Source organism: Hordeum vulgare, chromosome 4H, assembly GCF_904849725.1.
Source record: "Hordeum vulgare subsp. vulgare chromosome 4H, MorexV3_pseudomolecules_assembly, whole genome shotgun sequence".
NCBI lineage: Eukaryota > Viridiplantae > Streptophyta > Magnoliopsida > Poales > Poaceae > Hordeum > Hordeum vulgare.
In genome coordinates this window covers 358,006,457-358,078,545 of record NC_058521.1, presented here as the reverse complement: position 1 = coordinate 358,078,545, position 72,089 = coordinate 358,006,457, and the positions used below count along the sequence as shown (strand labels likewise).

General features: G+C 45.2%; 1 protein-coding gene and 1 pseudogene across 2 annotated transcripts; one reads left to right on the top strand and one right to left on the bottom strand.

Annotated features, from left to right (window-relative positions):
* The first annotated feature begins 21,685 nt into the window (after positions 1 to 21,685).
* On the top strand, positions 21,686 to 41,753 carry LOC123448619 (phosphatidylinositol 4-phosphate 5-kinase 6-like). Of its 2 annotated transcripts, none has more exons than XM_045125574.1 (8): positions 21,686 to 22,845; positions 24,901 to 25,065; positions 25,171 to 25,336; positions 25,434 to 25,550; positions 39,542 to 39,735; positions 39,854 to 39,933; positions 40,170 to 40,254; positions 40,934 to 41,753. In XM_045125574.1, the coding sequence occupies exons 1-8, from the start codon at positions 21,710 to 21,712 to the stop codon at positions 41,223 to 41,225; spliced, it is 2,235 nt and encodes a 744-aa protein (XP_044981509.1). In that variant the 5' UTR covers positions 21,686 to 21,709; the 3' UTR covers positions 41,226 to 41,753. The 2 variants fall into 2 exon arrangements, with proteins under 2 accessions (XP_044981509.1, XP_044981508.1); XM_045125573.1 differs by having other exon boundaries at positions 39,851 to 39,933.
* On the bottom strand, positions 31,342 to 31,939 carry LOC123448620 (annotated as a pseudogene).
* Positions 41,754 to 72,089: the final 30,336 nt, after the last annotated feature.

Sequence of the window (72,089 nt, the reverse complement as noted above, 5' to 3'; positions counted from 1 at the left end):
TGGCTGTGTTGAGGGAGGCTAATGGTGGGTTTTGTGCACCAGCGAAAGTTGCACGGCGCTAAAGAAGATAGTGATGGTGGAAGTTGACAGTGCATATAAACCATGGACTCGACATTAGTCATGAAGAACTCATATACTTGTTGCAAAAGTTTTAGTAGTAATCGAAACAAAGCATTCAACGCATACTCCTAGGGGAAGGTTTGGTACGTATAAATCATCGCACGATCCCAACCGCCACAAAAAGGATGACAATCAATAGACTAATCATGCTCATACTTCAACACATAGCAGTTCACCATACGTGCATGCTACGGGAATCACTAACTTCAACACAAGTACTTCTAGATCCACAACACCTTACTAGTATAACATCAATATTACCACAACCACAACTCAAAACTAATTGAGATGAATCAAACTTCTCTAACTATTCAATGCACATGAAGGTGGAAGTTTTCATATCCCTTTGGATAACTACCCCTTTTGAGACTACTTTCATAGCATAGATCAACTAACATGCCACGTGCTTCCGTGCTCTAAAAGATATAAGTGAAGCACATAGAGCAAAATCAACTAGCTCAAAAGATATAAGTGAAGCACATGTGAGCTGAATTGTCTAACCAAAGGATATAAGTGAAGCTCGACAAAATCACGGTGAGTGCATTTCACTCTCTCTAGGTGGAAGCAAGGAAGATTGTGACACAACAAAAATAAAAGACTCCTACGATACAAGACGCTCCAAGCAAAACACATAACATGTGGTGAATACAAATATAGCCCCAAGTAACGTTACCGATGGATTGAAGACGAAAGAGGGGATGCCTTCCCGGGGCATCCCCAAGCTTAGGCTTTTACGGCATCCTTGAATCAACTTGGGGTGCCTTGGGAACCCCCCATATTGAGCTCTTGCCACTCTTTATCTCTTTGTCCATAAGAACTTCACCCAAAACTTGAAAACTTCACAACACGAAACTTAAACAGAAACTCGTGATAACATTAGTATAAGAAAGCAAACCACCACTTCCTTAGGTATTGTAGCAAACTTAAATTCTACTTATGTTGATGTTGGTTTACTGTATTTTCAATCTTCCATGGCTAATACCCCCCGATATTGTCCATAGTTTCATCAAAATAAGCAACCAACTCAACAAAAAGAGAATATGTTAACAGCAGACCAGTTTGTAGCAATCTGTATACTTTGTATACTTCTGGTACTTCAAAAATTCTGAAACATTACGACAGTCTTAAGAATTTGCGTAGCAATCAGCAGCAAAAAGAATCAACTCAAAAGCTCTTACATAAAAATAATGAAAATTCTTTTTGTGAGCAGAAAGTTTCTATCTTTTCTAGCATGACCAAACGATCATCCCCAAGACTAATCATAACGGTTTTGCTTGGCACAAACGCAAAAAGAAACACAAAAAACACAATCATAACAGAATTATGAAAGTGTGGAAAACACAAAACAGAAATAAAAAGGATAGATTCGTTGTGTTGCCTCCCAACAAGCGCTATTGTTTAACGCCCTTAGCTAGGCATAAGGTGATGGAATCACGTATAGTCATCTTTGGTGCTCAAACCATAAGTAGCCCTCATCATAGATTCATAAGGCAATCTTATTTTCTTTCTAGGAAAATGCTCCATGCCCTTATTTAGAGGAAATTGAAATCTAATATTCCATTCCTTCATATCGATGATAGCACCAATAGTCCTTAGGAAAGGTCTACCAAGAATAATGGGACATGAAGGATTGCAATCTATGTCAAGTACAATGAAATCCATGGGTACATAGTTCTTATTTACAACAATAAGAACATCATCGATCCTTCCCATGGGTTTCTTGATAGTAGAATCCGCAAGATGCAAATTAAGAGAACACTCTTCAATCTCATGAAAACCAAGAATATCACATAAAGACTTTGGAATCGCGGAAACACTAGCCCCCAAATCACACAAAGCATTGCATTCATAGTTTTTGATTTTTATTTTGATAGTAGATTCCCACTCATCATGAAGTTTTCTAGGTATAGAGACTTCTAATTCGAGTTTCTCTTCAAGAGATTTCATCATAGCATCTACGATATGTGCGGTAAAGGCTTTGCTTTGGCTATAAGCATGTGGAGAGTTTGCAATGGATTGCATCAAGGAAATGCATTCAAACAAGGAGCAACTATCATAATTGAATTCCTTGAAATCCAAAGTGGGAGTTTCATTACTAACCAAAATTTTGATTTCTTCTACTCCACTCTCCACACCTTTATCACCAAGATAGGTGGACTCCAAATCATTGGGGCGTTTTTCAACCAAAGTGGATTTATATCCAGACCCTTCATTAATAGGTTTGACACGCGAAAACAAAGATTCAAGAGGAGTCACGCCAAGCACTTTAAGATCTTCGTGATTTGCATCACTAGAACGCACCCTTTTAAACCATTCATGCCTAGCCCGAAGTTGGGCGGTTCTTTCTTTGCTCTCATTCATGGAGACACGCATAGCTTTTAAAGTTTCATCCAAGTTGACCTTGGGAGGAGCACGTCTAACTTTCAAAGCATCAATATCACAAGACATCCTATCAACGCTCTTAGCCAAATCGTCTATTTTGAGTAGTTTTTCCTCTATGGATGCATTGAAAATCTTTTGAGAGTTGATGAACTCTTTGATATTACTCTCTAAATCAGAGGGTAATTTGTTGTGATTTCCATAAGTGTTGTTGTAGGAATTGCCATAATTGTTAGAGGAGTTACTAGGAAAAGGCCTAGGAACATAGTTTCCTCTAAAAGCATTGTTGTTGCCAAAATTGTTCCTACCAACAAAATTAACATCCAAACTAGCGTTGCTACTCTCAATCAAGGAAGATAGTGGCATGTCTTTAGGATCTAAAGGAGCATTTCTACTAGCAACCAAATTCATCAACTCGTCCATCTTAGCACTAAGCGAGTTAATTTCTTCTATATCATGTACCTTTTTGCTAGCAGGTGACCTTTCAGTGTGCCACTGAGAGTAGTTGGTCATGATATTGTCTAGGAGTTTTGTAGCGTCTCCTAACATGATTTCCATTAACGTTCCACCTGAGGCGGAGTCCAAGATATTGCGAGAAGCAAAATCCAAACCAGCGTAAAAGGTTTGTATAATCATCCACAAACTCAAGCCATGAGCGGGATAATTTATAATCATTAACTTCATCCTCTCCCAAGATTGTGCAACGTATTCATGATCAAGTTGCTTGAAATTCATGATATCGTTACGGAGAGAGATAATCTTAGCCGACGGGAAATATTTGGATATGTAAGCATCTTTGCACTTATCCCAAGAATCGATACTATTTTTAGGCAAAGAAGAAAACCAAGTTTTTGCGCGATCTCGCAACGAGAAAGGAAAAAGCTTCAACTTAACAACATCATTATCCACATCTCTTTTCTTTTGCATATCGCAAAGTTAAATGAAGGTATTGAGATGGGATGCGGCATCTTCACTAGGAAGGCCAGAGAATTGCTCTTTCATAACAAGATTCCGCAAGGCAGCGTTGATTTATAAGATTCCGCACTAGTGGCGGGAGCAATCGGAGTACTAATAAAATCATTATTATTAGTACTCGAGAAGTCGCAAAGTTTGGTGTTTTCAGCCATGATGACTTCAATAAACCAACAAAAACACAAGCAAGCAAGAAAACTGGCAAAGGAAAACGGCAACAGGCAAAAGAAAACGGCAAAGGAGAAAGGCAAAAAGGCAAATGAAAACGGCAAGGGAGAAAGGCAAATGAAAACGGCAAATGTGAAGTGGGGGAGAGGAAAACGAGAGGTAACTGGCAAAAAAGGTAAATGCAAGAGATGAGTTTGTGACACCTACTTGGATATATCTTGACTTGATCTCTCCTCCCTGGCAACGGCGCCAGAAATCCTTCTGCTACTGCGTCAACAGACCTTCCCTCGCAACGGCGCCAGGAATCCTTCTGCTACGGGCTACGCCTATCGGGACTTCCTTGGCAAATATACAAAGGATTTCCCCGCAGCCTTGGAGCCTTGCGTTGGTGTTCCCTTGAAGAGGAAAGGGTGATGTAGCACAGCGGCGGTAAGTATTTCCCTAAGTTTGAGAACCAAGGTATCGATCGAGTGGGAGGATCGCGTCAAGTCACAAGTACCTGCACAAACACAAAGAGCTTGCACCCAACGCTATGAAGGGGTTGTCAATCCCTTATAGATTGTTTGCAAAGTGAGAACTGAAAGCAAAGAGTAAACAAAGCAAAGTAAAAGTGAAAGTGGAGACGATAGTTGTGAATAGACCCGGGGGCCGTAGTGTTCACTAGTGGCTTCTCTCATGAAAGCAAGTAGACGGTGGGTGAACGAATTACTGTCGAGCAATTGATAGAACCGCGCAAAGTCATGACGTTATCTAAGGCAATGATTATATCTATAGGCATCACGTCCAAAACAAGTAGACCGATACTTTCTGCATCTACTACTATTACTCCACACTAGGACCGCTATCCAGCATGCATCTAGTGTATTAAGTTCAACAGAACAGAGTAACGCCTTAAGCAAGATGACATGATGTAGATGGACAATCTCAAATTTATGATGAAAGCCCATCCTGTTACCCTTGATGGCAACAACATGATGCGTGCCTTGCTACCCCTTCTGTCACTGGGAAAGGTCACCACACGGTATGAACCCAAAACCAAGCACTTCTCCCATTGCAAGAATCATAGATCTAGTTGGCCAAACAAAACCCAAGACTCGGAGAGACTTACAAGGATATCAAATCATGCATATAAGAAATCAGCAAAGACTCAAATATAATTCATAGATAATCTGATCACAAATCCACAATTCATCGGATCTCGACAAACACACCGCCAAAGAGGATTACATCGGATAGATCTCCATGAAGATCATGGAGAACTTTGTATTGAAGATCAAAGAGAGAGAAGAGGCCATCTAGCTACTAACTACGAACCCGTAGGTCTGAAGTGGACTACTCACGAGTCATTGGAGAGGCGATGATGTTGATCTAGAAGCCCTCCAACTCAAATGTCCCCTCCGGCAAGGCACCGGGAAGGGTCTCCAGATGAGATCTCGTGGAAACGGAAGCTTGCGGCGGTGGAAAAGTGTTTTCGTGGATGCCCTGATTTTTTCTGGTATTTTAGGGAATATATAGGCGAAAGAGCTAGGGTAGGGGAGCTCCAGGGGGCCACAAGCCTGGTAGCCGCCGCCCCCTGGTGGCGGCTACAGGGCTTGTGGGCCCCCTGTGGCTCTCCTACCTTGGCCCTCAAGTCCCTCGATCTTCTTCTGTTCTGGAAAATTTTATTTCGGGGATTTTATTCCGTTTGGACTCCTTTCCAAAATCAGATTTGAAAAGAGTAAAAAACACAGAAAAAACAAGAACTGGCACTTGGCATTGAATTAATAAGTTAGTCCCAAAAAAGATATAAAAGGTACATAAAACATCCAAAGTTGACAAGATAACATCGTGAAACCATCAAAAATTATAGATACGTTTGAGACGTATCAAGTATCCACTATGTTCTGAGATTGATGTTGCTACTACTTGGTTATGCTTAATGCTTGTCACTAGGGCCCGAGTGCCATGATTTCAGATCTGAACCTATTATGTTGTCGCCAATATATGTGTGTTCTTGATCCTATCTTGCAAGTTGTAGTCACCTACTATGTGTTATGACCCGGCAACCCCGGAGTGACAATAGCCGGAACCACTCCCGGAGATGACCATAGTATGAGGAGTTCATGTATTCACCAAGTGTTAATGCGTTGGTCCGGTTCTTTATTAAAAGGAGAACCTTAATATCCCGTAGTTTCCATTAGGACCCCGTTGCCACGGGAGGGATGGACAATACATGTCATGCAAGTTCTTTTCCCTAAGCACGTATGACTACATACCGAATACATGCCTACATTAGATTGACGAACGGGAGCTAGTTACATATCTCTCCGTGTTATAACTGTTACATGATGAATCACATCCGGCATAATCATCCATCACCGATCCAATGCCTACGAGTCTTTTACTACTGGTCCTTGCTACGTTACTCTGCTGCTACTGTTACTCTGTTGCTACTGTTGTCACTTTACTGCTACTGGTTACTGTTGCTACTGCTACTATCACCCTACTTTGCTACTGATACTTTGCTGCAGACACTAAATCTTTCAGGTGTGGTTGAATTGACAACTCAACTGCTAATACTTGAGAATATTCTTTCGCTTCCCCTTGAGTCGAATCAATAAATTTGGGTTGAATATTCTACCCTCGAAAACTGTTGCGATCCCCTATACTTGAGGGTTATCACGCACCCACTCCTATATTCCCTAACCTAGCTCGATCCCCTCTAATCTTTCGATTCCCGGCTCCCTCTCTTCCCCACCACCTCGCGCCGCCAGGGGAGACAGCCCCAGTCGACCCCCAATCTCCCCGACTCCCCCTTCTGATGGCGCACACACTCCCCCTCGTCTCCCTGCCTCTCCTTGCCCGTGCATCGTGCACCGCGACGTGAACGCATCTCGCGCCTGCAACTCCGGGGGAGCCATTGTTCCTCCTATGCTCCTCCACCGCTGCCCACCTTTGCTCCTCCCATAGCGTGCTGCTGCGAGGTCGGCCTACGGGGCCATGGTGGAGGTGGGTTGCTGGCGGCTGGGAGCGACGAGGCCTACCTCTCCTCTTTTTTGCTCCAATTTTTGTTGTATCAGCCATCTTTCTCCACTTCTTTGGCTCTGGCTACACAGGAACCATATATCATCCATTTCTTGTTGGCTTGTTGATTTTGTAACTCGTGAATATATATAAGTTGGTAGGATTTGATGTATACAAGCAGGGTGAGACTATTAACTTAAACGTATGATAAAATACCAAACCGACAAATCCCACGTAGGAGCGTGTAGCGCCTACGAACAAAGCACATGCAGCAGCGCGTACCGCGTGTGAAGCCCAGCCGGGCGACCAGAAGACAAGCGAATTGTTGAATCGTTTTTTCTCACTTATTTTTGTACTGTAGGTTTATTTCCATAAAACATAAAGACTTATTTGTAAAAGCGTCGCGGCGGGTAAGCGCTCCCTGCTTTAGTATTGCTAGCAAAAGAGACTGTGCGTTGCAACGGAAGAGAAAATAACACACTGTAATGCCCCAAATGTGTAACCTTCCCTATTTGGAACCTTCCTATGTGGGTCCACCTTGTCTATGACATGAGAGTTATTTGTGCTATGATTTCATGTGTGACACCTTGTTATTTTCTTTCCTGCATGCATGCATAACATATCATGTCATGCTCATGTCTTTGTGTTGTTGCCTTGTGGTCTTATGATTTCATGTGATGCTTGTGATCTTGTGTGGTGATGTGAGATATGAAGCTTGTGTGGATTATGCTTTGTGCTAGTAGGTTCATCCATGGGAATGATTTGATAGAAGAAGCCGAGGAGATGTGTCGGGTCATTTGCGACAACCTCAGAGCAGCTCAGTCCCGTCAGAAGAGCTATTATGATAGCAAGCACCGTGACATGTCTTATGAGCTTGATGACTTCGTCTATCTCAAGGTGTCGCCTATGAAGGGTATGCATCGCTTTGGCATCAAAGGCAAGCTTGCGCCTCGTTCCGTTGGTCCGTTTAGAGTGGTTGGCAAGAGAGGCGACCTTGCGTACCAGCTTGAGCTCCCGTCAAATTTTGCAAATGTGCATGACGTGTTCCATGTTTCTTAGCTTCAGAGGTGCTTCAATACCCCCGAGGCACTGTTCATCTTCAAGACATCGACCTTCAGCATGACCTTTCTTATCGTGAGCATCCAATTGCGGTTCTTGAGGCAACTGAGCGCAAGACCCACAACAAGATCGTCAAATTTCTCAAAGTGCAGTGATCACACCATTCGGATAAAGAGGCTACTTGGGAACACGAGGATCACCTCCGTTCTGAATTTCCGGAGTTCTTTCATGCGTAGATCTCGGGGCAAGATCTTTTTGTAGTGTGGGAGAGTTTGTAATGCCCCAAATGTGTAACCTTCCCTATTTGGAACCTTCCTATGTGGGTCCACCTTGTCTATGACATGAGAGTAATCTGTGCTATGATTTCATGTGTGACACCTTGTTATTTTCTTTCTTGCATGCATGCATAACATATCATGTCATGCCCATGTCTTTGTGTTGTTGCCTTGTGGTCTTATGATTTCATGTGATGCTTGTGATCTTGTGTGGTGATGTGAGATATGAAGCTTGTGTGGATTATGCTTTGTGCTAGTAGGTTCATCCATGTTGGGTTGCTTAGGTTTCAAAACCCTTTCCTCTCTCTTTTATCCCAAGCTCAAGATACTCTTCTTCCTTTCCGGTTTAAAAAAAATACCTATGAGTTAGCAGGTTTTGTGTTGGATATGGAGGGTATGTTTTCTATTTTGAAAACAAGTTGTAAAGGTGCAACTAACTACAGAACAGCCAATGATAATGCTCTTTTGTAAATATTTAGTTGCCCCAAATACATCTGTGTTATTTTATTTAAATTGGTTATATTTTCCCATGGTCATGGGTATTTTTGTTGTATTTTTATCCCTAGTGGATTTTTCTGTGTATTCATTTCTTCTGTGGCTTTTCCTGTTAATAGGAAAGGCCCAGAGTGTTTTTTTTCTTTAAGTGGCGCCACCCTATGGGCTCCCTCCCACAAGGCCAGCCCACTCCCTTACCCCTTCGCGCACAGGAGCCCAGCTCGCGGACCGCCTACTTCCACCTGACGCCGTCCACCTCTGTGCCCCCTTTCCGTCAGGCCAACAGAGAGTGAGAGTTGCCGCCGTGAGGGCACAACCATCGAGGTCCCCCTATATTTTGGCGTCCGTGCCTTCTCCCCTCTCCTAGGTTTTCCCCTCTTCCCCCATCTCGGACCGCCACCATCTCCTTCCCCATCTCCTTCTATTCTTCCCCTCGGTAAGTCCCTGTAGATAGGGTAGCAGAGAGACGAGGGCAGCCCGCCGGCGTCTACCCCCACGTCCATCCGACGAGCGGCGCAGACGCCATGTCCAGGGGCACGGGGGAGGTGCCCGCGCCCCATTCCCAACCTAGCTGAGGCCGGGGAACATCTTCATCGTCGGACATATCCTCGTCAACACCAAGCTCCGGGTGCACTTCGGCTTCTTCCTCGATTCCGCATCAGGGTGCAGCAACTCTTCTTCCCCTTCGATCCGGCTCCCTCTCCTTCGGATCGACACCTTCCCGTCCTTCCCAAGGTGAGCAAGCCTATCCTTCCCCCTTTCCCATCGGGTAGAGCGCAGTAGGAGCGGAGGCGGCGATCTGGCCGTCTTTGTTCCAAGTAGGAAGCGCCAGGTCCTGGTGTTGCAGAGATCTTGTGTAGGTGTGTGGTGCAGAGATCTGGTGTAGGCGCGGTGTGTTTGTTAGTTTCAGCAGCAGAGAGGGTTACCTCCTCGAAGCCTGAGAGTTTTCTCCTTCATAGCACAGTAGCAGTAGCCTTGCAGCTCCGGCGATCTCTTTGTCGCCGGCGTGCAAGTGTAGAGCAGAGACAAGAGTAGTGGTGGTATTCCTAGAAATACCCCCTCCTTCTGTCAGTAGTTGATTTGTAGCGCAGTGGTTGTTGTCTCTGTTTGTTCTCTTGAGGTGCGGGGATCGAATCCCCCGGTGGTGCATCTCCCCCCTTTTTATTTCATTTTTCGGTCGATAGTAGTAGCAGCAGCAGAGAGGTTAACCGCGTCATCGACAAGTTGAGTAAAGTGGCTCATTTTCTTCCAGTCAAGGAATCCATTTCAGCAGCTCAGCTTGCAGAGTTGTACACCTCCAGGAGTGTGTCCTTGCACGGCGTGCCTATGATGATCTCTTCGGATCGCGGAAGTATCTTCACTTCCAAGTTCTGGGACTCCTTTCAGTCTGCTATGGGCACGAAGATCCGCTTCAGCACATCGTTCCATCCTCAGACTAGTGGTCAAGTGGAGAGAGTCAATCAAGTTCTTGAGGACATGCTGAGAGCTTGTGTTATCTCTTTTGGCATGAAGTGGGAGGATTGTCTGCCTTTCGCGGAGTTCTCGTATAACAACAGTTATCAAGCTAGTTCTGGCAAGGCTCCGTTTGAAATTCTCTATGGCAGGAAGTGGCGTACCCCGTTCAACTGGTCCGAGACCAGCGAGTGTCAGATCCTTGGGAATGATTTGATAGAAGAAGCTGAGGAGATATGTCGGGTCATTCGCGACAACCTCAGAGCAGCTCAGTCCCATCACAAGAGCTATTATGATAGCAAGCACCGTGACATGTCTTATGAGCTTGATGACTTCGTCTATCTCAAGGTGTCGCCTATGAAGGGTATGAAGCGCTTTGGCATCAAAGGCAAGCTTGCGCCTCGTTTCCTTGGTCCGTTCAGAGTGGTTGGCAAGAGATGCGACCTTGCGTACTAGCTTGAGCTCCCGTTAAATTTTGCAAAAGTGCATGACGTGTTCCATGTTTCTCAGCTTCGGAGGTGCTTCAAGACCCCCGAGGCACTGTTCATATTCAAGACATCGACCTTCAGCATGACCTTTCTTATCGTGAGCATCCAATTGCGGTTCTTGAGGCAACTGAGCGCAAGACCCGCAACAAGACCGTCAAATTTCTCAAAGTGCAGTGGTCACACCATTCGGATAAAGAGGCTACTTGGGAACGCGAGGATCACCTCCGTTCTGAATTTCTGGAGTTCTTTCAGGCGTAGATCTCGGGGCAAGATCTTTTTGTAGTGTGGGAGAGTTTGTAATGCCCCAAATGTGTAACCTTCCCTATTTGGAACCTTCCTATGTGGGTCCACCTTGTCTATGACATGAGAGTAATCTGTGCTATGATTTCATGTGTGACACCTTGTTATTTTCTTTCTTGCATGCATGCATAACATATCATGTCATGCCCATGTCTTTGTGTTGTTGCCTTGTGGTCTTATGATTTCATGTGATGCTTGTGATCTTGTCTGGTGATGTGAGATATGAAGCTTGTGTGGATTATGCTTTGTGCTAGTAGGTTCGTCCATGTTGGGTTGCTTAGGTTTTAAAACCCTTTCCTTTCTCTGTTATCCCAAGCTCAAGATACTCTTCTTCCTTTCATGTTTTTTAAAAAATGCCTATGAGTTAGCAGGATTTGTGTTGGATATGGAGGGGTATGTTTTCTATTTTGAAAACAAGTTTTAAAGGTGCAACTAACTACAAAACAGCCAATGATAATGTTGTTTTGTAAATATTTAGTTGCCCCAAATACATCTCTGTTATTTTATTTAAACTGGTTATATTTTTCCATGGTCAGGGGTATTTTTGTTGTATTTTTATCCTAAGTGGATTTTTCCGTGTATTAATTTCTTCTGTGGCTTTTCCTGTTAATAGAAAAGGCCCAGGGTGTTTTTTTTCTTTAACTAGCGCCACCCTGTGGGCTCCCTCCCACAAGGCCGGCCCACTGCCTTACCCCTTCGTGCACAGGAGCCCAGCTCGTCGACCTCCTTCTTCCACCTGACGCCGTCCACCTCTCTGCCCCCTTTCCGTCAGGCCAACAGAGATCGAGAGTTGCCGCCGTGAGGGGACAACCGTCGAGGTCCCCCCTATATTTTGGAATCCGTGCCTTCTCCGCTCTCCTAGGTTTTCCCCTCTTCCCCCATCTCGCGCCGCCACCATCTCCTTCCCCATCTCCTTCTCTTCTTCCCCTCGGTAAGTCCCTGTAGATAGGGTAGCAGAGAGAGGAGAGCAGCCCGCCAGCGTCTACCCCCGCGTCCATCCGACGAGCGGCGCAGACGCCATGTCCAGGGGCACGGGGGAGGTGCCCGCGCCCCATTCCCGACCTAGCTGAGGTCGAGGAACATCTTCATCGTCGGCCATCTCCTCGTCAACAGCAAACTCCGGGTGCACTTCGGCTTCTTCCTCGGTTCCGCGTCAGGGTGCAGCAACTCTTCTTCCCCTCCGACCCGGCTCCCTCTCCTTTGGATCGACACGTTCCCTTCCTTCCCAAGGTGAGCAAGCCTCTCCTTCCCCCTTTCCCGTCGGGTAGAGCGCAGTAGGAGCGCAGGCAGCGATCTAGCCGTCTTTGTTCGATGTAGGAAGTGCTAGGTCCTGGTGTTGCAGAGATCTTGTGTAGGTGTGTGGTGCAGAGATCTAGTGTAGGCGCGGTGTGTTCGTTAGTTTCAGCAGCAGAGAGGGTTACCTCCTCGAAGCCTGAGAGTTTTCTCCTTCGTAGCGCAGTAGCAGTAGCCTTGCAGCTCCGGCGATCTCTCTGTCGTCGGCGCGCAGGTGCACAACAGAGACATGAGTAGTGGTGGTATTCCTAGAAATACCCCCTCCTTATGTGAGTAGTCGATTTGTAGCGTAGTGGTTGTTGTATCTGTTTGTTCTCTTGAGGTGCAGAGATCGAATCCCCGGTGGTGCATCTCCCCCCTTTTTATTTCATTTTTCGGTTGATAGTAGTAGCAGCAGCAGATAGGTTAACTGCTCTGTTCCCCTCCTGTGTCGAGTGCATGGTGCCTAGTAGAGTGGTAGTGGTGCTCTGGTTTACCAGAGGGGGTATAGGGTTCGAATCCTCTCCCCCCATTTTTATTTTGCTGTGCATTTTACTTCCTTTTGCTGTTCTCCTTGGATGTATAGCTGCAGGTTGCACTAGTGTGAATTGTGCCATTTATTTTGTTTCTATCTACAACTTGTGGTGCTATTACTTTTGCTCTAAGTCACATATGGTGTAGGTGCATGTGTTGGTAGATTCATGAGCTTGTGTGTGTAGACAGTGTGTGTATGTGAGATGGTGATGAGATGTGGGCTGTTTTGTTAGTGCCCTTTGTGGTGTAACTAGGATGTGTGCATGGTAGTTGTTGTTGTCATGTGGTAGTTTGTGCCTTTGGTGCAAGTATGTGTATGTGTGTGAAGGGTTCCCCCTCACCACATATCTTGTGTGTTAGTGTGTCCTAACAAGTGTGCATGTGTAGATGGTGTGTGTGTGTGATGGCACTCATTCAAGTGGTGCTTGTGGTGCATGTGTGAGTGTGCACCATCACATGCCCATATGTGAGGGTGTGCATACTCTCTTTGTTAGTGTAGGTGTTACATCTATGTTGTGCTTGTCTCATGTGGTGATGTGGTGGTGTGCCAAGGCATAAAGTCATGAGGTCTACCCCTCATGTGCACCATTGATGTTGTGGTCATGTGTATATGCTTATGTAGGTTTGATATAGTGAATAGCACATGTGATGATGCACTATTCACTACTTAAGATTCTATGTAGTTTTTCTTCTCTAGTTTGTGCTCTTTTGTTCCAAGCAAGTGCATATGTATTTTATATGCTTTTGTGGTAGAATCATCCCAGGAATCCATTGGTGAAATCATTTTTGCCATTAGAACATTTTCTGGAGTTGACATATTTTAGATTTGTTCCATGTTTAGAGTTTGGTTCCATGTGATTTGTTGAGCACAAAGGTTTGCTTCTTGGTTGGCTAGTAGAGGGTGACCCCCTCTACCACTTGTTGGTTTCATTTCATGTTTAGGAATCCATATGTGCAAGTTGTACTCAATCAAAGTAGGCATGTGGCTGAAATTCCAGATTAGTGAAAATCTGAGATTTTCACTAAGTCTGAGAATCTGTTTATATTTGCTTCTCCTGTAGATGAGCTTGTGTAGGTCAATGTGTTGTGATCTAGCCTTAGCTTTCAGCTGGAAAGTTAAAGCTGATATGTTTTTCTAGCTCCCTGTAAATTTTCATTCCATTTGGGGTCTTGTAGATATTGTTTTGACTGTTGTCAAAATGCTTCAGAGCATAGACAGATAGTGAGAATCTGGAATTTTCACTAAGTCCCTGAAATCTGATATTTTTGGGCAAGTTTGCAGCTGTGTAACTTTCTGTGCTTAGCTCCTTTGTGTGATATTTTTGCTTGTGCTTGTAGTACTCTTAGATAGCTACAGCCACATATCTTATTTGGCATCTTTAGGTGGTTGTAGGTGCTTTGCATGTAGCTCACAAAAGTGCTATGGTGCAGTTTATGGCAGATTGTGTAGTTTTGTCATTTTGAGGTTTGTGAGTGCTTAGTTGATGATGTGGTGTTCTTCTTTGCTCCACCCCATCCATGATGGTTTGTTTCATGTCTTGGCTACCTGGAAATACCAGAGTTGTGCCATTTGAGAGTGTTGTGATGAATTTGACACGTAGCTCTTTATATCTTGTTTTGTTGATTCCCGTTGATCCGTAGCTCCGATTGTAATGTTCTTTATATGGTTTTGCATCTTTTCACGAGACGCATCTAATCATGTCATTATCATTCATGTCAAAATATCTTAGGATGCAGTTCTGTCCAGGAACATGTATTTACTTCTCATGCTTGTGCTAGTGAGTAAAATAGTGATGCATGCTCATATTCATCTCATGCATCATGTGCTTGTTGCATCTTGAGGTGTTGTTGTTCATTGGATGTTATTCTTATGTTGGGTAGCACCGGGATCGGAGAACGAGTACGTGGATTCGGGAGAGTACGTGCATGACGATCAAGAACCGTTCCAAGCTGAGGATATCACATGCAAGATGATATGACCTTGATTCCATCTCTAGACTTGTTATGCTAGTTTACGTTTCTTCCATCATATGCTCGCTGCCTACCACTGAAATATTTGCCTCATGATATGCCATGAAACCCAAACACTTATCCCTTCCTAGCAAATCTTGAATGACTAAGTAGGCTTTGCTAAGCTACTAATGTTAGCGTTGCTAGATGCAGGTGCTTTGCCTCATGTGATAACATGAGCTTGATATCATTGTTTTAATTCTGTTATTTAATTAATGCACCTATATACTTGGTAAATAACGGAAGGCCTAGCCTTTTATCGGGTGCTTTGTTCCGTTATTGCCGCCATAGTTACCGGCTACCGGTGTTTGATTCCATATTGATCGCTCCTAACACGTTCGGGGTTGTTATGGGGACCCCCTCGATAAATCGCGTAGTGTTAAGACTTGTCCGGCAGGACCCAACATTGGTGTTAATTTGCTAATCACTTAATAATAATCTGCATAGGGAATGATCACCCCGAGGATCTTTAATCAACAACCCGGGCCAGTGCTCCTCATGAGTGTTGGTCCAAAATGGACAGACTGCGGGGGCCACCACAGGGAAACTTGAGGTTTGGCTCCTGTAGGATTTTCCATCCGGCGTGTCCTAAGACTGAGATACGTGGCTCTTATCGGGGTCGTCGACACGACGGGAGGTCCTGCTAGAGTTGTCTCACCTTAGCGATATATCTTGCGTATAGGAATTCCGGTGAAGCTTCGGTTCTCCCCAGAGTTGAGGTTTTCCTCTAAGGGATCCGACGAGATCACAAGATTCGTGATAGAGGATTACTTTGTGGCCCGTGTACGTTTGTGATGGACTAGTTGGAGCACCCCTGCAGGGTTTAATCTTTCGGAAACCCATGCCCGTGGTTATGTGGCAACTTGGAATACTTTGTTAACATCCGGTAATAGATAACTTAAACATAAGCTAATAAAATTGCCAACTGTGTGTGTAACCGTGACTGTCCCTTCGAAGATCTCTCTTCGATCGGGAACACGGTGGGGTTATGATTGACGTAGGTAGATGTTCAGGATCACTTAGTGATCATCTATCATCGACCGCTAGCATAGACCACCTTCATATATGTTCTACGTAAGTTTGCCACCATATCAAGCTTAGGATGCTGCAACCTAAATACTCCCCCTATCCAACCTAATAACTTGACTAGTTCTGGCACCGAGGTTATAGATTGCTGAGTCCCCGTGGCTCACATATTCCTTCACAACACCAACAGGTTCAGGTACCCCCGAGACAGGTGATCCCGACGGCAGGCAGCTGGCGTGGCAGTACGATGAGGAGAACGACCGCCTGTATGTGAACTATCCAGAAGATTGAGGCGTGGTCGTGATCGTGGGCGAGCACGCAGGGTAGCATAGTCATTTCCCATGTTTTTTTGTAGTCCGTAGCGGAATTACCTTGATTGTATGCGTGATGTACTCTGATATATTTATGAGATGGCAATTGAATCCCTTATTGTCATTCTGTTGATATTATGTATGTGCTATGTTACCATGTTTGTGAAACGCTTAGATGTGCTCCTTTCCAATTCGGGGCCTCGATCCCTGGATCGGAAAGGACCGCATCTTGGTCGTTACACACACGCTCTGAACCAATATATTTTCACATGGCATCACATTTGTGTTGCCGACGATGGCCTGAGTGCTCACACAACGAAAACGCGTTTGAATATATAGTCACTCGGAATAAGATGAGAAATATGTTGTTTCTCCCCACGAGATTTTCCAAAGGTGTGCATGTGTGGTTAACGATGTTTTCTTTCCTCTCAATTTGGTTTTAACTCAATGGATGTTTATTGAAATTCGTATGGTCGCCGGAAAGAGAGAAAAAAAGGACCGTGCACTACAGGATAAGTTTGTACCAAAAATAATATTTAAGAAGTATTCAACAGCTAAAAATAACATCCTATTTAGATTCTACACATTTTTTTAATAAAATTTCATATATAACATGTTAAAATCGGAGTTACAGTTTAAAAGATATGGATAATTTTATTTTAGATAAAATATGGATTGATTAACTGAAAAGTCAGGTTTTTTTCTTCTTAAAACGAAAAAAACGTTTCGGTTGACTTAAATACGGAGGACGGGTTGATTACTTGAAACATCAGGGAGTTTTTTGAAAAATGTAAAAAAAGGTTGGGCTGTGACTAAAAGATGGACCGTGGATTAATTATTGAAAAAGACAAAGACTTTTTTACAAAATAGCCGCGACGGACGACAGAAGCACTACGTGCATTATTATTACTAGCAAAAGGGCACGTGCGTTGCAACGGAAGAAAAAAAAATGCTACAGACACTTAATTTATAAAAAATGATCTATATTCTGAGAATTTTTAGTTACAACACAAACAAAGATAAACTTATCTTACAAAAATGCAATTCAAGATTTCCACTGGCCAAATGCCGCATGGGAGCATAAAATAGATTCAAAATCCAGCAACCACTCTTTATGCATATCTGGCTGATGTTGTGTACGCCGGGAGCCGATGTGCTCGCGTGCATACTGTCGTAGATGAGTGAAAGAAATAAAGATGAACTAATCCACAGGCCATTGGGGCAATTTTTTTGTTCGCGGTCTAGTTAGTGGTATACAATCTGACAACCTATCATAGATAGTTGGCCTCTTCCACAAATAGTCCATTTCATCTTCTCCTGCAATTCCTATCGCTTGGTTTGAATCAGACTGATAGAAAAAAAAAGATAAACAAAAATGGGAAAACAATTAAACAAAAATCGCTTTTGATTTGATTTGAATTAGCCTGATAGAAGAGAAGGTAAACAAAAAGGGGAAAAAATAAACGAAAATTGCTTGATTTGAATCAGCCTGGTAGAAGAAAAGAAGAAAAGGTAAACCAAAAAAAGAAAATATATATGCTAGGACAATATTCGAACTCGGGTGACGCAGGAAGAAGGAGCGCACTCAAGCCAGTATGGTAGGAGAACTTAGGTTCCAAAGTGCGGTTTAGCCCGTTATAAAACAATGCATGGCGGAGCGATTTGTGATAAACAACAAAACGTTTTCTTTTGACTTATGAATGGCATAATGGGTAATTTTAAACAACTTTAAGGGTAATGTTTATGACGTACGACAGAAACATTATTTGCTTTATTAATACTAGCAAAATGGTTCGTGCGTTGCCACGGAAAAAAAAAACATAATCTCCAATGATGATAAACACATTATGTTCACATATCATCGCTTGATTTAGAAATTTTGTACACAAATGCAACAAAATGTTTCTTCTTTTAAATTTATTCACAAGTTGAAGCAATCTTTACATTTTCAAAAATCTTGGTAACTCAAAGATTTATTCTGAATTTAAAGATTTTTTTTAGAAAACATACAATAATAATCCGATGCATCCAACAGTTAATTCTTCAAAATTCACACAAGTATATTGTCACATAGACTTAGAAGCATTAATGTTTAACTACATACATTAGATCTTTCGTGAACAATTTTACAAATATGGGAACAGCTTTAAAATCGAGAACATTTTTTACAATTTACAAACATTTATTAAAAATCGTGAATATTTTTTATATTTCGAACGGGTTTAAATATTTTCTTTTGAATTGGCGACCAATTCAAGAAAAGACGAACATAATTTTTGATGTTGGAGGATTTTATTTTAAATTCACAAACATTTTTTGAAACGCATGAAGTTTTCTGAATAAACAAACATTTTTTATAAATCAGTAATATATTTATTAAATTCATGGGCATTTTTTTGAATTTGCAAAAAAAAAATCCGGCACGTTTTTGAATCCTATTTTTATTTCAAAATAAAAATTCGTCAGCATTTTAATTCGATATTCCTATTTTTTAGTATGCAAAAGTTTTTGTTATTCTAAATTATTTAAATTATAAATAAACAAAAATGGAATTGAAAATTTTAACTAAAAAAAAGAAACTATCAAAACAGGCATTAGCTATTTTAAAAATATTAGGACATTTTTTAAATGCATTAACATATTTTTAATTAGAAAGCATTTTGTTAAATGCCTTTAATAATTTTTAATACATGGAATTGTATTTGAGATCATGGACTTTTCTTATTGTCCAAATATTTTTCTAAAATTGCAAACATTTTATTGTATATGCGAGCATTTTTTTACAAAACTCCGAGCAGTTTTTAAAGTCACAAACATTTTAATTTTTGAAATGTATTGATTTATAATTTTGAGTTTATTAAAATTTTAAGTTCTAAATTATTTAAAATAAAAAATAAAACGGATCTGAAAATAAATAAATAAATGGAACTAAAATCAGGCGCCTGTGCATGGGCCGGCCCATGCGGTGTGTTGGATATTCTCCCAGCGTGCAGAGCGTAATATAGGACGTTTTTACATGGGCCGGCCCAGTCCAAGATTTTATACTTTATGAAACGTTTTCTATTACTTACCGGTGGCATGGTGGGTAATTTATGCAAACTTTAGGGATAATTTTTAAGACGGACGACCAAAAACCGTATTTGCTTTATTATTACTAGTACAAATGTCCGTGCGTTGCACCGGGCAAGAAAAAATATATAATATCCTTGTTGTGCCATTATGCGGCATTAATTGAAATAAATGTGTATAATAATATATCAATCACATTATAGCCGATAGCTTTTATTTAGACAATGAAATAATTTCATGTTTCATACACACTTTAATATAAAATTATATATGCTACAACATAATGCCTACAAGCCGATATAACATAGCAACAAATATTATCATGTGAAGATTGGATCTATTATTGATGATATTCGTGTGATAATTTTCTGAGACCACCAAGATTCATTTAGAAAGTGAGAAACATGATATATCGCAAGCAAAAAACTTGATTATATCATTGAACATTCTATATGCATGAGAAGTTCACATAGAGCAATGCATGATAAACATGAACCACACTGTGCGGCCTCAAAATACCAACAGTAGCATAAGATAGCAGATATGCGTGTCCACATGTTTTCAGCATCGTTCAAAACTTAATAGGTTCAATTACTAATTTAGCACGCATCAATGACAAGCAAGATTAGCACCTAAGCCATGCTCAATTGTACTCTTTGCAAAAGCAATCTAGAATCAACATTGTAGATATTACAGGGACAAAAACATCCCTAGACTACCGCTGTAAGGATTTTGCTAATCATGAAAAATAAAATAAAATAATAGAGAGAACATGTCATCACACAGTCACACTTCCATTAGTAAACCATGTCCATGTGGTTTAGGATGCAAGTATAGTATATATCTATACATAAATATAACTGATGGAACCTTTGGAGTGATCAACAAAGATTCTACAAATTCAGCAATCATCATTTGTTCCTTGGACCCAAGAATTTCAGAAAGATTCTTCAGGTACACAGATAATGCAGCTTCTACAGCACCACCATCAGTAGCAACTACCTGCATGACCAATACTTGCAAACCTTCTATTGCCAATTGTTAATTCACTATAATGAGTGTATCTCTCAAAAATTTGGTCAGATATGCAACCAAAAAAAGCAGTCTTGTGTATAGTAATTGAAAATTTACTTGTAGTAACTAAATCACATAATAGTTTTGCTACAACAACCAAAAATTTACTTCTATATTGGTGCGAGAGGCAACCAAAAGTTTGGTCGGACACGCAACCAAATTATCTTTTCATTAATTTAGCATTTACTTGCATAGTAACTGAATCCTATAACAATTTTGCTTTAGGAACTGTAGTCTACAGATGTTTTGTTTCTTTTGCACTTTAGTTGTTATGTCTAAAATGAAATACACGTGGGAGGACCATGAATCCACGACCAACAACTAAAATCTAATATGTATATGCATATTGGACTATTTTAATCGATACCACCAAAGGTTTCAGCACTGGATAAAATAAATGTAGTGACGCACAATGAATGGTCTAGGCAACAACTAAACAATATGCTCGTTGTCTTCCATGGTGGAGCTGGAGTGGCGGCCAGCCAGCCATAGCTGAAAACCCCCGCCCGACATTGTTGGAGCAGGAGCCACGATACATCGGTAGAGCCTCGTAATCTTAGCATGGAGCGGGCGGTTGACATGTAAGTTGCGACGGCATCTCTGACCATTGCACGCTGACAGCCTGTTCGTACTTGACCTTGCTTCTCGATCACCTAAGCACACATGGAATGAACAACCATTGCAAATTTCAGCATGATGTGGTGAAGTAATTTGAAAAAGGAAGTAGTGTGCGTACGCATCTGAAGATGGTGGTGTAGTCGGAGCTGATCTCAAGCTCGTGCCACGGGTGGGCGGTGACGGAGCAGCAGAAAATGCGGATCGGGAAGGGCGTTGGCTTGATGCCAGGCCGGCTGGGGCGGCGGCCCAAGGAGTGCTGCGAGCGAGCGGGACGAGCATCGTCCTCGTGCAGAGGCGGGCAAGGACAGGCGGCGGCGCTGCTTCAGGTCGAGCGGGATGGCCCGTCGATGGCGACGACGGCGGGGCTCGGTCGGATCCGGGAGGATCTGGCCGGGGGGCTGGCGGGGGAGGAAGATGGGCGGGTTGCCGTCGCCGGGCCCCACGCTCCCCTCGTCCTCGCCTCCACCTCTGACCACCGCCGCGACGCTTGCCGGCGCCGGGGCCGCCGTCGACGGACCGGCCTCCTCCTCAGCCAGATCGGGACCGGACCGTCCCCATCCACCCCACCCTGGACCGGTGGAGGACAGGGGCTTTTATGAAAAAACGAAAAGTTTTTTCCACTTAATGAAGGACCACGGGTTGATTACGAAAAAACAGAGGGGTGTTTTTACAAAACTGCCATGATGGACGACCAGAAACCCTATTTGCTTTATTATTAGGGAGAGATTAGGGAGAGAGGTAAAGGTAAAGATTAGGAGAAGAGATTAAGAAAAGATTAGGCAAAAATCCAAAACGTTCTTCGATATGCCCTACGGAGTACGGAATCAACCCGACTGAAAGAAAAAAAACGCGTCCACCTCTTTGCACGTCCCACCTGACGTCTCTCTGCTCCTCCACTCCCTCTCACGACCCCCTCCGCTTTAGACGGTCTAAAATTTTCTCTTCGGCCACCTTCTCTCTCCTCCCACCGACTCCTTCGGCAATGCCGCCGCGGCGCGCGCGCGCGCGGCCGCCGGCGCTGCTAGGTCCTTGCACGATCCACGCCGGAGCCGGGAGCCCTTGAACCAGCGCAGCGAGACGACCAATGCACGAGCGCGCCCGGCCAGGGCGCGGGAGACGACCGTGCGCGTGCCGCGTGTCACCGATGCGGCCCCCCGGCGAAGACCCCGACGCGGAGCCCTCGTGCAGCAGTTCGGACACCAGCGAGCCGCAGGACCAGCAGCGCTCGGAGAGGGCGCTCTCCAACGGAGATCTCTACCTGGGCCAGTGGCGCGGGGGCGTGCCACACGGCGACGGGAAGTACCTGTGGGCGGATGGCTGCATGTACGAGGGCGAGTGGCGCCGAGGCAAGGCCACCGGACGCGGTAGGTTCTCTTGGCCGTCGGGCGCCACCTACGAGGGCGAGTTCTTGGACGGGTTCATGCACGGCGCTGGAACCTACGTGGGCGCCGCGGGGGACACCTACCGCGGCGCGTGGGCCAAGAACCTCGAGCACGGCGCCGGCGAGAAGCGATACGCCAATGGCGACTGCTACGACGGCGAGTGGCGGGCAGGGCTTCCGGACGGATGTGGCCGCTACACCTGGCGCGATGGCACGGAGTACGCCGGCGGCTGGCGCGCCGGGCTCATCCACGGCCGCGGCGCCCTGGTCTGGGCCAACGGCAACCGCTACGATGGCGGCTGGGAGGGCGGCCGCCCGCGAGGACAGGGCACGTTCCGGTGGTCGGACGGCAGCCTGTTCGTCGGGTTCTGGGGCCGGGAGGCGCCTGGTGGTGCCCTCCACCAGAAGGGCGTGTACTACCCATCCCCCGGGGCGGCAGGGGAGACGAGGACACGCGACCCGAGGGAGGTGTTCGCGAGGGAGCTGCCGGAATGTGTGCGCTCTGGCACGGAAAGCCAGTCGGCGCTACCGTCGCTGAGGTCTCTAAAGTGGCTGGCGCGGTCGGTCAGTGGGCGCGGGAGCTCGTCGTCGGGCCGGAGCAATCTTTCGGGTGGGAGTAATTGGGGTTCAGATGGAGACGTCAAGTGCGAGCTTGCTGACGACTGGAAGCGTCGTAACAGTATGAGGGAGGGTAGGGGGCTGATGCCGCTCCCTTCGCTGGCGCCGGCGCCACAAGTAGCCAAGGGTGCACCGCAGCGGGTGTCGAAGCGGCAGGGGGAGACCATTGCCAAGGGGCACAAGAACTACGAGCTCATGCTCAACCTGCAGCTCGGCATCAGGTGCATTTCTTTCACTTGATTAGTACACCTTGAATTCTTGATCTTCCTGTGAATTTCAGAAACTAGTGGAGGTGTGGAGATTCAAAATTTCTAGTACTCCCTCCCTAAAGAAATATAAGAGCATTTAGATCACTTAAGTAGTGATTGTGAGAAGATTTACATTGAGATTTGTTGTTTAACTGTTTATCATGCTGTTGCTAAACATGAACACCAAGAATGTTTCATTCTATTGGAGAGAACTGAAGCACATACATGCACATTGTAATGTTCTTAGCAAATAATATACACCTATTTTTTTTCCTTTGCCATACATTGGGAGCACAAAATATCGAACAGATATCAATAACAAAAAATCAGAAACAAAATTACATTTCATAAACCCAAGAAGGCTTGCACTTTTTGAAGATATAAAACTCAACTTTTCTTAGTTCTTCAGCGAAAAATGATGCTTATAAGGATTATCAATGAACAATTACAAACTTGGTGTCCACAAAAAAAATGGACCATGTACATTTGAAAATGACTCCTTTTAATTGGCGAGTATCAAATAGATCAGAAAATGGTACTTGTTACACCAGGAGCTGTTAAGCCAGACACAGTAGCATGCATATTTTTTTACGTTACCCAATTTACTTGACCAAAAGTCAGTTTGGTTTCATGCCTGGAGGTCGACCATGGAAGCCATTTTCTTGGTACCACAACTTATGAAGAGATACAGGGAGCTAAAGAAGGATCTGTATATGGTGTTCATTGACTTGGAGAAGGCCTATGATAAGATACTGCGGAATGTCATGCGGTGGGTCTTGGAGAAACACAAAGTCCCGGCAAAGTAGATTACCCTCAGCAAGTACATATACGATAATGTTGTGACAAGTGTTCAAACAAGTGATAGCGACTGATGACTTCCTGATTAAAATAGGACTGCACCAGGGGTCGACTTTGAGCTCATATCTTTTTGCCTTGGTGATGGATGAGGTCACAAGGGATATACAAGGAGATATCCCATGATGTATGATCTTTGCGGACGACGTGGTGCTAGTCGATGATAGTCGGACGGGGTCAATAGAAAGGTGGAGCTATGGAGACAAACCTTAGAATCGAAAGGTTTTAGACTTAATAAAACTAAAACCGAGTACATGAAGTGCGGTTCCAGTACTACTAGACACGAGGAGCAAGAGGAGGTTAGACTAGATGGGTAGATGGTGCCTCAGAATGACACCTTTCGTTATTTGGGGTCAATGCTGCAGAAGGATGGGGATATCGATGAATATGAGAACCATCGAATTAAAGTCGATGGATGAAGTGGCGCCAAGCTTCTGGCATTCTCTATGACAAGAGGGTGCCACAAAAGCTAAAAGAAAAATTCTATAGGACGACTGTTTGACCCGTAATGTTGTATGGTGCTGAGTGTTGGCCGACTAAAAGGCGACATGTGCAGCAGTTAGGTGTGACGGAGATGCGCATGTTGAGATGGATGTGTAGCCACACAAGGAAGGACCGAGTCCGAAATGATGATATACAAGATAGAGTTGGGGTAGCGCCGTTTCATGAGAAGCTTGTCCAACATCTTCTGGGATGGTTTGGGCATATTCAGCGTAGGCCTCTAGAAGCTCTAGTGCATAGCGGACGGCTAAAGCGTGCTGATAATGTCAGAAGAGGTCGCGGTAGACCGAATCTGACATGGGAGGGGTCCGTAAAGAGAAATTTGAAGGACTGAAGAATCACCAGATAACTAGCGTGGACACGGATGTATGGAAGCTTGCTATCCATGTGCGAGAACCATGAGTTGGTAGCGATATCTTATGGGTTTCACCTCTAGCCTATCCCAACTTGTTTGAACTAAAGGCTTTGTTGTTGTTGTTGTACCCAATTTACTTACAGACATCAGGGTTTATTTTTTATTTTCAAGTTTTTTAATGTAATTTTTGTAGTATAAACTTGATAAATTCCAACTTCTTATTTAGGAGATCAAATTTATTTCATAAGATTTGTTATGTCTTTCTGAACTTATACATTACAATTTCTTAATATCTGAATATGCTATCTTGGGCATAGGCATGCAGTAGGAAGGCAAGGTCAGGTTATATTAGATCTGAAATCATCAGCATTTGACCCAAAGGAAAAAGTATGGACAAAATTTCCCCCAGAAGGCTCGAAATATACCCCTCCACACAATTCTAGCGATTTCAAATGGAAAGATTACTGCCCAAAGGTGTTCCGGTTGGTCATCACTCCCAAGATAAAGATCTATCCTATCTTATAACCATATTATGGTATTGTACTCATCAACACATGCACACATATTTGTTCTGCACTAATTCACAGGACATTGCGCAAGCTGTTCAAGGTCGATCCAGCTGACTATATGCTTTCTCTCTGTGGAGATGATGCTCTACGTGAGCTCTCATCCCCTGGTAAGAGTGGAAGCTTCTTTTACTTGACAAATGACGACCGATATATGATAAAGACAATGAAGAAATCTGAAGTAAAGGTTTGTCCTCCTTTTCTATCTTCGTCTAAATGTTTCGAAGCTTCATAGATGTATATAAATTTTGTTCTGAATCTATGGATTATTTGTTACCATACAGATGCTTCTGAAGATGCTTCATGCTTATTACAATCATGTCCGTGCATTTGAGAATACCCTAGTGGCAAAGTTCTTTGGTCTACACTGTGTAAAGTTGGCTGGAGCAAACCAAAAGAAGGTTAGAAAGTATATACTTTTTGTTTTGCACGAACACAAACAATTTTTTTCGAAAAAGGAAATATGTTAATATCGCGAAGATATCAATTACACCTGGCCTCTATACCAACAAGATGTCTAAAGACATCAATGATACACACAGTAAAATAAAAGAACAGAAGAGAAACATAAAAGAATAGAAGAGAAACGCCTCGCCATGGTGATCAGTCACTAGCAACAACACTCTAACCAGCACCAAAGATAACACCCAGTATACAAAAAAGATTCTACAAAAGCAACACCTCCAAAAAGGAAACAATGCACAAGCATTGTCGTTGCCCTATCGAAGATCTTGAGTGTTTACCCTCGAGAGGGTCCTAGTTCATCCAAAAATTAATGCCTTCAACAAGACCATTCTCAGATACAACCAATAAGGGCCAGTCCTTGGGCTTTCAACTTGGGAATCAAGACTCGCTACTCGAGGACAACAACAAACAACAACCAAGCCTTTCAGTCCCAAACAAGTTGGGGTAGGCTAGAGTTGAAACACATAAGATCTCGAAGCCAAGTCATGGCTCTGGAACGTGGATAGCTAACTTCCACGCACCCCTGTTCATGGCTAAGTTTTTATCGATATTCCAAACCTTCAGGTCTCTCTTAACGGACTCCTCCCATGTCAAGTTTGGTCTACCACGAGCCCTCTTAACATTCTCAGCACGCTTTATCCGTCCGCTATGCACCGGCGCTTTCGGTGGCCTCCGTTGAATATGTCCAAACCATCTGAGACGATGCTGGACCAGCTTCTCTTCAATCGGTGCTACCCCAAGTCTCTCTCGTATACCGTCATTCCGTACCCGATCCTTACTTGTGTGGCCACATATCCATCTCAACATGCGCATCTCTGCTACACCTAACCGTTGGATATGTCGTCGCTTGGTTGGCCAACACTCCGCACCATACAACATCGCAGGTCGGATAGCTGTCCTATAAAACCTGTCTTTTAGCTTTTGTGGCACTGTCTTGTCACAGAGTACGCCAGAAGCTTGGCGCCACTTCATTCACTCAGCCTTGATTCGGTGGCCCACGTCTTCATCGATATCGCCATCCTTCTGCAACATGGACCCCAAATATCGAAACATGTCTCTCTCCGGTACCACCTGCCCACCAAGGCTAACCTCTCCATCCTCGTGCCTAGTAGCACTAAAACTGCACCTCATGTATTCAGTTTTAGTTTTACTAAGCCTAAAACCTTTCGATTCTAGAGTCCGCCTCCATAACTCTAACTTTCTATTAACCCCCGTTCGGCTATCATCGACTAGCACCACATCATCCGCAAAGAGCATACACCATGGGATATCTCCTTGTATATCCCTTGTGACCTCATCCATCACCAAATCAAAAAGATAAGGGCTCAAAGCTGACCCTTAGTGTAGACCTATTCTAATCGGAAAGTCATCGGTGTCGCCATCACTTGTTCGAACACTTGTCACAACATTATCATACATATCCTTGATGAGGGTAATGTACTTTATTGGGACTTCGTGTTTCTCAAGGCCCACCACAAGACTCGCTACTCGAGGAGCACCACCAAAATTTCCGACCTCCAGTAATGCCGCCCCCGGCCACCGTTGCAAGTCACCAAAACACCTAGCACACAGTTTTCATTGCATCCACTACACCTTTCTGCCAACGCTTCAAGACCTCCAATCACAACCACCATGACTTTCTTGACCTCTATCACTGCCATGGAAATCTTGACTTAGACATGTCCCATGGCTCCGATAAGAAAGCGAGGCTTCGCGCCGCCCCATTTTGAAGCCGTGTTGGCTGATAATATGAGCGCGCGCGACCGGAGCCTTTCCGATCTAGATATTCAGGGGCGACATATGCCAATCCGTATAGATCTATGAGTGTGAAGACCGGAACTCGTCAGCGGCCAAATCGAAGAGGTTGACGTCCGACATTAGACGACATGGCGGACAAAGATCGCTAGGGTCAAACCGCCACATCATCAACGCCGGCCATGGCAGCAAGACAGCCAAAGAATCAGCCCGCCCCGGCCGCCGCAAACTCGCAGCGTCGTTGTGTACTCGAGCCACACGCATGCATCACAAGATCTAAAGGAGCAGGCCCCACCGCCACCGCGCTCGCCAGAGGCACCGGCGAGGAGGAGTTGCGGAGGAGCGGAGACCGGCGGTTGCTTCTGGGACGTCCCGGTGTCGCCCACGAACAACACGGGAGTGAGACCCAATTATTTCGAAGCCAACAGACGTATCTTTCCTACTTATAAAGATTTGAGTTTGTAGTGAGTTCACTCACGCTTCTGCTACTATCTATGGAATTTATGAATTAAAATAATAACAATCTCCACCAGACATTTCCCTATTATTTTTATCGGCACCGTCGCTCTTCCCCAATCGCCATCCTTCACCAAGGCGAGGCGAGTACACGGAGCCACGGTGCCCACAAAGCCAACGCGGTCCTGCGTGTTGCGGTGAGAACCTGGTGATTATGCTCCTACTCCTTGCTTTGCGTTTCGTCCATGATGAATTTTGGTGCTGGTGCTTTCCTTTTACTTAATTAGTGACCTTCGGTGCTGGTAATTTCCTTCGCTGGACAGCAAGGGACGGCTGCTTCCCTACAACAACTCCACAAGTCAGGTTGGGCACGAGTTGGAATTGGATCGACAAGCCAAAAGCTCGCCGATGACGAGTGAGACCGGTGCTGAGCTCGATGCTACGATGAGTCCCAATACGAGGCTCGGACCGACCAACTCTCTGGTCCAGGCTATCTTGCGGGCCCCGATGGCGCTGGTCAATACTAGGTAGGCCCAGGATGAGGCAGTGGCCGTGACCGGAGGAACGTGGCCATCGAGGTGGAGCACGGGAGCGTCCGACAGGCGTGCTTGTGGACATGGTCGTGGAGAAGGAGAAGAACCACGGTGGAGTTGATGGCGCGGATGTTGGTGTCTAGCCCTAGCTCAGCAAGATTTTTGCCCCGCGCACGCAATCCGCCGGCTGCACGAACGGCCGCTTGCATTTTTCTGAGCACGAACTCCATAACACACGGGATACATGATTAGAGCATCTTCAACACCCGCGCTTCGTGCCGCACGCGCTTCGGCTGGTTTAGCGCGGCCGCCGGCGCTGGCTCCAACAGCCGCGCTATAATGCAGCACGCGCCGCTCCAGTAACACCCAAAAATACAGCACGCGCAACACGCACAAACCATATATACATTTCAAAAAATAGGAGCAAAAATGATCAAACAAACAAAATAAATCAACAATAAATAGTCATTACAACTCAAACAAATAGTTTATCGTTCAGTACAACAAATAATGCAATAAACACAACCAATAGTTCATGAACAATACAATGTCGAATGCAAAAATCATGCTCTTTCTCGTTCATGTCATGCCCACCACTCTTCAATTAGTCCTTCTGAAGTTTATTGTGCGTTGCGGGACGCCGAATGGCATGATAGGAGGTAACAAAACGGGCTACCCTTTCAGCCCTCCGTCGCACTCGCACGGGATGTCCCAAGAGCTCATACTGTGAGTAGTCTAAATTTTGGCCACGCTCATTCTTGATGATCATGTTGTGCATGATCACACAAGCGTGCATGATGTACCAAAGCATTTTTTGATCCCAAAATCTAGCTGGTCCTCTCACAATAGCAAATTGGGCTTGCAAAATCCCAAATGCTCTCTCCACATCTTTTCTAGCCGCCGCCTGAGCATTGTGGAAATCAAGATTTTTCTTACCTTTCGACTTTTTCAACGGCTTCACGAAGGTTTGCCACTTTGGATAGATGCCATCCGCTAGATAATAGCCATAGTTGTACGTACGGCCATTTGCTACAAACTGCACCGGGGGCAACTCACCATCTGCAATCTTATTCATCAGTGGTGACCGGTTGACAACATTGATGTCATTCAAAGATCCAGTCATTCCAAAGAATGCATGCCAAATCCAAGTCTCCTGATCGGCCACCGCTTCAAGGATTATAGTGGAACCCTTTTTTGGCCGTGGAATTGCCCATGCCATGCCTTTGGACAATTCTTCCAACTCCAATGCATGCAATCTATTGAGCCAAGCATGCCAGGAAAGCCGCGAGCTTTGTTCATCGCCAATAGCCTTGCGACGTCTTCAACAGTGGGAGATCTCAAATACTCCTCGCCAAACACTTGCACAATTCCCACTACAAAGCGCTTGACACACATGATGGCTTGGCTCTCACCCATAGCCAAGTGATCATCAACTAGATCAGCCGGGATACTGTATGCCAACATACGCAAAGCGGCTGTCACCTTCAGAAAGGTGCTATGCCCGAGCTCTCCGACGACATTCCTCCTTTGCTGGAAAAACCGGTCATGGCTCGCTAGTTTCTCTGCAATGCGCCTGAACAAGTCGGTGCTCATCCTAAACCGGCGACGAAAATACGACTCCGGGTATGTGGGATTCTCCACGAAATAGTTCTTCATCAATCTGTTATGGGCATCAATCCTATCTCTCCAAATTTTCTCCCGACCCATAACCGAACCACCGTGCTTCGGTTTTTTATTGATATGCATAGCTAGGATCATTGCAAGATCCTCCTCCTCTTCCATATCAAATTCTTCTTCGGAAGAATCATACGACGAACTCATCTACAATGTTCAATACTATACTATAAAAACTACAATTCAAAACATGCACCAAATTCATGAAGTTTGAGCAATACATACCTTGTAGGCGTTTTGTCGAACACCTTGCGGGCGCGGCGCGACAGCGAGCGCTCGGACGCTGTTCCTCGGGCGACGGACGCGCGCGACGGCCGGCGGGACTATGAGGGGGCGGGGCGGAAGCGTGGCGGCGCGGGGATAGGCCGGGGAAGCGCCTGAACGGTCGCCGGGGGGCACGGGCGGCTGCGGCGGCGGGGATAGGCCAGGGAAGCGCCTGAACGGTCGCCGGGGGGCTCGGGCGGCGGCGGCGGCGCGGGGATAGGCCGGGGAAGCGCCTGAACGGTCGTCGGGGGGCGCGGGCGGCGGCGGCGCGGGGATAGGACGGGGAAGCGCGGCCGGATGGGGGGTGGGAGAGGGAGAGCGAGCGCGCGAGAGTCCAGCGCACGGGAGCTGGCGCAACAAATAAGCGGCGCGCGATTGCGTTTCGGCCAGCGCGCTGAACTGCATATGCCGCGCGCGTCGTTTTTGCGCGCCCGCTGGAGCCACCCGCCGCGTTGCGCGCGCGTTAAAATGGCCTAATTTGCGGCGCGACGCTAGTTTAGCGCGGCTGTTGGAGATGCTCTTAGTTATCTAGCCTAGCTAGCTAGCCCACACATTCGATTTAGCCAACTACCCACGCGCACACGCCCTCACCCGACGACCTGGCCGCTCTCGTGCATGGCCATGCAGCTCTTCCACGAGGCCCACGCCGATCCGCACGCCTCGCCTGCGCCCACGAAGCGCTCGTAGCCGCGATCGGGCTCCAACGAACAGCAACGGCCGGCTACTGCATGTAGCTCGTCCACGCTACGTACGCGGCAAGCTGCAGACCGACTCCAATGCACGCACGCTCCACAACTCGGGTCAGCACACACGACACACGCATCCCCCCGCGTCCCGCGCACCCGACGCGCACGCACGCAGTCGCCGCAGGCCGAGTCCAGGGCCCAGCGCGGTCACTCCTCCACGTATCTCGCCTACCTGCAACGGCCCACGCGCTCGAACGCGTGGAGACACACACACGCAACCAAACCTGCCACGGGCCGAGCCAGACGCGTCGCCGCTCGCCGTGGCTTATTGCCCTACAGTTCACCTCTTAAGCCACGACCTAGAGCAGGCCGCCGTCCTCGACGCCGACGTCCGCCAGCATCGCGCGCTCCGCTGCCGGCTCCCTCCGCAGCTGGGGGCAGTCGTGCTTGAAGTGGCCGCGCTCGTCGCACTTGTAGCAGCGCCCGCGCCTGTTCCCGCCGCTCCCAGTCGCCACGCTCTGCCTGTCGTCGTCGTCGCGCACTCCTCCCTGCTGCCGCTCCCGTGCCCGCCACTGCGCCATGGTGAGCATCAGCTGATCGCCGCCACGCTCGCCGCCGTCTTGTCCACGGCGCCGAACCCGCTCATCAAAGGCGCGCAGCCGCCCGAGCGCCTCATCGAATGCCATGGTCGCCGTGTCGCAGAACTGCTCGATGTCGGCGACGACGGGGAACAACCGATCCGGGACGGTATCCAGCAGCTTCTTCACGAGCGCCGCGTCGCCCAGCGTCTCCCCTAGGCTTGCGAACCGCGCCGTCATCCCTGCCAGCCTCCCGGCGTACGCGTCCAGCGCCTCGCCGTCCGCCATCTTCAGGCGATCAAACTCCCCGCGCAGCGTCGCCAGCCTTGTCGCGCGCACCTGATCGGCACCGACGAACCTCACCTTCAGGGAGTCCCATACCTCCCTAGCGGTGAGCTTCGTCCCCACCTGCAGCAGCACGTCCTCCGGCAGCGCTTCGAGGATTAACGCGCGCGCCGTCTTGCACTTCTTGGCGTTCACCGCCGCGTCGCCCGGCTCCATCGCCTCCCACACATTGTTGACGTCGAGGATCGCATGCGCCTTGATCGCCCACACCGTGTAGTTGTCCGGCGTGAGCATCGACATCGCCATTGACACCGATCCGCCCGCCCCTCCGCCGTGTGGCACGATCGCCATTGCCGCCGACGAGCTCCCGAACCGAAGCTCTGATGCCAAATGTTGGTGTCTAGCTCTTAGCTCTCCTCCGCACCTGAGCTCTCGCTCTCTCTCGCACGGACGTAGAAGAAAGAAGGAGGAAGAACGAGGAGAACACATCAAGATTTTTGCCCGGCGCACGTACGTTGCCGGCCGCACGAACGGCCGCTTGTATTTCCCTGAGCACAAATTCAACAACACACCAGATACATGACCAGTTATATAGCCTAGATAGCTAGCCCACACAACCCACTTAGCCAACTACCCACGCGCACATGCGCTCACCCAACGACCTGGCCGCTCCCGTGCATGGGGCCATGCAGCTCTTCCATGAGGCCCACGTTGATCCGCACGCCTCGCCTGCGCCCACGAAGCGCTCGTAGCCACGGCCGGGCTCCAACGAACAACAACGGCCGGCTACTGCATGCAGCTCGTCCACGCTACGTACGTGGCAAGCTGCAGACCGACTCCAATGCACGCACGATCCACAACTCGGGTCAGCACACAAGACACACGCATCCCCCCACGTCCCGCGCTCCCAGGCCCACGCACCCGACGCGCACGCACGCAGTCGCTGCAGGCCGAGTCCAGCGCCCCGACACGGTCACTCCTCCGCGTATCTCGCCTACACGCAACGGCCCACGCGCTCGAACGTGTGGATACACACACACGTGACCAAACCTGCCACAGACCCAGCCCGATGCGTCACCGCTCGTCGTGGCATATTGCCCGACAGCGGAGACCCGACCACGCGCAACATGGGAACTTGGCGACCGCGGTGTGTGCGCTTGGTGAACGACGGCGTGGCAGTGTATGCGCTCGTCAACAACGGTGTGGCAGTGTGGCCGGACATATGCTAGAGATGTGCAGTCGCAGTGCATGGCTAGGAGTAGAGGAGGGTATTGCGTCGTCGTGGATGGCGTGGTGGATGGATACACGATACGTAGGCACGTGTGCATACGCTAGGAGTGACGACACGGTGGATGGATGCATGCGAGTGTACAATTGCTTCTTTTTTTAGTCGTGTGTACAATATTATGTTGTTTTCCTTTAGCCAAGTGTAACGCCCAAGATGCGATCATATCCTTATTTTGGCGCGAGGTCCTCGACAGGGATAGAAAGGCATCTCGTCGTTTCGCAAGAATGAATACCGTTACAAGTACATGTACTGAAAAGATGAGTATAAGGAGTTGGCTTACACTCGCCACAAGCTACATCAAGATCACATCAATATAACAATATACTGTCATCATGTAGAAGAGCAGGGTCCGACTACGAACGAAAACAAACGATAAAAGAACGACGTCCATCCTTGCTATCCCAGGCTGCCGTCCTGGAACCCATCCTAGATCGATGAAGAAGAAGAAGAAGAAACTCCAAATAGAAAAATCATCGCGCTCACGTCAAAGTAACCCTTTACCTGTACCTACAACTGTTGTTGTAGTAATCTGTGCCACAGGGACTCAGCAAACTCATTTCCAAAGGTATCAAGACGAGCAAAGCTTAATGGGTGAGGTATGGTTAAGTGGTGAGGCTGCAGCAAGCGACTAAGCATTTATCTGAGGTGGCTAACTTACGAGTACAAGATTAAAAGGGGATGATCTACGCATAACGGGTGTGAACTAATAATGATTAAATGAATGATCATGAACACCTACTTACGTCGAACATAACCCCACCGTGTCCTCAGTCGGAGAAGGAGCTCACGAAAGAGACAGTCACGGTTACGCACATAGTTGGCATATTTTAATTAAGCTTACTTTAAGTTATCTAGAACCGCATGTTAAACAAAGTTTCCAAGTTTGCAACATAACGGGCACGACTTTCCGAAAGATTTAACCCTGCACGAGTGCTCCAAATAGTCCATCACAAACTGCCACAAGCTGCATAGAAAGCCTTGATCACGAAACTAGACCTCAACTCTGAGATAGCCCAAAGCATCATCGGAATCCCGATGCACAAGATATTTCGTAAAAGGTAAAACAAGTCCAGCAAGACCGGTCGACGTGTCAACGAACCCGATAGGAGCTGCATATCTCGTTCTCAGGACACGACCGGATGGGTCACACACGTAACCTCTCCATATCCAACCCAAATATGAGGCGGATATGGGGGAGCCCGGGCACGCCCGCCACGTCGGACCAGACAACCCGACCACACCCCAAATTGACCCAAAATCTTCAAACTCATCCTCCTCCTCCCGCCGCCCTCCAACATTTCCTGTGTCCGAGCCCTCGCCATGTGGCACCCTTGCTCCCATCCTCACCACCGGTCCCGATCCGCTGCCGTGATGTCTTCCAGCCCATCCCTGACCGTCGCAACGGAGACACAGTCTGCCTCGTCCGTCGGCGTCCCTTCCTTCACTTCGCCTTGCAAGCCGGAGAACGTCGCCGACAGCGAGAGAGGGATGCAGAGGCGACGTTGCAGGTAGGGGCAGACATGGTCAAGGAGATGTCTCCCAGCCACGCCCGACTCCCCGCACACCATCCATCCAAGCGCCGACGCGGATTATGTCGTTCGACAATCTTGGGATGGAGGAGTGTTGGCTTTTTGCCCTCAGGATCGAGCACACGATCACCCTGCAACTCAACTAGTCGTGTACGCGCAACTCGGCTCAACGTATACGAACTAGCTGTAGCACTCGATATCTCGCCGGCGCTCACGCAAACACCGGGACCAGAACACATGCACGCGAACGCAGCAATACGAAGATGGCCAGAGGCACGTGTCGTGCCTCGTAAATATCTCTTTATTGCTTTTCTCGTTTTTCTGGTGTTACATAGCAACATATGTGTGCATATATATATGCACCGTCTTGACCATGGCTAGCATAGCCGACTTCAATATAACCTAGCACAACACGTACACGGACACATAACTTGCTTGACTTGGACTTAACCTACCAAACCTACAGCCTGTATCAGACCACAAAAGAACGTACAGCTAGCACACATATAGAACTAGGAAACCGACTCAAACTTACGTAGTTACACCACAACGCTAATCACTTTCTAATTAAATAAAACTCAAGCAACTTAGTACTAGCCACACGTAGCCATGTTTGGATTATACCAACATTCACCCCCTTACTCCAAACACTCGACTCATCGACTCGGAATCAACACATCGTTTGGATTACTAGTCCACGCCATCATATCTTAGCGTGCTACATGCAGACTAAACACATAGTCACTCATGTAGGAACTCAACTTAACCGGTGCGCATCCATCTTCACGCTGGCCTTCGTCTTCTCGCCAAGACACACTAACGACTCAGACACAAGGAAAAAAAATTAAAGACACGACTCTTTTTTTGTTTCTTATCTGTCGTAGCTTCTTCATCAAAGCAACCCTGGGCCGTCATCCACGCCCACTTTAGCTAGTTGCGGAATCTCGTGCTCCTTCTTTGCCTCCTTCCGCGGATTAGTACACTCTCGAGAATAGTGTCCATAGTCCTGCCAATTGTAGCACCGAACTTTAGATTTGTCGAACTTCCAGTACTTCTGCTTATCTTTTTCTTTATTGGGCGAGAACATTAACTGCTCCTCTTCTTGGTCGCGTTCCCGTCCTTGCAACGTCAATTCATAGGTCTTTAGCCGCCCAATCACCTCCATCACCGACATCTTCGTCACATCGCCCCACTGCTCTATGGTGCCAACGATCGGTAAAAACTTATCTGGAACGGCTCGTAGTAATTTCTCCACAACCGTGATGTCCTCCATCTTTGATCCGAGAGCTCGCATCTCATTAACCAGGGAGGTTAGTTTTAGTGCAAATTCACCAACCCCTTCTGACGCCTTCATGCTCATCCTCTCGAACTCCCTCCTTAGAGTTTTAACACGTGCCTTCTTGACACGATCATCTCGAGCATGCATCTCCTTGAGCGCTTGCCAAGCTTCCTTTGCCGTCTCTTTCTACGATATGGACATGAAAACAACATCAGACACACCTTGGATTATGGCGGCGAAAGCCTCTTGGTCCTTTGTCTGTTCGACCGCGCCGTCACCTTCCACCGCTGCCCAAACTCCACGCGCACGCATGAAGATTTTCATCTTCGCGGCCCACACCCCATAATTGTCACCATCAAGCATGGGGTACTGGATGGTCACACCACCACCACTCGCCTTCGAAGTCGACATGATTCTCTTCTTCGATTTTCCGTCGTCCGTGACACAACTTGACGGTGACGACAACTCCACCGTGACACAACTTGACGACGAAGCTTCCACACCTTGCTCTGATACCAATTGTTGGCTTTTTCCCCTCAGGATCGAGCACACGGTCACCCTGCAGCTCGACTAGTCGTGCACACGCAACTCGGCTCAACGTATACGAACTAGCTGTAGCACTCGATATCTCGCCGGCGCTCACGCAAACACCGGGACCAGAACACACGCACGCGAACGCATCAATACGAAGATGGCCAGAGGCACGTGTCGTGCCTCATAAATATCTCTTTGTTGCTTTTCCCATTTTTCTGGTGTTACATAGCAACATATGTGTGCATATATATATGCACCGTCCTGACCATGGCTAGCATAGCCGACTTCAATATAACCTAGCACAACACGTACACGGACACATAACTTGCTTGACTTGGACTTAACCTACCAAACCTACAGCCTGTATCAGACCACAAAAGAACGTACAACTAGCACACATATAGAACTAGGAAACCGACTCAAACTTACGTAGTTACACCACAACGCTAATCACTTTCTAATTAAATCAAACTCAAGCAACTTAGTACTAGTCACACGTAGCCATGTTTGGATTATACCAACATTCACCCCCTTAGTCCAAACACTCGATTCATCGACTCGGAACCAACACATCGTTTGGATTACTAGTCCACGCCATCATATCTTAGCATGCTACATGCAGACTAAACACATAGTCACTCATGTAGGAACTCAACTTAACCGGTGCGCATCCATCTTCACGCTGGCCTTCGTCTTCTCGCCAAGACACACTAACGACTGAGACACAAGGAAAAAAAACTAAAGACACGACTCTTGTTTTGTTTGTTATCTATCGTAGCTTCTTCATCAAAGCAACCCTGGGCCGTCATCCACGCCCACTTTAGCTAGTTGCGGAATCTCATGCTCCTTCTTTGCCTCCTTCCGCGGATTAGGACACTCTCAAGAATAGTGTCCATAGTCCTGACAATTGTAGCAACGAACTTTAGATTTGTCGAACTTCCGGTACTTCTGCTTTTCTTTTTCTTTATTGCGCAAGAACATTAACTGCTCCTCTTCTTGGTCGCGTTCCCGTCCTTGCAACGTCAATTCATAGGTCTTTAGCCGCCCAATCACCTCCATCACCGACATCTTCGTCACATCGCCCCACTGCTCTATGGTGCCAACGATCGGTAAAAACTTGTCTGGAACGGCTCATAGTAATTTCTCCACAACCGTGATGTCCTCCATCTTTGATCCGAGAGCTCGCATCTCATTAACCAGGGAGGTTAGTTTTAATGCAAATTCACCAAACCCTTCTGACGCCTTCATGCTCATCCTCTCGAACTCCCTCCTTAGAGCTTTAACACGTGCCTTCTTGACACGATCATCTCCAGCATGCATTTCCTTGAGCGCTTGCCAAGCTTCCTTTGCCGTCTCTTTCTCCGATATGGACATGAAAACAACATCAGACACACCTTGGATTATGGCGGCGAAAGCCTCTTGGTCCTTTGTCTGTTCGACCGCGCCGTCACCTTCCACCGCTGCCCAAACTCCACGCGCACGCATGAAGATTTTCATCTTCGCGGCCCACACCCCATAATTGTCACCATCAAGCATGGGGTACTAGATGGTCACACCACCACCACTCGCCTTCGAAGTCGACATGATTCTCTTCTTCGATTTTCCGTCGTCCGTGACACAACTTGACGGTGACAACAACTCCACCGTGACACAACTTGACGGCGAAGCTTCCACACCTTGCTCTGATACCAATTGTTGGCTTTTTTCCCTCAGGATCGAGCACACGATCACCCTGCAGCTCGACTAGTCGTGTACGCGCAACTCGGCTCAACGTATACGAACTAGCTATAGCACTCGATATCTCGCCGGCGCTCACGCAAACACCGGGACCAGAACACACGCACACGAACGCATCAATGCGAAGATGGCCAGAGGCACGTGTCGTGCCTCATAAATATCTCTTTATTGCTTTTCTCGTTTTTCTGGTGTTACATAGCAACATATGTGTGCATATATATATGCACCGTCCTGACCATGGCTAGCATAGCCGACTTCAATATAACCTAGCACAACACGTACACGGACACATAACTTGCTTGACTTGGACTTAACCTACCAAACCTACAGCCTGTATCAGACCACAAAAGAACGTACAACTAGCACACATATAGAACTAGGAAACCGACTCAAACTTACCTAGTTACACCACAACGCTAATCACTTCCTAATTAAATCAAACTCAAGCAACTTAGTACTAGTCACACGTAGCCATGTTTGGATTATACCAACAAGGAGGATGCGACGGCCGGCTGGGCCATTTCGGACAGCTTTCCGCTCACGCAGAAGCCAAAGATCGACGAATGTGAGTTGCCGTCACTCAAACTTTCACCAATCCATTGCCTTGGACGATGAGGACGACGAGGTTGTCGTCGGCAATGGAAGAGCTACCGTGCCAAAGGATAACTGACAACTCATGGAAAACAAGTGGGAGAAGGCCAGGATCTCCCTCGACGTCGCGACTACTAAAATGTCGTCCACATGGACGGACATTTTTCGACAAGGGAGAACAAGAAAGAGGAGAGGTACAAGCTCATGTTGGATGCACAAAAGAAGAGGATGAACTAGGACTGGATGAGGGCGGAGAGGAGGCTTGAAATTTAGACACAATAACATGCAGGGAGATCTCAAATGTTGATTCAATGGTACTACACGTTTATAAACTTCGACATTAGGAACATAGGACATACATAAAAATGATGATGTGATATGCAACAAATTAACATATCGCTTGTGTTTTGGCCTACCTTGCAAAGTAGAATAATGATGTGTATATTAGCATTAGTAGAAATGTCCATTAATACACGTGATAAGAAAAGAAATAACCAGTTGTTGGTTAGAACGTCTTGATTGATCTTTCTAATAACTGCGGTCTAATTTCACGTGGTTCTGTAACGTAGCACGGGCATCTTACTAGTTGTATTAGATGAAAGAGTGAGATGCCAAAATAGCATGTATATAACTGTTTTCATTCTGTCCTGATGCTGTAATTACTCCTATTTATGAATCTGCCGTTGTCAAGCATAATATCCATCCTGATTGTCTCCTTGATGCTGTACTACCACCCAGGTTCGTTTTGTCATAATGGGGAACCTGTTCTGCTCCGATCACACTATTCATAGGCGATTTGATCTGAAAGGATCATCTCTTGGCCGGACAACTGACAAGCCACAGGCAGAGATTGATGAGTATACAACTCTGAAAGATCTTGATCTTAATTTTATCTTTCGGTTGCAAAAACAATGGTTTGAAGAGTTCCGAAGGTGCGAACATCTTATTCCTAATTTTTGTATCATGTTTTTGAATGACCTATGCACCAAAAGCTAACCAATGATATCTGAACCCCATGTACTAATCTAGTTCTTAAATACTTTGAAGCAGGCAAGTGGACAAAGACTGTGAGTTTCTGGAGCAGGAGAAGATTATGGATTACAGTCTCTTGGTGGGCGTACATTTTAGAGGTGTGTGTGTGTGTGTGTGTGTGAGAGAGAGAGAGAGAGAGAGAGAGAGGGAGAGGGAGAGGGGGAGGGGGAGGGAGAGGGAGAGGGAGAGGGGGGAGCGAGAGCGAGAGAGAGAGAGAGAGAGAGAGAGAGAGAGAGAGAGAGGGAGAGGGAGAGGGAGAGAGAGAGAGAGAGAGATACTTAAGGCACTTTCTGAAAATACAAAATGCTGACTTGATTCTTTACTTTGGTTAAAGGTGCCATTGACATCGTTGGTGACAAACCTGCCACACCCCGCGTTTCAAGATGGGACAGGAATCACTTTCTTTCTGATCCAAACAGGTAATTGAGACACTAGCTTATGTTCTCTTGCCTAATACTACAATCCCAGTTATAATTGCTCATTTGCTCTTGCTCTTTGTAAATCATGTAGCTGGTAAGTATGTAGTTCTTTAGCCCGTTCATCATTAAAATGATTCATGTTTCGGCTTCATAATGTGGTAGTTGATATGCTTTGTGGTACAAATTTGGACATGAAAAGGTTTTAGGTACCCATCTATTTTAAATGACGACATTAGTTTTAATAGCCAGGATGTTCATTCTTCTGACTAGAAAGTATTTTAGGTTCATTTAGTAATATTTTCTATTGTGCCATTTCTTGGTAATGATATTTCTAAGGTTAATCTATATACCACATATAGTTTCTGATGGTGTAAATTGTGAAGGGTGCCAATCCAGTCATATGGTCCCCATTGTTAGCTATTAAACATTTTTTTTAGAACCTTCCTATCTTGTAGTACATGTTTTCATATTCACCAGCTTTCCCATGGATTCTCATGCTTAGTTCACACTTTTGAGTACTAGTAGTAAACATTTTGTCAAATCTAATGAAAGAGCAGGTTAGGCTATCACCTTATGTTTAGGATTGTCCTGGCCCCTGGAAGATTTATCTGATGAAGGTGTTTTAATGGTCTTTAGGTCTTGTTACAATAAATATAATTGATATTATTTGGTTGGACAGGTGGTCTAAGATTAAACTTGGTGCAAATATGCTGTCAAGAGCTGAACTGACAGTCCGAAAGAACGATAGTGATGTTATTGGAGAGCCAACTCGAGAATACTGTGACGTTATATTGTATTTTGGAATAATAGACATACTTCAAGACTACGATATAGGAAAAAAGATTGAGCATGCATACAAATCTTTCCAATATGACTCGACATCCATTTCAGCGGTAGATCCAAGACAGTACTCCAGGCGCTTTAAAGATTTCATATACAAAGCATTCCAAGAAGACAGAGTAGACAACTAAAAGCATGTGGACACCTTCTCCAGCAGCTGATGTAGTTTTGAAAGCGAAGATCAACTTTTCTGGGCCAAAGATCAAGCTGAGCATAATGCTGCATGGCATGGCATGTTCAAATTTGTACTTTGTCGGTTGTCTGCAGCAGTTTGGATCGATATCAGCAGCTTCCGTAGAAGACATCAGGATAACCGAGTTGCAGGAGAACCTGCTGATGCTTTGCCTTCCAGGAATTGGATTAGCTTTCATGTAATATATGAGTAGCTACGTACATAACACATGGAGTTCACTCACTAATATTTACAGGAGTAGATATAACTTGCAGATTCAAATCACACATATGCACAGGTCAGTCAGGGGTTGCAAATGCTCTTTTGCCTGAGGACACCAATGCCAGCATTCTTGAAAGTTAACTTTACTGAAAGTATGAAACCTTCAGCATACCGAGAGAAAATGTATTTATTGCTTATTTTATGCTACACTATGAGGCTAATATGGATTCAAAATCCATAGTGATTAATCAACTCATTTTCGGTATCCCCTTGTCTTAAATAAAATGCATGTGTTCTGAATATTTTCTTTACTACTACCTTTGGATGCACTGGGAAGCAAGGTATGTTCATGATGATGGGGTGTAGTAAGGAATGGGTCCATTAGTACCCTGACTTGTGCACAGACGATGACAGCCTCTCAACCGGCAAACCCACACTCAAGACACGGGCAAGTGAAGACCCGACAAGCTCGTGTTGGCAAGCCCCCACTACCGAGCCACCGCTCAACCTCATTAGGCTAGTTGTCATTTGTCGATGTGGTGTCGAGCGGGCAGGCAGTTAGGTAGAGCTAGTCGGGGTACGTGCAACTCCGGGTGATCAATCCACCTTTATTGACACCCGTCTTAATGGCGTGACAGAAGAATAAAAGGTAGCTAGGTGGGCGACACAGAAGGAGAGGCCGTTCTTGCATGAAGATGGCACAAAAACGACACCTCACGATGAATTTAATGCGCCTATACTTATCCGTCGTGGTTAGGTATTCGACAATGTAGCCTACGGTAGTAGTTTGACCATTGTTGACATAACTATTTACCTCTTGTAATTACCATTTAAGCCATTATGGTGCCCTTAGTCTATAGAAGGAGGCCCATCACAACATTTACAAGGGTCAAAACCCTACCCATTTGCACGCGTAGCCGTAGTTCTGAACATCTTGCCAGCAAGCTGCACTCCTTGTAACTAGGGCTACACTCATAATCCACAACCACACATGACATAGGGTATTACACCTTCGGGTGGCTCGAACCTGTATAAACCCTTTGCATGTTGTTGGTTGGTGCTGCTCTTTGTGCATGTTGATCCCCACAGTCCAACCGCAAAGGGACCTTGCCAGTCCCGTAGATTGTCATACCTCGACATCTTTGACGCGAGAGGCAGGGGAATCGCGTGAGTGAACTGACACCAGATTTCTGCGCGTCTTCACCGTCGTCTTCATCGTTGCCCATGGCGCCCAAGAAGGCCAAGGGAACATCGATGACCGCCGCATCCACGTCCAAGCTGCCCATGCTGGCAGCTACGGTCGACGGAGACGGAGGTGAGCACCGCTCTCACCGCACCAGTGAGCGCAGTCACCACACCGCCCGGAGTTCCATGAGCCGCAACTACGACCCCGCTGTCGTAACAAGCAAGGATGCCCTAGCGAAGTCCAAGGATGACAACATGATGGCGGTGCCGGTGAAACACCTGTCGCGTCCTTCACAGGACGAACACGACAAGCACCCGAGGTACATCAAAGATCTCGGGTGGCGTGCGGACAAGGACCCTTTGCGTCACTCTCAAGACACGCAAGGCCAAGATCATCGGCAACCTCCTCGTAAAAACAAGCTACGGACGCAGGGGCGGAACAGGGGTCCTTCTAACCCCGTTAGAAGTAAGAGTGCCACCCACGCTTCGTGCCGCGCCTTGCCATAGATGGCGGAGCAAGCCTTGGTGCAAGCCCAGCTGCTGTAGGACTTCCCTCCTGTGTCGGATAAGATGAAGGATTGGTGGGCCACCATCCAGAGCCTGCTAAACTTCACCAACCGCGACATGCCAGGAGAGACTGGGCCCTCACAAGCGCGCCACACGACACCAACAAAGCCTACTGATGGGCATAGTGTTGTCCGAGCACCCACAGTGTAGTCGCCCCCGCAGCAAGAACGACGAACTCACAAGGCCGATACGTAAGACAAGATGTCCATATCGTCATCGGGCCCGTGACAATGTCAATATCAAAGTCAAGTCTTACAAGACCAGTGATGACCCACAAGTGTAGGGGATCTATCGTAGTCCTTTCGGTAAGTACGAGTGTCGAACCCAACGAGGAGCAGAAGGAACTGACAAGTGGTTTTCAGCAAGGTATTCTCTGTAAGCACTGAAATTATCGGTAACAGATAGTTGTGTGGTAAGATGATTCGTAGCAAGTAGCAAGTAAATAAGGTGCAGCAAAGTGGCCCAATCCCTTTTGTAGCAAGGGACAAGCCTGGACAAACTCTTATAGGAGGTAAAGCGCTCCCGAGGACACATGGGAATTTCTGTCAAGCTAGTTTTCATCATGTTCATATGATTCACGTTCGCTACTTTGATAGTTTGATATGTGGGTGGACCGGTGCTTGGGTGCTGCCCTTACTTGGACAAACATCCCACTTATGATTAACCCCTCTCGCAAGCATCCGCAACTACGAAAGAAGAATTAAGACAAAGTCTAACCATAGCATTAAACTAGTGGATCCAAATCAGCCCCTTACGAAGCAACGCATAAACTAGGGTTTAAGCTTCTGTCACTCTAGCAACCCATCATCTACTTATTACTTCCCAATGCCTTCCTCTAGGCCCAAATAATGGTGAAGTGTTATGTAGTCGACGTTCACATAACACCACTAGAGGAAAAACAACATACAACGCATCAAAATATCGAACGAATGCCAAATTCACATGACTACTTATAGCAAGACTTATCCCATGTCCTCAGAACAAAAGTGACTACTCACAAATCATAATTATGTTCATGACCAGAGAGGTATTGAATAGCATTAATGATCTGAACATATAATCTTCCACCGAGTAATCCAACTAGCATCAACTACAAAGAGTAGTTAACACTACTAGCAACCTTACAAGTACCAATCGGAGTCGCGAGACGGAGATTGGTTACAAGAGATGAACTAGGGTTTGGAGATGAGATGGTGCTGATGAAGATGTTGATTGTGATGAGTCCCCTCCGATGAGAGGAGTGTTGGTGATGACGATGGCGATGATTTCCCTCTCCGGGAGGGAAGTTTCCCCGGCAGGACGACCCTGCTGGAGCTCTAGATTGGTTCTGCTCAAGTTCCGCCTCATGGCGGCGACGATTCCTCCCGGAAGCCTCCTCCTAATTTTTTCTGGAACGAAACCCTCCTTATAGCAAAAGATGGGGGCCAGAGGGGCAACAGGGGGCCCACAAGCCCCCTAGGCGCGACCAGGGGGTAGGTCGCGCCTAGCAGGCTTGTGGCCTCCTGGTGGCTCCCTCTGGTACTTCTTCCGCCTAGTATTTTTTATAAATTTCAAAATAATTCCTCGTTGATTTTCACGGCTTTTGGAGTTGCGCAGAATAGGTATCTCAAAGTTGCTGCTTTTTCAGACCAGAATTCCAGCTGCCGGCATTCTCCCTCTTCATGTAAACCTTATAAAATAAGAGAGAAGAGGCATAAGTATTGTACCGTGAAGTGTAATAACAGCCCATAAAGCGATAAATATCAACATAAAAGCATGATGCAAAATGGACGTATCAACTCCCCCAAGCTTAAACTTCACTTGTCCTCAAGCGGAAACCAAGATCAATAAATATGCCCACATGTTTAGAGATAGAGGTGTCGACAAAATAAGATACGGACATGCATGCATCATGATAATAATTAGAACAACAATAACATCATATAATCTCTTATGCTAAAGTGATAATTCCTTCACAAAGTAAAGAATGGATCAAGAACCTTATTGAGAATTAACAACCAATAGCCTTTAGTCATTGAAGCAATTGCAATTTATCATAACATCGGAAAGAGTCAAATAAGAGCTTGTAAAACAAATCCACATACTCAATCATCCTTTCGTCTCATACAATTGCTAAAACTCACGTGGTACTCATGAGATCAAAGTTTGAGTTGGACACAAAGAAAGATAGGGGCTTATAGTTTTGCCTCCCAACTACTTACCTCAAGGGTAATGCCAACAATAATAATTCATGAATACTTACTTCCAAGTTGACATATAAATATAGATCTTTCCCTAGCACATGATGTTAGCCAAGATAAAGGTGAAATATGGAATTGGTGTCGATCACCATGACTCTTTTAAGGACAAAAACTAAAGGTACAAGATAGGCCCTTCGCAGAGGGAAGCAGAGGTTATCATGCGCTTTTGAGGTTTGGATGTGTGACCTCTTAGTGTGAAGGAACGTCACTTTATATTGCCTCCTGTGATAAAGAACTTTATTATGCAGTCCGTCGCTTTTATGTCTTCCTCTTCACAGGTTCGTACAAAGCTTATTTTCCACACACTAATAGATCATACATATTTAGGGAGAAATTTTTATTGCTTGCACCGATGACAACTTACTTGAGGGATCTTCTTCAATCCATAGGTAGGTATGGGCGACTCTCATGGCAAAACTGGGTTGAAGGTTTATGGATGCACAAGTAGTATCTCTACTTAGTGCGGAAGTTTTGGCTGATATGAGGTGGAAGCAATCGTCACATGCTAAGGGATGTCTAGTCATATAACATTGTTCGGAACCAAGCAAACATAATTCATTATGTTGTCTTCCTTGTCCAACATCTACTTTTAAGCATGTAATAGTTTAGTGAATGTTCACAATCATAGATGGTGCCCAAGATGATATATTTATATGTGAACCTCTCCTTCTTTATTACTTCCTATTAATTGAAACAATGACCAAGGTCTACGTTTGTACACCCACAACAAGTTTCAATCAACATTATTTTTATTTGTGAAGCCATCACTTCCCATAAGATCATTACATGATCTTTCATGCTTTTGTTCTTTTATCATTCTTTTCTTTAGATCATGGCATGAAGCAAGGCCCTTAACTAAAACACTCTTTATTATATGACTCACGAACTCGAATAAATTGGGGGTGACACAAAGCAAAACTCAAGCCTAGGACACTAAGAACTTTATTCTACTAGAGAAAGATAAAACCAAAAAGGATCAAACTAAGAAAAAGGTAAAGGCAAAAGATGTGATGGTGATACGATACCAGGGAAACTCTGTCAAGCTTGGCACAAGCCAAGGGGATTGCCCATACCCGTCCTTAATTGTCTTCCTTCGAAGGTAATGGTGGTGGAGTTGTCCTGTCTTTTGATTCTAATAGGGCCATCAGTCTTTGATTTATACCTTGTAGCTCTGTGATATGTTTCTCCAGCAAAACAACTTTACGGGTGAGATAAGTATTACGAACATGAGTTATTTCACATAACCTCAAGAGCTCGATCAAGGATGGAGGTAAAAGGTGGAGGTAGGGTTGAAGAAAATCCTCTTCTTCAGCTTCTTCCTTGCTGAGCACAGATTGCCCTTCGTCCAACACCGGATTCTCCTCCTTACTTTTGCCCTTAGTTTCTTCAAGCAGCCTCTCATTGGCCTCCATGACCTCCATTCTTTTCAGATCAGCATTTACTTCTTCATAGACTTGAGGGAGATTGTTCTCCCCGACAGATTCCCGAGAAGACATCCTTGCCCTAAATCTGCGGCAAAAACAGGCTCGAAACGAAAGCAGAGGATAATTGCGTGATACGAGGGTCAGACCTTTCGGAAGAATATATATAATGATTTTTTCCCGACCAAAAGGAGTACTCTGCAAGAAAACGGAGTTCGGGAGGCACACGAGGTGCCCACAAGCCCCTAGGCGCGGCCAGGGGTAGGTCGCGTCTAGCAGGCTTGTCGCCTCCTCGTGCGCTTTCCGGACTACTTTATTTTTTTTTTCTATTTTTCTAAAAATTCCAAAACGGAGAAAAAATCCTACTGGAAAAGTTTTGGAGTCGGTTTACTTACCAAATCACATACCTCTTCGTTTTCGGAGTCTGAAACAGGCTGATAAATATCCCTTATGTACTCCTCCGGAGTTATGGTATTAATAACATTGCTTTCAACATTTATGGGAGTACCTGAGATATGATGCTTGATTCTTTGCCCATTTACCACTCTCGGAAAATTACCTTCTGTGTTGTTGATCTTGATGGCACCGGAACAATATACTTCCTCAACAATGTAAGGACCTTCCCATTTAGATAGAAGCTTTCCTGCAAAAAATCTTAAACGAGAATTATATAGCAAGACATAATCACCTACATTGAACTCACGTTTTTGTATCCTTTTATCATGCCACCTCTTAACCTTTTCTTTAAACAACTTGGCATTTTCATATGCCTGAGCTCTCCATTCATCAAGTGAGCTAATATCAAATAACCTCTTCTCACCAGCAAGTTTGAAATCAAAGTTGAGCTCTTTGATTGCCCAATAAGCCTTATGCTCTAGCTCAAGAGGTAAATGACATGCTTTATCGTAAACCATTTTGTACGGAGACATGCCCATGGGATTCTTATAAGAAGTTCTATAAGCCCACAATGCATCATCAAGCTTCTTAGACCAATTCTTTCTAGACCTATTAACAGTCTTTTGCAGAATTAGTTTAATCTCTCTATTGCTTAGCTCTACTTGACCACTAGACTGAGGATGTCATGGAGATGCAACTCTATGGTTGACATCATACTTAGCAAGCGTTTTACGGAAAGCACCATGAATGAAATGTGAACCACCATCAGTCATCAAATATCTAGGGACTCCAAATCTAGGGAAAATAACTTCTTTAAGCATCATGATAGAGGTGTTGTGATCAGCACTACTAGTTGGGATAGCTTCTACCCACTTAGTAATGTAATCAACAACAACTAGGATATGCATATACCCGTTGGACTTTGGAAAAGGTCCCATATAATCAAAGCCCCAAACATCAAATTGTTCAACGACAAGTGAATAATTCATAGGCATTTCCTGACGTTTACTGATATTACCTATTCTTTGACATTCGTCACAAGACAAGACAAACTTACGGGCATCCTTGAAGAGAGTAGGCCAATAGAAACCTGATTGCAATACCTTGTGTGAAGTTCTATCTCCCGCATGGTGTCCTCCATAAGCCTCGGAGTGATACTTCTGTAGGATCTGTCGCTGTTCATGCTCAAGTACACAACGTCTAATAATACCATCTACTCCTTATTTATAAAGGTGAGGATCATCCCAAAAGTAATGTCTCAAATCAAAGAAGAATTTCTTCTTTTGCTGGTATGTGAAACTAGGTGGTATATATTTGGCAACAATATAATTTGCATAATCAACATACCATGGTGTACTACGTGAAGCATTGATGACATTCAGTTGCTCATTAGGAAAGCTATCATCAATAGGTTGTGGGTCATCAAGAACATTCTCCAACCTAGACAAGTTATCTGCTACGGGGTTCTCAGCACCCTTCCTATCAACAAGATGCAAATCAAATTATTGTAGCAAGAGAACCCATCTAATAAGTCTAGGTTTAGCATCTTTCTTTTCCATGAGATACTTAATAGCAACATGATTAGTGTGAATAGTGAGTTTGGAATCAACTATGTAAGATATGAACTTTTCACATGAAAACACGACTGCTAAAATTCCTTTTCAGTAGTAGCATAGTTTCTTTGGGCACTGTCTAGAGTTTTACTAGCATAGTGAATAACATTCAAATTCTTATCAAATCTTTGTCCTAGAACAACACCAACAGCATAATCACTAGAATCACACATGATTTCAAAAGGTAAGTTCCAATCAGGTGGTTGAACAATAGGCGTAGTTATCAAGGCCTTTTTAAGTATTTCAAAGGCTTCCTCACAATCATCGTCAAAAAAAAGGAATATCCTTTTGCAAGAGATTGGTAAGAGGCCTAGAAATCTTAGAAAAGTCCTTAATGAACCTTCTATAGAAACCAACATGACCAAGGAAACTTCTTATACCTTTGATATCTGTAGGGCATGGCATTTTCTCGATCACATCAACCTTAGCCTTATCGACTTCAATACCTCTTTCAGAAATTTTATGTCCTAAGACAATGCCTTCATTTACCATAAAGTGGCACTTCTTCCAATTCAAGACAAGACTGGTATCTTTACATCTCTGCAAAACTCGATCAAGGTTGTTGAGGCAATCATCAAAAGAAGACCTGTAAACGGAGAAGTCATCCATGAAAACCTCAGAAAGTCAGAGAATATAGCCATCATACATCTTTGAAAGGTAGCAGGTGAATTACATAAACCAAAAGGCATACGTCTGTAAGCAAAGGTACCGAAAGGGCCGGTAAAAGTGGTTTTCTCCTCATCAGATTGTGCAACAGGCATTTGAGAGAAACCAGAATAACCATCTAGAAAGCAGAAGTGTGTGTGTTTAGACAGTCTTTCTAGCATTTGGTCAATAAAAGGCTAAAGGTAATGATCTTTCCTAGTGGCTTTATTCAATTTCCTAAAATCAATCACCATCCTATAGCCAGTAATAATCCTCTATGGGATCAATTCATCTTTATCATTAGGGACAACGGTAATACCTCCCTTCTTAGGGACGCAATGCACCGGACTCACCCAATCACTATGAGCAACAAGATAGATAATACCTGCTTCCAGGAGCTTTAGTATTTCTTTTCTTACTACCTCTTTCATATTAGGATTTAATCTCCGTTGATGATCAACAACTGGTTTGGAATCAGGACCGGTTTTAATTTTGTGCTGGCATAGAGTGGGACTAATGCCCTTAAGATCATCAAGAGTATATCCAATAGCAGCACGGTGCTTTCTCAGAGTTTTCAATAATTTCTTTTCTTCATGCTCTGAAAGGCTAGAACTAATAATAACAGGATATATCTCTTTTTCATCAAGATAAGCATACTTAAGAGTATCAGGTAACTGCTTAAGTTCAAACACAGGATCACCCTTTGGTGGGGGTGGATCTCCAAGCAGTTCAACATGCAAATTATTCTTAAGGATAGGATGTTGTTCGAAGATAACTCTATCTATCTCGTTCCTTTCATCCATATGCATATCATTTTCATGCTCATGCAAGTATTTCTCTAAAGGATCAGTAGGAGGAACAACAATAGAAGCTAGCGCAATAATTTCATCCTTACTAGACAACTCTTTTTCATGAGGTTGCCTACCAAACTTGGAGAAATTGAACTCATGTGACACTCCTTCAAAGCCAACAGTGACCGTTTGCTCCTCACAGTCAATATGAGCATTGAAAGTATCGAGGAAAGGTCTGCCAAATATGATGGGACAAAAGCTATCTTGTGTGGTAGCAAGAACGAGAAAATCAGCAGGATACCTAGTTTTACCACAGAAGACTTCAACATCTCTAATAATTCCCAAAGGGCAGATAGTATCTCTATTGGCAAGCTGAATAGTGACATCAATAGGTTCCATCTCGACAGGTGCAATCTCGTCTTTTAATTTCATCATATAAAGATTGAGGTGTTGCCCTAACACTAGCACCCACGTCACATAACCCATGATAACAATGATCTCCTATCTTAACAGAAACAACATGCATGCGAACAACAGGCCTATGTTTGTCTCTAGCATGAGGTTTAGCAATTCTAGCAGCATCTTGAGAGAAGTGAATATCATGGCCATCAACATTGTCGGACAGGAGATCTTTGATAATAGCAATGCTAGGTTCAACTTTAATTTGCTCATGGGGTGTAGGTGTTCTAATGTAGCCCCTACGTATCACAGTTGAAGCTTTAGAATGATCCTTTATTCTAACAGGGAAAGGCGGTCTCTCAATGTAAGCACTAGGAACAATAGGATCATTATAAGCAATGACTTTCTCTTCAACTGGACTGGGTTTAACTACATTTACTTCTAAGGGAGGATGATATTTAAACCACTTCTCTTTAGGGAGATCAATATGAGCATCAAATGATTCACACAATGAAGCTACTATCTCAGAGTCAAGTCCATATTTAGTGCTAAAATCACAAAAAGTATTTGTTTCAATAAAGGATTTAACGCAGTCGAACTTAAGATTCATACCTGACTCCTTATCTTCATCAAACTCCCAATCTTCAGAGTTTCATTTAATTCTTTCCAATAAATTCCATTTGAAGTCAATATCTCTCTTCATAAAAGAACCGATACAAGAAGTGTCAAGCATGGTGCGATTATCATGAGAAAGCCGAGCATAAAAGTTGTGAATGATAATTTCTCTCGAGAGCTCATGGTTGGGGCATGAATATAACATTGATTTAAGCCTCCCCCAAGCTTGATCGATACTTTCTCTATCACGAGGCAAAAAATTATAGATATAATTCCGATCACGATGTACCAAATGCATAGGATAAAACTTTTGATGTAATTCCAATTTCAATCGGTTGTAGTTCCATGATCCAGTATCATCACATAGCCTATACCATGTCAATGCTTTATCCCCCAAAGATAAGGGAAAGACCTTCTTCTTGACCTCATCCTCGGGAAAACCTGCAAGCTTAAATAAACCACAAACTTCATCTACATAGATTAGATGCAAGTCGGGATGTGATGTTCCATCTCCTGTAAAAGGATTAGCCAACAGTTTCTCTAGCATACCCGAAGGAATTTCATAACAAGTATTTTCAGTAGGTGCAGCAGGTTGAGGTGCAACTCCTTGTGCTTCCCTTCGAGGTGAAGATACCCCGAACAAGCTCCTCAAAGGATTAGTTTCCATAGTGACAAGTGACAATAAATTTCAGCACACTATATAAATGTTTCCTTACCAAATTCCACTTACCAAAGGTGCTTCACTCCCCGGCAACGGCGCCAGAAAAGAGTCTTGATGACCCACAAGTGTAGGGGATCTATCGTAGTCCTTTCGATAAGTAAGAGTGTCAAACCCAATGAGGAGCAGAAGGAACTGACAAGTGGTTTTCAGCAAGGTATTCTCTGCAAGCACTGAAATTATCGGTAATAGATAGTTGTCTGGTAAGATGATTCGTAGCAAGTAGCAAGTAACAAAGGTGCAGCAAAGTGGCCCAATCCATTTTGTAGCAAGGGACAAGCCTGGACAAACTCTTATAGGAGGTAAAGCACTCCCGAGGACACATGGGAATTTCTATCAAGCTAGTTTTCATCATGTTCATATGATTCCGTTCGCTACTTTGATAGTTTGATATGTGGGTGGACCGGTGCTTGGGTGCTGCCCTTACTTGGACAAACATCCCACTTATGATTAACCCCTCTCGCAAGCATCCGCAACTACGAAAGAAGAATTAAGACAAAGTCTAACCATATCATTAAACTAGTGGATCCAAATCAGCCCCTTACGAAGCAACGCATAAACTAGGGTTTAAGCTTCTGTCACTCTAGCAACCCATCATCTACTTATTACTTCCCAATGCCTTCCTCTAGGCCCAAATAATGGTGAAGTGTTATGTAGTCGACATTCACATAACACCACTAGAGGAAAAACAACATACAACGCATCAAAATATCGAACGAATGCCAAATTCACATGACTACTTATAGCAAGACTTATCCCATGTCCTCAGGAACAAAAGTGACTACTCACAAAGCATACTTATGTTCTTGACCAGAAAGGTATTGAATAGCATGAAGGATCAGGACATATAATCTTCCATCGAGTAATCCAACTAGCATCAACTACAAAGAGTAATTAACACTACTAGCAACCTTACAAGTACCAATCGGAGTCGCGAGACAGAGATTGGTTACAAGAGATGAACTAGGGTTTAGAGATGAGATGGTGCTGATGAAGATGTTGATGGTGATGAGTCCCCTCCGATGAGAGGAGTGTTCGTGATGACGATGGCGACGATTTCCCCCTCTGGGAGGGATGTTTCCCCAACAGGACCACCCTACCGGAGCTCTAGATTGGTTCTGCTCAAGTTCTGCCTCGTGGCGGCGGCGATTCCTCCCAAAAGCCTCCTCCTGATTTTTTCTGGAACGAAACCCTCCTTATAGAAAAAGATGGGGGCCAGAGGGGCAACAGGGGGCCCACAAGCCCCCTGGGCGTAGCCAGGGGGTAGGTCGCGCCTAGCAGGCTTGTGGCCTCCTGGTGGCTCCCCTCTGGTACTTCTTCCGCCCAATATTTTTTATAAATTCCAAAATAATTCCTCGTTGATTTTCACCGCTTTTGGAGTTCCCCAGAATTGGAATCCCAAGCTTGCTCCTTTTTCAGACCAGAATTCTAGCTGTCGGCATTCTCCCTCTTCATGTAAACCTTATAAAATAAGAGAGAAAAGGCATAAGTATTGTACCGTGAAGTGTAATAACAGCCCATAAAGCGATAAATATCAACATAAAAGCATGATGCAAAATGGACGTATCAACCAGCGAAAGGAAGATGCCCGCACCATGATCGAGCAGCAACGGGAGGCATGCCGTAGGTCAAATGACCCTGCACTACTAGGCAAAACGTTACCAGCAGCGCTGGTTTTTACCCTACCAATAGCGTAGCTGCCAGCGCTGCTGGTAAGGCGCTACAACTAATATTTAGCAGTAGCACGTTTTATAAGCAATACTACTACTAACTCTGGTAGCAGTAGCGCTTGTTTATATCTGGCGCCACTAGTAACTTTGGTAGTAATATCGCTTGTTTCTACCTGGCACCACTACTATGCATTTGTATTTTTTTACACCATTATACAATGTCTTATATGGCAACAACGAAGAGGTAGTGAATGTAACACCAAATGATATAACAACTCATCATCATATTATTATAACTCATCATTTAGCATATCACAAGTTACAAATACTAACGAATTGTTATCATAGTAGTTAAATAACTCCTCATCATTCTAGCATCAAACTAGCAAGTGACCCAGTTACCAAGTTATCACAAGTTAAATAATAAGTTACTAAGTTATCAAACGTTACCAACACTAACTACTGCTCTCTCTCCTAGGTAAAATAGCATAAAAAGACGAACTCCTGCATCACCCCATTGAAGAATACAAATCAACCTATCTCCAACTTGTGAGATGCACAATTTATAGTCTCTAAGTGGTTGCCTGAGTGCTTTTATTGTGTTGCTCCATCTTTTGATTTTCAGGGTTTTCTCCCTTCGAGATATCGTGTATGTACGTGGGTAACTGACCGGCATTGGTCGTAAGCTAACCATATGCAAATCACCTTTGATAAACATCACGTTAGGCACAGACTCTGGCGGGAGTACGTGTTGATGAACATAAGTAATAATAACATAGTTAGCAAACTAGTTTTGCTTAATAAGAATGTATGCAAAAGATGGATTAGTAGCAAAATAGTAATTTTTTACAAAGATGTCTGAAATGATGTTATAATGGTTCAACTTGTGCACTAGTGACACATATCTAGTATAACTGTCGCCAATCATGAAACTGTTCTTAAAATGCTCAATGTGATGAATAAATGAGATCACATGATTTTTCACGAACCAAGTAAGCTCAGAGCCATAACTGTAATAGGTTTGTCTACTATCTGACATGTATATTTTGCAGAAGATAAACAAGCTGACAATTAAAAATAATTAAGTTTAGTCGGGATGAGTACCAAATAATGGCAGGAGAGGGTCGGCCAGGATGGGGGATGTCCGAAGTGAGGAGAGAGTGGTGAGGGGGAGAGTGAGGAGAGTGAGCGGGGCCGCAGAGGGGAAGAATGGATAAGGTAGGATTTAGCAGCACTTCAGGGCGAGGAAGAGCCTACTACTAGTTGCCATAGTTGTAGCGCTGGCCTAGAACATGTGCTTCTACTAACATGGATCCACCAGCTTACACGTAGAATAAAAGATGTAGAGTGTTTCCCACATAACGCTCTAGTTGTAGCGCGTGATATGGGACAATCATTGTGTTAGTATTTTATGGCATGGGGGCACCATGTGACCACTTAGCAGTAGTTCTACCTAATTCACCCAACGCTACTGGAAACCTGTACCCATAGCACTTGTTAGGCCCCACACTACTGGTACTTAACACTAGTGCTTGGCCCCTAACACGCTCTAGTGGTAATATTCCACCTCTAAGCTATTTCCTAGTAGTGGTTGATACGTCCCCAATGTATCTATATTTTTTATTATTTCATGCTATTAGATGCTTTTTAGGCATTTACTTGTTGATTTATATTATTTTTTAGCACTAACCTATTAACCCAGTGCCAAGTATTAGTTGTTGTTTTCTGCATGTTTTTTGCTTTTTAAGAATACTATACCAAACGAAGTCCAAATTCCCCAAAACGTTTTGACATTTTTTTTTGGATAAAATAAGGACCTGGAAGCTTCAAGAAGGGACCGGAGTGTAACGACTAAGATGCGGTCCTTTCCGATCTGGGGATCGAGGCCCCGAATTAGAAAGGAGCGCATCTAAGTGTCTCGCAAACAAGGTATCATAGCACATACATAATAATAACAGATTGACAATCAGGGGTTCAATTGCCATCTCATAAATATATCAGAGAACAGCACGCATACAATCAAAGTAGTTCCGCTACGGACTACAAAAGAAGGGAAATGGCTATGCTACCCTGCCTGCTGGCCCACGATCATGACCACGCCTCAATCTTCTGGATAGTTCACGTACATGCGGTCGTTCTCCTCATCGTACTGCCACGCCAGCAGCGTACCTTCGGGATGACCTGTCTCTGGGGGTACCTGAACCTGTTGGTGTTGTGAAGGAATCTGTGAGTCACATGGACTCAGCAATCTACGACCTCGATGCAAGAACTAGTCAAGTTATTAGGTTGGATAGGTGGAGTATTTAGGTTGCAGCATCCTAAGCTTGATATGGTGGCTAACTTACGTAGAACATATATGAAGGTGTTCTATACTAGCGGTCGATGATAGATGATCACTAAGTGATCCTGAACACCTACCTACGTCAATGATAACCCCATCGTGTTCCCGATCGAAGAGAGATCTTCGAGGGGACAGTCATGGTTACGCACACAGTTGGCAATTTTATGAGCTTATGTTTAAGTTATCTATTCCCGGATGTTAACAAAATATTCCAAGTTGCCACATAACCGCGGGCACGGCTTTCCGAAAGATTAAACCCTGCAGGGGTGCTCCAACTAGTCCATCACAAACGTACACGGGCCGCAAAGTAATCCTCTATCACGAATCTCGTGATCTCGTCAGATTCCTTAGATGAAAACCTCAACTCTGGGGAGAACCAAAGCTTCACCGGGGTTCCTATACGCAAGATATATCGCTAAGGTAAGACAAGACTAGCAGGACCTCCCGGTGTGTCGACGACCTTGATAAGAGCCGCGTATCTCAGTCTCAGGACAACACCGTCTATGCAAAGTGGACAAGGACCAAACCTCAAGTTTCCTTGGGGTGGTCTTGCCGGCTGCTAGGTGGGTGGACCAACACTCATGAGGAGCACTAGCTTGGGTTGTTGATTAAATTCCTCGGGGTAGCTATTCCCTATGCATATTATTATTAAGTGATTAGCAGATTAAAACCATGTTGGGTCCTGCCGGACAAGTCTTAACACTACGCGATTTATCGAGGGGGTCCCCATAACAACCCCGAATGTGTTAGGGGCGATCAATATGGAATCAAACACCGGTAGCCGGTAACTATGGCGGCAATAACTGAACAAAGCACCCGACAAAAGGCTGGGCCTTCCGTTATTTACCAGGTATATAGGTGCATTAATTAAATAACAGAAATAATATAATGATATCAAGCTCATGTTATCACATGAGACAAAACACCTGCATCTAGCAACGCTAACATTAGTAGCTGAGCAAAGCCTACTTAGCCATTCAAGTTTGCTAGGAAGGGGTAAGTGTTTGGTTTCATGGCATATCAAGAGGCAAGTATTTCAGTGGTAGGCAGCGAGCGTATGACATGGAAACGTAATCTAGCATAACAAGTCTAGAGATGGAATCAAGGTCATATCATCTTGCCTGTGATATCCTCAGCTTGGAATGGTTCTTGTTCGTCCTGCACGTACTCTCCCGAATCAACGTATTCGTTCTCCAATCCCGGTGCTACCCAATACAAGAATAACATCCAATGAACAACATCACCTCAAGATGCAACAAGCACATGATGCATGAGATGAATATGAGCATGCATCACTATTTCTATCACTAGCACAAGAACAAAGAGTAAATACATGTTCCTGGACAGAACTGCATCCTAACCTATTTTTACATGCATGAGAATGACATGATCAGATGTTACTCGAGAAAAAAATGCAAAAGCATATAAAGATCATTACAATCGGAGCTACGGATCAATGGGAAACAACGAAACAAGATATGAAGCCCTACGTATCAAAATCATCACCACACACTCAAATGGCACAACTCTGGTATTTCCAGGTTGCCAAGACATAAAAAAAACCAACATATATGGGGTGGAGCAAAGGAGAACAACACATCATCAACTAAGCACTCACAAACATCAAAATGACAAAACTACACAATCTGCCATAAACTGCATCATAGCACTTTATGAGCTACATGCAAAGCACCTACAGCCACCCAAATATGACAAATAATATATGTGGCTGTAGCTATCCAAGAGTACTACAAGCACAAGTAAGAATCACACACAAAGGAATTAAACACAGAAAGTTACAAGGCTGCAAACTTGCCCAAAAATATCAGATTTCAGGGACTTAATGAAAATTCCAGATTTTCACTATCTCTCTTTGCTCTGAAGCATTTTTACAGCAGCCAAAACAATATCTACAGGACTCCAAATGGAATGAAATTTTACAGGGAGCTAGACAAACATATGAGCTCCAACTTCCCAGTTGAAAGCTAAGGCTAGATCACAACACATTGACCTGCACAACCTCATCAACAGGAGAAAAAATACAAACAGATTCTCAGACTTGGTGAAAATCTCAGATTTTCACTAATTTGAAATTTCAGCCACATGCCTACTTTGCTTGGGCACAACTTGCACATATGGATTCCTAATCAAGAATTGAAACCAACATGTGGTAGAGGGGGTCACCCTCTACTACCAAAACCAAGAATCAAACACAAGAGCACACCACAACTCATGGAACCAAGCTCTAAATATAGAAGAAAATGAAATATGTCATCTCCAGAAAAATGTTCCAATGGCAAAACTAAGTTCACCAATGGATCCCTTGGGGGATTCTACCCCAAAATCATATATAATAACTATGCACTTACTTGGAGCAAGTGACCACCAACAAGGAAGGAAAAATCTACTAAGAATCATATATATTGTGAATAGTGCATCATCACATGTGCTATTCACTATCTCAATCCTACATAGGCATATTCACATGATCACAACATCAAGGGGGTTACATGAGGGGTAGAACTCATGTCTATGTGCATGGCCCATCTCAACTCCAACACAAGCAACAAGCACAACAAATAATATAACTCCTATACTAACAAGAGAGTATGCACACCCTCACATATGGGCATGTGATGGTGCACACTCACACATGCACCACAAGGAACACCCCTTAGTGCCTTGACACCCTCAAGGTACACACCACACATGAATCCACACAAGCATGCATACAACTCCACCTACATCACATACTAAACATAGCATGCACCACTAGTGCAACACACACACACACACACACATATTTGGTGAGGGGGAAACCATCCACACACATACACAAACTCCACTAAATCTGAAAAGATGCATAGCACAAAAACTACTAGTGCAGCCACATAATCAAGCTAAGCTTGCAATCCTACTAGCATAAAACAACCTACACAAGCTCTACTAAAGCATGTACATACACACACAATGCATCAACACCATGTATACACACATATACACACATACACCACACTCAAATATGTTACCATCATCACTACATGTACTGACAGGAAAATAAAATAAAATGCACACCTCTCTTGCACTATTAACTAGGCACAAGGTGTAGTAAGTAATCAACAAAGGAAAAATAAAAGAAAGAAAGGAAAAAATAAAAGGGCAGGCCTAGGATTCGAACCCCAGTGCCTCTTTTCATAGAACTAAGCCCAAACCACCTCGCTACTGTCACTGCATTCGACAGAGAGAGGGGATCTAACAGGGTAAGGTATCCCCTATGTCTACAGTGTCGAGATAAATCAAAACAAAAAGGTGCCGAGGGGGATTCGAACCCACGCCCTCTCAACAGGCACACCGCACTCGCTATCACTACGCTACGGTTCGGCATCTCACAGAGAAGGGGTGTAATCTCTGAAGTGGAACCCCTTCTGCATCTCTCTTGCACGACGATCAGCCGGAACAGGGGAGGTGCTCGCCGGCATTGTGCTACAAATCAAGCTGCGGGACCTAGATGGAAGGTTGCTGGGGAAACCAGGGTTCCATTTCTAGCGTTACTACGGCCCGAGGGGCCTACGACGATGGATCCATGGCGAGTGGCAGCTCAGGCGACAAAGGTGACACACGCATCGATTCTACTGCTACGGCGCCCGATCTGGGACAGGGAGGAAGGAGGAGGAGCACTACCTCACATACGGGTCGAGGAGGAAGACGCCCGTAGATGAAGTAATGGAAGAAGCGCGCGGAGAGGAGGAGCTCGTCGGAGAAGATGCGCCTCCAGGAAGAAGAGGAAGCAGGGGCGCAGACGACGATTCAGCGGCGGGAACGGACTCCTGGAGAGGCCTGCGAGCTTCGGGACCCTTCGACGAGGAGGAAGCAGTCCCACAGCGACGTCGACGTCGACCTTCACGGCTCGGACATGGCGGAGCCGATCTCTTACCTTGCAGCGACAACAGAGAGAGGAAGGAGATGCGATTTGGATGGGGCGGCGGCGGAGGAGGAACCCTAGCAAGGCACGGATGCCAAGGGGCCTTATATAGGGCGATGGGGGAGCAAGGGACGCGACGGAAGCCATGTGCGCGACGCACTCCGGTGGAAAGTAGAGGGGATCGACTGGGAGGATGACAAGCGGGACCCACTATCAAGCTGGAAAGCGAGGAGGACGACGACGGACGCGCCCTCGGCTCGCGAGAGAGAGAGTAGGGCCGACTAGGTAGGAGGGAGCCCACTAGTGCGCCAGATAGAAAGAAAAGACCACTCTGCCTATTCCCTATTTAAATAAAATCCAGAGAAAAGAAAAGGCCCACAGGGGAATGTGTTGAAGATAAAATCAAAACAAAAATGCCCCTGGTCCTGAAAATAAATATCCTATTTAAATAAAATGCAAAAGGTATTTTTGGAGCAACTTGAATAAATTCAAAACAGCAATTTAGTTTCTATTTTGGATTTATTTGCACCCTTATTTCAACTTAACAAAAAAACAAACATATCACTCCAATATCCCCATAATATTCCCTAAACATTGGACATTTTTAAAATAGGTTAGGAGTAAGAGGAAATTGGAATAGAAATAAGGAGAGAAAGGGGTAAGAAAATGATAAACCACTACCCATGCTATGTCTACTAGCCACATAATCACACACAACTCCACGTGAAATCACAAGGGCTACACATGAACACAATGCAATCACAAGGACAAGATATGGCAAGAAACAATATGGTATGCATGCATGCAAGGAAGAAATAAGGGACACATGAAATCGTACATGAATAGGACTCTCTCATATCAATGACAAGGTGGTCCCACATGAGGTAGGTTCCAAATAGGGAAGGTTTTACACTTGGGGCATTACAAACTCTCCCACAGTACAAAGAAGATCTCGCCCCGAGATCTACGCGTGAAAGAACTCCGGAAATTTCAGAACGGAGGTGATCCTCGCGTTCCCAAGTAGCCTCTTTATCGGAATGGTGTGACCACTGCACTTTGAGACGGTCTTGTTGCGGGTCTTGCGCTCAGTCGCCTCGAGAACCGCAACTGGATGCTCACGATAAGAAAGGTCAGGCTGAAGGTCGATGTCTTGAAGATGAACAGTGCGCTCGGGGGTCTTGAAGCACCTCCGAAGCTGAGAAACATGGAACACATCATGGACATTTGCAAAGTTTGCCGGAAGTTCGAGCTGGAATGCAAGGTCGCCTCTCTTGCCAACTAGTCTGAACGGACCAACGAAGCAAGGCGCAAGCTTGCCTTTGATGCCAAAGCGTTGCATACCCTTCATAGGCGACACCTTGAGATAGACGAAGTCATCAAGCTCATAAGACATGTCATGGTGCTTGCTATCATAATAGCTCTTCTGACGGGACTGAGCTGCTCTGAGGTTGTCGCGAATGACTCGACACATCTCCTCAGCTTCTTCTATCAAATCATTCCCAAGGATCTGACGCTCGCCGGTCTCGGACCAGTTGAGCGGGGTACGACATTTCCTGCCATAGAGAATTTCAAACGGAGCCTTGCCAGAACTAGCTTGATAAGTGTTGTTATACGAGAACGCCGCAAAAGGCAGATAATCCTCCCACTTCATGCCAAAAGAGATAACATAGGCTCTCAGAATATCCTCAAGAACTTGATTCACTCTCTCCACTTGACTACTAGTCTGAGGATGGAACGCTGTGCTGAAGCAGATCTTCGTGCCCATAGCAGATTGAAAAGAGTCCCAGAACTTGGAAGTGAAGATACTTCCGCGATCCGAAGAGATCATCATAGGCACACAGTGCAAGGACACAATCCTGGAGGTGTACAAATCTGCCAGCTGACCTGCTGAAATGGATTCCTTGACTGGAAGAAAATGAGCCACTTTACTCAACTTGTCGATGACGACGAAGATGGCATCATTACCCTTCTTGGACTTCGGAAACCCGGTGACGAAATCCATCTCAATGTGATCGAACTTCCACTCGGGAATGGGCAATGGATGCAAAAGACCTACTGGACGTTGATGCTCTGCTTTCACCCTTTGACATACATCACATTCATTTACGAAATGAGCAATCTCATGCTTCATACGAGTCCACCAGAAGGTCTGTTTCAAGTCGTGGTACATTTTGGAGCTTCCAGGATGAATAGAGAGTAGAGAGTTATGAGCTTCCTCCATGATTACCTTCCTAAGATCACCTTTCGGGACGACAAGGCGATCCTCGAAGAACAACGTGTCTCTGGAATCAACAATGAAGCACTTATACTTGGGAAGACTCTTTCCCACGCCAATCTTGACCTTCTTCACCATAGCGTCAAGAAGCTGTGCTGCTTGGACCTGATCTTCCAAGGTAGGAGGGATCTGAAGGTTTGCAAGACATCCCTGAGGTACTAGCTGAAGGTTGAGCTTCCTGAAAGACTCACAAAGACCATGCTGGAGAGGTTGCAGAATGAGACTGTTGCAGTATGCCTTCCTGCTCAATGCATCCACCACGACTTTAGCTTTGCCTGGCGTGTACTCAACACTCGGATTAAAATCCTGTAGCATTTCCACCCAACGTGTTTGCCGCAGGTTTAAGTTAGGCTGAGTGAAGATGTACTTGAGACTTGTGATCAGTGAAAACTTCAACCTTACGTTCCAACAAGAGGTGTCTCCAAGTCATCAGAGCGTGTACCACAAGTGCTAGCTCAAGATCATGCACAGGATAGTTCCTCTCCGCTGGCTTCAACTGCCTGGAGGTATAAGCAACCACCTTCTTATCTTGCATCAAGACTGCACCAAGACCCTGGAGAGAAGCGTCGCAGAAGACCTAGTAAGACTTGGAATCATCCGAAGGAACTAAGACTGGAGTGGAGGTAAGCTTCTCTTTGAGTGTGTCGAAGGCCAACTGACACTCTAGAGACCAAGCATACTTAACACCCTTCTGAAGAAGACTTGAGAGCGGCTTGGCGATCTTGGAGAAGTTCTCAATGAACCTTCTGCAGTAGCCATCAAGTCCGAGAAAGCTTCGAAGCTGCTTCACATTGTGCGGAGGCTCCCATTCAACAATGGCCTGAACCTTGGACAGATCAACTTTAATGCCCTCGGCAGAGATAATGTGCCCAAGATACACCACTTCTTTCAGCCAGAACTCACACTTGGAAAACTTGGCATACAACTTGTACTCTCTCAGCTTATCAAGCACCAATCTGAGATGTTCTTCATGTTCTTCCCCAGTTTCAGAAAAGACCAGAATGTCGTCGAGATAGAGCAAGACAAAGTCAATCTTGAACGGAGAGAATATGTAGTTCATCAATCGACAGAATGTCGGAGGAGCATTTGCCAGACCAAAAGACATGATCGTATACTCATACGAGCCAAAACTAGTCTTGAAGGTAGTCTTCGGAATATCTTCCTCGCGAATGCGAATTTGACGATAGCCCATCCTGAGATCAAGCTTGGAGAAGACCTTAGCACCTTTCAACTGTTCGAACAACTCAGTTATGTTCGGAAGTGGATATTTGTTCCTGATTGTCTTCTTGTTCAATGGACGGTAATCGACACACAGTCAGTCCGTACCATCCTTCTTCTTGACAAACAGAACTCCACAACCCCACGGAGACGAGCTCGGTCTGATCAAACCCAAACGCTCCTGCTCATCGAGTTTCCTCTTAAGTTCCTTCAATTCTTCTGGACCCAGTTTGTATGGCCGTTTGCACATGGGCTCTGTGCCTGGCTCAAGCTCAATCACAAACTCAACTTCTCTGTGCGGAGGCATGCGTGGCAGCTCTTCAGGAAACACATCTTCATATTCGCAGACCACTGGGACTTGTGAAATAGGATTGATCTCACCCTTTTCATTCAAAGAGAACACACGGATTGTATCATCGCGCGCCGCGAATATAATCACGTCCTCCGAAGAGTGGGTAAGCTTCACTTCTTTGGCTTCACAATCAATTGACGCCTTGTTCATGGCCAGCCATTCCATACCAAGAATCAAGTCAATGTCGGAATTGCCCAAGACAATAGGAGACGTCAGAAAAGCATAAGCACCCATCTTGACAGAAACATCCGGAACCATCATGTGGGAATTCATGATCTTGCGAGGAGACATAATTGAAAGAGGCTTAGGCAAATCACGAGTAGGGAACCCATGCTTGAATGAGAATGGCCTTGAGATAAACGAATGCGATGCACCAGAATCAAATAACACTTTAACAAGAATATCATTGACGAGGAGGTTACCCATGATCACATCTGACGAGTTTTCTGCCTCAGCTGCATTCACCATGTTGACTCGAGCTGATCTGGGGTTGAACTTGACAAGAGCATTGCTTGGAGGTTTGCGTGGAGGAGGAGGAGGAGGCAGACGGAGTTGAGAAGTACACTTGTTGGCATAGTGACCCTTCTACCCACACTTGTGACAAGTCACCTCTGCTGGCTGTCGGTATTGAGACTAAGGAGGCCCTTGCTTCTGATGCTGGAATCTGTGCTGGAAGATAGGGTTGGGTGGGTGGGAAGAACCACGACCACCAGAGTGATTAAGCTGCTGCGAGTGCCGAGGAGGAGGAGGAGAAACCCAAAACTTCTGTTGCTTCTGAACCACCTGAGTCGAGGAAGAGCTGGAATCTCTGAAGCGCTTCTTAGAATTCTCCACCCTGAGCAAGGCTGCCTCTGCTCTAAGAGCTAGGTTGTAAAACTTGTCGAACTCCTCAGGATCGTGCAAAGCAAGAGCTAACTGCAAATCTTCTTTCAAGCCACCTCTGAACTGATAAATCTTGCTCTTCTGATCAGGGATATCCTGCAGCGCGTAACGGGCTAGCTCGTGGAACTCAACGTTGTACTTGTACATGGAATTGCCACCCTGCTTCAAATGCCTGAACTTCTCATGCATCTCCTCCACAAAGCTGGAAGGAATGTAGTGGGACCTGAAGTCACGGAAGAACTCATCCCAAGAAATCACTCTAGCGCCTCTGGAGTCCTTCAGCTGTTGCCACCAGATAGAAGCCTGCCCCTTCAACTGGAATGTTGCACATTTTACGAAATCCTCAGGAGGCACATTGCTACACTCGAAATGCTTGTTCATATCACGGATCCAATCCTCTGCATCAAATGGCTGGTCATGGGAATTGAAAGTCTTTGGCTGGTTCGATAGGACCTGACTCAGACTAGCAAACTGATTGCCACCATGCTCGAAATTGCCTTGCTGTTGATTAGCTCTCTCTTGCAACAACTGTAGCAAAATCTGGGTGTTTGCATTAGTAGCAGCCATCACCGCTTGCCAGGCCTCTGCAGGAGGAGGCGACGGCGGTGGAGGATTCTCCGGAGGAGGAGGTGGCGGCGGCATATCCTCACGCCCTGGGTTCTGACAAGTTGGTGGAGCCATCCTGAAGTTGGACAACATATTAGCCCACAGAATAAATTGAAGATATTGCTGAATCAAAAGACACGAATATCTGAACAGGAATAAGCAATTGCACTCGAAAAAATATTAAGAATGCTTCCTCAAAGTGACGATCGACAAAATTCCGATTAAGACCACTGTAAACAAGTATGAGCTAGAACTGCTCGGAACAAACATATGATCCAGATTTCATCCGATATCTTCGTGGATAAGATCGCACAGGCTCGAATTTACAGTAGCCATCCTGTGCAAGGCAATGCACACGACATACAAAGTATCCCCGAGTCATAGCGAGCTACAAGGACTCTTTAAGACACAACGAGAACCGCTGTAAGACGACCGTCAACAAACGTACCCACTGAACATCGAATCCCAACCTCAATCATGCATCTGTAGGAAGATAGTCCTATAAGATACTACTTGATATCCCACCTATGAATTCCCGAAATAACTAGTTATGCAATCTGGTACATGGACACAAGGAGTAATATCACACAACTCCTATACTAACCCGTCACCTGTATCACATCCGTCAACACACAACCAGCATCTCAGACCTTCATCTACAATAGACCCTCGTGATCACAATGATACCAAGTATGCCAGTACTCCCGAACAATCTGCACCAGTACTGGGGACATCGGGGTTATCTCGCCACTACCAGTATTGAAGCAATAATGAACATCCTTCGTTCTTAGATACTCAGAAATCTGAATGGTGGCGATGTGCACAAGAATCCCTTGGAGCTCAACTCCCCGGAAGAAATCAAGGCGGACAGGAGGCACCAAGACAGAACTCCGTCACATCGAAATCATATAGATTTCACAAATACCCGCGTGATCCTAATTTTTTTTGAGCGAGAAGAGGAGTAGAATAAAGATTTCTAAGAGGGAGCCTCACCAGAGCATGGAAGAGGAGGAAAAAGAATCCTACTCTCCGATATAACTAAGATTCAAAACATTTTTCTAGACTCGACTCGGCCAAGTACGATCACACAAAGGCTCCTATGGTCGTAAGGCTCTGATTACCAACTTGTAACGACTAAGATGCGGTACTTTCCGATCTGGGGATCGAGGCCCCGAATTGGAAAGGAGCGCATTTAAGCGTCTCGCAAACAAGGTATCATAGCACATACATAATAATAACAGATTGAAAATCAGGGGTTCAATTGCCATCTCATAAATATATCAGAGTACATCACGCATACAATCAAAGTAGTTCCTCTACGGACTACAAAACAAGGGAAATGGCTATGCTACCCTGCCTGCTGGCCCACGATCACGACCATGCCTCAATCTTCTGGATAGTTCACGTACAGGTGGTCGTTGTCCTCATCGTACTGCCATGCCAGCTGCATGCCGTCGGGATCATCTGTTTCTGGGGTACCTGTACCTGTTGGTGTTGTGAAGGAATCTGTGAGCCACGGGGACTCATCAATCTACGACCTCGATGCCAGAACTAGTCAAGTTATTAGGTTGGATAGGTGGAGTATTTAGGTTGCAGCATCCTAAGTTTGATATGGTGGCTAACTTACGTAGAACATATATGAAGGTGGTCTATACTAGCGGTCGATGATAGATGATCACTAAGTGATCCTGAACACCTACCTACGTCAAGTATAACCCCACCGTGTTCCCGATCGAAGAGAGATCTTCGAGGGGACAGTCACGGTTACGCACACAATTGGCAATTTTATTAGCTTATGTTTAATTTATCTATTACCGGATGTTAACAAAATATTCCAAGTTGCCACATAACCGCGGGCACGGCTTTCCGAAAGATTAAACCCTGCAGGGGTGCTCCAACTAGTCCATCACAAACGTACACGGGCCGCAAAGTAATCCTCTATCACAAATCTCGTGATCTCGTCGGATTCCTTAGAGGAAAACCTCAACTCTGGGGAGAACCAAAGCTTCACCGGGCTTCCTATACGCAAGATATATCGCTAAGGTAAGACAAGACTAGCAGGACCTCCCGGTGTGTCGACGACCTTGATAAGAGTCGCGTATCTCAGTCCCAGGACAACACCGTCTATGCAAAGTGGACAAGGACCAAACCTCAAGTGTCCTTGGGGTGGTCTTGCCGACTGCTAGGTGGGTGGACCAACACTCATGAGGAGCACTAGCCCGGGTTGTTGATGAAATTCCTCGGGGTATTTACTCCCTATGCAGATTATTATTAAGTGATTAGCAGATTAAAACCAATGTTGGGTCCTGCCGGACAAGTCTTAACAGTACGCGATTTATCGAGGGGGTCCCCATAACAACCCCGAACATGTTAGGAGCGATCAATATGGAATCAAACACCGGTAGCCGGTAACTATGGCGGCAATAACGGAACAAAGCACCCGACAAAAGGCTAGGCCTTCCGTTATTTACCAGGTATATAGGTGCATTAATTAAATAACAAAAATAAGATAATGATATCAAGCTCATGTTATCACATGAGACAAAGCACCTGCATCTAGCAACGCTAACATTAGTAGCCGAGCAAAGCCTACTTAGCCATTCAAGTTTGCTAGGAAGGGGTAAGTGTCTGGTTTCATGGCATATCAAGAGGCAAATATTTCTGTGGTAGGCAGCAAGCATATGACAAGGAAACGTAATCTAGCATAACAAGTCTAGATATGGAATCAAGGTCATATCATCTTGCCTGTGATATGCTCAGCTTGGAATGGTTCTTGTTCGTCCTGCACGTACTCTCCCAAATCCACGTATTCATTCTCCTATCCCGGTGCTATCCAACATAAGAATAACATCCAATGGACAACAGCACCTCAAGATGCAACAAGCACATGATGCATGAGATGAATATGAGCATGCATCACTATTTCTATCACTAGCACAAGAATAAAGAGTAAATACATGTTCCTGGACAGAACTGCATCCTAACCTATTTTGACATGCATGAGAATGACATGATCAGATGCGTCTCGAGAAAACGATGCAAAAGCATATAAAGCAAATTACAATCGAAGCTACGAATCAACGGGAAACAACAAAACAAGATATGAAGCCCTACGTATCAAAATCATCACCACACACTCAAATGGCACAACTTTGGTATTTCCAGGTTGCCAAGACACAAAACAAACCAACATGGATGGGTTGGTGCAAAGGAGAACAACACATCATCAACTAAGCACTCACAAACATCAAAATGACAAAACTACATGATCTACCATAAACTGCATCATATCACTTTGTGAGCTACATGCAAAGCACCTACAGCCACCCAAATATGACAAATAATATATGTGGCTGTAGCTATCCAAGATTACTACAAGCACAAGCAAGAATAACACACAAAGTAATTAAACACAGAAAGTTACAAGGCTGCAAACTTGCCCAAAAATATCAGATTTCTGGGACTTAGTGAAAATTCCAGATTTTCACTATTTGTCTTTGCTCTGAAGCATTTTGACAACAGCCAAAACAATATCTACAGGACCCCAAATGGAATGAAATTTTACAGGGAGCTAGAAAAACATATCAGGTGCAACGTTCCAGTTTAAAGCTAAGGCTAGATCACAAAAAATTGACCTGCACAACCTCATCAACAGAAGAAGAAAGTACAAACAGATTCTCAGACTTAGTGAAAATCTCAGATTTTCACTAATGTGGAATTTCAGCCACATGCCTACTTTGATTGGGCACAACTTTCACATATGGATTCCTAATCATGAATTGACCCTCTCTACCACAACCAAGAATCAAACACAAGAGCACACCACAACTCATGGAACCAAGCTCTAAACATAGAAGAAAATGAAATATGTCATCTCCAGAAAAATGTTCCAATGGCAAAACTAAGTTCACCAATGGATTCCTTGGGGGATTCTACCCCAAAATCATATATAATAACTATGCACTTACTTGGAGCAAGTGACCACCAACAAGGAAGGAAAAATCTACTAAGAATCATATATATTGTGAATAGTGCATCATCACATGTGCTATTCACTATCTCAATCCTACATAGGCATATTCACATGATCACAACATCAAGGGGGTTACATGAGGGGTAGACTTCATGTCTATGTGCATGGCACATCTCAACTCCAACACAAGCAACAAGCACAACAGATAATATAACTCCTATACTAACAAGAGAGTATGCACACCCTTACATATGGGCATGTGATGGTGCACACTCACACATGCACCACAAGGGACACCCCTTAGTGCCTTGACACCCTCATGGTACACACCACACATGAATCCACACAAGCATGCATACAACTCCACCTACATCACATACTAAACATAGCATGCACCACTAGTGCAACACACACACACACACAAATATGTGGTGAGGGGGAAACCACCCACACACATACACAAACTCCACTAAATCTGAAAAGATGCATAGCACAAAAACTACTAGTGCAGCCACATAATCAAGCTAAGCTTGCAATCCTACTAGCATAAAACAACCTACACAAGCTCTACTAAAGCATCTACATACACACACAATGCATCAACACAATGTATACACACATATACAAACATACACCACACTCACATATGTTGCCATCATCACTACATGTACTGACAGGAAAATAAAATAAAATGCACACCTATCTTGCACTATTAACTAGGCACAAGGTGTAGTAAGTAATCAACAAAGGTAAAATACAAGAAAGAAAGGAAAAAAAGAGCGGGCTTGGGATTCGAACCCCAATGCCTCTGGTTACAGAACTGAGCCCAAACCACCTCGCTACTGTCACTGCATTTGACAGAGAGAGGGAATCTAACAGGGTAAGGTATCCCCTGTGGCTACAGTGTCGAGATAAATCAAAACAAAAAGGTGCCGAGGGGGATTCGAACCCACGCCCTCTCAACAGGCACACTGTACTCGCTACCACTACGCTACGGTTCGGCATCTGACAGAGAAGGGGTATAATCTCTGAAGAGGAACCCCTTCTGCATCTCTGCTGCCCAACGATCAGCTGGAATTGGGGAGGTGCTCGCCGGTGTTGTGGTACAAATCAAGCTGCGTGATCTAGTTGGAAGGTTGCTGGGGCAACCAGGGTTCCATTTCTAGCGTTACTACGGCCCGAGGGGCCCTACGACGACGGATCCACGGCGAGCGGCGGCTCCGGCAACACAGGTGACGCATGCATCGATTCTACTGCTACGACGCCCGATCTGGGACAGGGAGGAAGGAGGAGGAGCACTACCTCACGTACGGGTCGAGGAGGAAGACACCCATAGAGGAAGTAGTGGAAGAAGCACGCGGAGAGGAGGAGCTCATCGGAGAAGATGCGCCTCCGAGAAGAAGAGGAAGCAGGGGCGCAAACGACGATTCAACGGCGGGAACGGAATCCTGGAGAGGCCTGCGAGCTTTGGGACCCTTCGACGAGGAGGAAGTAGGCCCATAGCAACGACGACGTCGACCTTCACGGCTCGGCTGTGGCGGAGCCGATGTTTTACCTTGCGGCGACGACAGAGAGAGGAGGCAGATGCGATTTGGATGGGGCGGCGGCGGAGGAGGAACCCTAGCAAGGCACGGACGCCAAGGGGCCTTATATAGGGCGATGGGGAGCGAGGGACGCGACGGAAGCCATGTGCGCGACGCTCTCCGGTGGAAAGCAGAGGGGATTGACTGGGAGGACAAGGACGGACGCGCCGTGGGCTCGAGAGAGAGAGAGAGTTGGGCCGACTAGGTAGGAGGGAGCCCACTAGTGCGCCAGATAGAAAGAAAAGACTACTCTGCCTATTTCCTTTTTAAATAAAACCCAGAGAAAAGAAAAGGCCCACAGGGGAATCTGTTGAAGATAAAATCAAAACAAAAATGCCCCTGGTCCTGAAAATAAATATCCTATTTAAATAAAATGCAACATGTATTTTTGGAGCAACTTGAATAAATTCAAAACAACAATTTAGTTTCTATTTTGGATTTATTTGCACCCTTATTTCAACTTAACAAAACAGCAAACATATCACTCCAATATCCCCACAATATTCCCTAAACATTGGACATTTTTAAAACAGGTTAGGAGTAAGAGGAAATTGGAATAGAAATAAGGAGAGAAAGGGGTAAGAAAATGATAAGCCACTACCCATGCTATGTCTACTAGCCACATAATCACACAAAACTCTACATGAAATCACAAGGGCTATACATGAACACAATGCAATCACAAGGACACGATATGGCAAGAAACAATATGGTATGCATGCATGCAAGGAAGAAATAAGGGACACATGAAATCATACATGAATAGGACTCTCTCATATCAATGACATAGGGCAGGTTTTACACTTGGGGCATTACACGGAGGCCCGAAATGGTGGCGCCAAGACAATAGAGCATGGTGAGGGAGGCTGGTCGCGCCCTGATGGCTTGGGGCCACCCCTTGGCCTACGGCCCTCCTCTTTTTCCGATGAATTCACGTATTCCCCCAAAACCCTAAGGATCCACCCAAAACACTTTTTCTGCTGCCGCAAGTCTCTGTTCTGCCGTGTGCCCATCTATAGCCCTGTTCCGGTGCCCTGCTGGACGGGGGATCGATCACGGAGGGTGTAACGCCTAAGATGCGATCCTAAAAAAATTGAGTGATTAAGAGGTGTAGAATTAAAATTATTATGTCAAGATTCCTCACCAGAGCATAGAAGAGGAGAAAAAATAATCCTACTCTCCGACATAT

Excerpts from the sequence above, each read along its gene's own strand:
- LOC123448619 (XM_045125573.1), top strand. The coding sequence starts at position 21,710 with ATGCACGAGCGCGCCCGGCCAGGGCGCGGGAGACGACCGTGCGCGTGC. Across the intron at positions 25,066-25,170 it reads TACTGCCCAAAGGTGTTCCG|GACATTGCGCAAGCTGTTCA; the intron begins GTTGGTCATCAC and ends ACTAATTCACAG. Across the intron at positions 40,255-40,933 it reads TTTCTTTCTGATCCAAACAG|GTGGTCTAAGATTAAACTTG; the intron begins GTAATTGAGACA and ends TTGGTTGGACAG.